This window comes from Adiantum capillus-veneris, chromosome 21, assembly GCF_014529385.1.
Source record: "Adiantum capillus-veneris isolate H3 chromosome 21, ASM1452938v2, whole genome shotgun sequence".
NCBI lineage: Eukaryota > Viridiplantae > Streptophyta > Polypodiopsida > Polypodiales > Pteridaceae > Adiantum > Adiantum capillus-veneris.
In genome coordinates, this window is record NC_140951.1 from 55,755,673 (window position 1) to 55,827,761 (window position 72,089).

General features: G+C 44.7%; 1 protein-coding gene across 1 annotated transcript; it reads right to left on the bottom strand.

The window, feature by feature from the left end:
• Positions 1-13,268: 13,268 nt before the first annotated feature.
• On the bottom strand, positions 13,269-49,138 carry LOC147430983 (uncharacterized). Its single transcript, XM_086493504.1, has 8 exons — positions 48,223-49,138; positions 47,149-47,311; positions 46,634-46,870; positions 31,407-31,652; positions 31,182-31,332; positions 31,009-31,086; positions 30,749-30,917; positions 13,269-13,880 (listed from the first exon to the last, which is right to left on the bottom strand). Exons 1-8 carry the CDS (start codon positions 48,962-48,964, stop codon positions 13,507-13,509), a joined length of 2,160 nt encoding a protein of 719 aa, XP_086349630.1. The 5' UTR covers positions 48,965-49,138; the 3' UTR covers positions 13,269-13,506.
• Positions 49,139-72,089: the final 22,951 nt, after the last annotated feature.

Sequence of the window (72,089 nt, forward strand, 5' to 3'; positions counted from 1 at the left end):
ACTCAAAGAATTCAGATTAATGTTCATGTGTCCAGGAAGATCTTTTTCCAGCAGCGCATAGTCTTTATGTTTGGGCCAAGAAGATTGAGAGAGATCCTGGAATGTCCTTTGCCTGTTGTCATTCCGATGATTAACTATGAAAACTCATTTGATGTGCATGTGTTTGTCCTTATCTAAAGTTGATCTCCATTGAAGTTTCTGGGGATTGGGTAGTCAAAAGTTTTGGGTTCTTGCACGTGTGTTCAAAGGGGTTCTCAAAGCATTGAAACTTGGGTAGCCATGGCTTTCTCTTATCCGGAGTTTCATGGAAGAAGTGATGAAGATGTGGAAGAATTTTTGGAAAAGATGGAGGTTGTCTGCATTAGCAACCAGATTCATGACCCTGCGCAGATGTTACGCCTTCTCCAAATTTGTTTGAAGAGTGATGCACGAGTTTGGTCTAAAGCGTTTGAAGAGGAGTTGCGTGTGGCTGATCCACCTGTAAGGTTGAGTTGGGACAATCTACGACATGGGTTGGAAGTGGAGTTTGTGAAGATAGAAGATCCTGACAAAGTGTGGCAAGAAGTACAGGCTTTGGTGCAAAAGGAAGGTGAGCCAGTAGATGCGTACATACGTAAGTTTTCATTGGCATGGGAGCGAATGTGCAAGGCCTTAGCACCACAGGTACCCCCGCTTGACATGATGAAGAAGGACAGGTTCTTAGCTGGTCTTTGGGAGAATATACGTTGGAGAGTGGAGCTAAAGAAGCCTAGGACATATGAACATGCACTAGAGGTATCAAGGAACAAAGAGTGGAAGTTGAGGAAAATGAGCCAGTTAGGGGTGGAGTCTTTGCCCATGAGGTCTGAATTTCAACCTATAGAGTCTTTACAAGGTCGCATGTCAGGGGTTCATCACGAACCAGTGGTTCCTGTTACTACTCAGGTTATGCCAGCAGTGGTCACTACAGCAGTGCAAGATGATGGGCTAAGGAAAGACATGAGGCAAGTGGTAGATTTGATGAAGAATCTCAGCCTAAACATGCTAGGTCAAGTGGGAAATAATCGAGGTCGAGGGAGGTTTGCAAATCAGCCAGGAGGTCAAGAAAGGCCTAGGAATGGTGTTGGACAAAGCAATGGTAGGTTTTGGAGGCAGACGCCCACATGTTATAATTGTGGAGAGTTCGGTCACATCAGTCCGCAATGTGATAAGCCACCAAGGATGGGGGGAGACATGTATCCATTGCCAAGACAGGTGCTAACTAGGTCAAATGATTATGGCATCGAAATTAAGGGAGATGAAGGAACCAATGAACTGACCCAGGAGGAAAAAGGAAAGACAAAAGTGCTAAGTGTAGTCACCTTGGAGAAGGCATCAAAGCTAGAGGATACAATAGTGATGCCTATTGGGAAGAGGACCACAGAGGAAAAGGAAGGAAGAAGTGTCCCAGGTCCTAGTAAGAAGAAAGGAAAGAGCCATGAAGGCGAGGATGTCAAGGCCAAGAGGAAAAGGAGAGCTCGTCGAAAGTTTCATGTTTCAGATTTTCCACTAGGGGATGGGCAATTAAGCTATGACTTGAAGGAGGATCTGACGAGCAGGAAGGCAGATGTTACTTTTGGGCAACTTATAGAGATGGTGCCTAAGCTAAAGCGACAGTGGAAGAGGATGGTTAACCCAATGGAGAAAGAGCCAGAGAGAGGTTCAGTAAAGGTGTTGGCAATGGATGAGCTACCAGACATTTGTCCAATAGTAGATGTGTGGCATAAAAGGAAAAATATGGGACAAGGTTATGTGGATGGCGGAGCCCAAATATGCGTCATAACACACTCATGCGTTGAGAAGATGGGTCTCACAGTGGCTGGGGTGTCAGGTTTTCAGATCAGATTGGCAAACCATCAAAAAGTAAAATGCTTGGGTGTTGTAAAGAGCTTAGAAGTGGAGGCATATGATGCAAAGGCACTGGTTGATTTTCATGTGATGCCAGCAGGGCTGGGAGCATATCCTATTATACTGGGAAGACCATGGTTACGTGCAGTGGGAGCTGTTCAAGATTGGCGACATGGTACGATTAGCCTCTATGGAAAGACAGGTACCAAGAAGCTTTATAATATGGACACAAGGAAACGATTAGAGGAGCTTTATGAAGATGAGGATGAGTCTAGTGATGAAGATGAGGATGAGTCTTGTGATGAAGACTCTTCCACGGTGACAGATGAGGACAGTGATAGCACTACCAACAGTGATGAGGATGCTGATGTTGCATTCTTTTGATGGATAAAGAAATCCAGGAGTGTGGTTTAGTTGCATTTGCGAATGAGGTTGAAGATGAAAGTGAAGGGCCTTATGAAGTGATTGAAGGGCTGATGCAAACCAAGGTTGAGTTGTCAAAGAAGCAGCAATTGTTGACACAAATGATCAGTGGAGACCTCTCAGCTATGGAGAAGGATATATATTTGCACATGATAGCTATCACTGATCATGATAGCTTTAACACAACTACCAATGAATGGTTCCAACACCCAAATGATCAGTGGAGACCTCTCAGCTTTTATGGTTGACCATGAGAAGCTGCAGATGGTATTGGCTCGATATGATGAATGTGGAGGACAACTAAATCCAAAGAAATGTCATCTAGCACAGCCAAGGGTGAAGTTATTGGGCCACATGGTATCAGAAAATGGCATTGAGGCTGATCCAGACAAGGTTAAGTCTATTATTCTTCTTCCATCACCTACGAGTACGAAGCAATTGGCAACCTTTATACACAAAGTGAAGTACATGGCACGGTTTATTCCATTGTCTTCGCAGCTTCTTTATCCATTACAGCAAGTGGCAAAGCATGATCCATTGCAATGGGATGACAAGTGTGAAGGAGTGTTTCAAGAGGTGAAAGAGGTGTTAGGGGGGTTGTCAGCCATGCAGGCTCCTGATTGGGAGAAAGTTTTTTATGTAAATCCATCAGTAGGGGATGATGCCATTGGAGCCATGCTATTGCAAAAGGGGAAGGGCAGCCATTATATGAGGCCAGTGTATTGTGCAAGCCGAGTGAGGTTGGTAGCGGAGAGAAAGTTCTCGGAAGTAGAGCTAGTGATGGCCAGTGTAATATTTGCTTGTCGACGATTTCGTCATTACTTGCTACCACGGCCTTTTGTTTTCTTGACGAGTTATGCCTTTTTGCCACAGTTAATTAATGGTACTAACATGTCAAATGTGGTGAAGAAATGGGTAATTGAGCTGCAAGAGTTTGAGTTCTCTTTTCTAGTGGAAGATAGTACAAGGGCTACCCTAGCTGATTTGTTGACCTACAAACAGAATCCCCTTATTGTTAAGGAAGAGGTGGTGAGAAAGGTAGCTGAAGAAGTGCCACAGATCAGCAATGCACGTGTGTTGTTCTTTGATGGTTCGTACAGAAAGAGCCATAATGCAGCTTCAGGGGGTATAGCACTTTATGATCCAGAGGGGAAGCTAGTATGCAAGAGAGGGTTCAAATTGGATGCTCATAGTAACAATGAGGCTGAATATGCTACTCTGGAAGCCGGATTACACATTTGTTTGAAGCATGGGGTTCGAAGGTTGAGCATAAAAGGTGATGCCTTGTTAGTGGTGAAGCAAGTGCTGGGTGTGTGGAAGAGCAAGAACACCTCATTGAAGGAAATGTGCTTCAGAATTAAAGGCCTGTTAAAAAATTTCGAAGCATGGATCATCAGACACATTGAACGTGCTCTAAATGGAGAGGCACATGAAGCGGCTCAAGGCATGATTGGGGAGCTATTTGTGTTGAGGACCACTTTACCTCTTTATCATGGCCGGGAAAGTTTGGATCAAGAAGGGGAGTTTTTGCTAACGGGAATCATTCCAAAGGATATTCAGAAGTCTAAGAAGTATGGCTTTGTGCGTAGAGCATACAGGTACAAATTGATTGGTGATGTCTTATACATGAAAGGGGATGATCTCGTGTTGAGACGTGTACCTTGGCGGGAGGAGCTTTACAGAGTGTTGGAAGAGAATCATGAAGGTGCATGTGGTGGCCATTTTGCTCTAAAGATCACCTTGCATAAGATTTTGCAAGAGGGGTATGTATGGCCTAGTTTGCACAAGGATGTTCACCATTGGTGTAGGTCTTGCAATAGGTGTCAAGCATTTGGGAAGAGAGTATTGAAGCCAGAGCTACAAAAAACCATTATGGCGTTTGATGTGTTTGAAAAGTGGGGGATTGATGCAATAGGCCCGTTACCTATCACAAGCAGGGGCAAAAGCTATATTTTGACGGCAGTGGACTATCTTTCTAGATGGGCAGAGGCTATAGCAGTAAAACAGATCACTGCAAAGGATGTGGCAAAATTTGTGTATGATGAAATATGTTGCAAGTTTGGGGTGCCATTAGAGCTACTTTCAGATAAGGGGCCAGGATTTAGAGCTAAACTGCTAAACTTCTTATGCACAAAGATGAAGATTAGGCACCAGCATACCACTCCTTATTACCCGCAGTGTAATGGCTTAAATGAAAGATTCAATGGTGAGTTGGTACAAATTCTTTCGAAAGTGACAGAGCACCAAGGAAAGAATTGGGATTTGGAATTGCCTAGTGCATTATGGGCTTACCGTACTTCGGTGAAGGCAGGTACAGGGTTTACTCCATTTCATTTGGTGTATGGAAAAGAAGCACTATTGCCTGTGGAAGTAGAGTTTCCTGCGGTCAAGATGTTAGAGAAGTTGCTTGGGCCGCCTAGTGATGCATTCGAAGAGAGGCTCTTACAGCTACAAGAGGTTCAGCTGGATAGGATGAGTGCATTGGAACATTATGGGCAGATGCAAGATAGGGCTTTAGCAAAGATAAATGAAAAGGTCAAAAGTAAGGGTATCAAGAAGCATGACTTGGTTTTGCGCTACAACAGTAAGTTGGACAACACCTTCCAAAAGAAGTTTCAAATTAAGTGGGAAGGCCCTTTCAAGGTAGTGGAGTGTTTTCCAAATGGCACATATCAGCTGGCTAACCTGGATGGTGTTCTACATAAGTCAAGGGTAAATGGATTGCGTCTTAAATTGTATCATGCTAGATTGATGATGGTGGACCAAGATGAACTGTCTGTGGAGCAAGCAATGTTGGTGAAGGATGAGGAGACCTGTGATGCGGCGAGTCTCATATCGCTCTGTGCTGCTGCTGATCATGAATGATCTAGCAAGCTAGGGGATGGGCAAATTATGTCAGGAGTTTTTTGGAGCAAGGGATTGCGCATATGTACATACACATGCATGGTGCATCGAATAAAGGATTGCCCAATTTCCATAGCCAAGTGGTTACGTGGGGTCCACATGTGTACAGGTAGGACAGCATGTACATAGTGCATCGATTTTCACCGATACTAGTACCAGTGTGTTTTTTCTACAATAATGAGGAGTTGGTAGTGCGTAAAACTTCTCGAGGAAGCTATCCGCGGGTCGACGACATGAGGTAAGCAAGTGCGTCAGATGGCATCTAGTGACGTCAGGCGGTCGAATGGGTCAATATTTTCATGTGGATGAATACGGACACAAAGTGGTGTTTTCTTGTGAGAGTTATGCAGAAAGGTCATCATTAGGACCACTTTTTGGGGCCGCTTCACGTGGTTGCGAGACGCATTATTGAAAAGAAATGAGTGCCAAGTGTGCGGATGATGCAAAAAAGGTGACAACTATGCACTGCGAGGTCAGTTTTTGGCCTGTTCAGGGTCCGTTTGAGGTCATCTAAAAGGCCAAGGGTGCCCAACTAAAAAATCTAAGTGTGGGAACTGAAAAAACAGAGAGAAGACCAGAAAAAATGTGGAGAAGAGAGGAGGAACAGCCGCAAGTGTGTTTTTGGGGTTTTTGGAGCCTGTTTTGGCCGTAAATTGCTCATCCGAGGTCGGATTTGAGCACTTTGACATTGTAGACTAGGGTTTTGGGCCGTTCCGGACGCGATGGTGCTGTCCATTTTTCCAAATTCCTCACTCTTTTCTTGCTATTTTTCTATGTAAGTTTCTCCTATGAGCGAAGTTTCTGCTCTAGTTTGTGATTGTATCTGGCTTATTTTACCCATATTGTGTGAGCTATTTGCCCCATTGGTGTTGGCCCAAGCTCAATTGTATCTAAACATCAAAATTTCTCCTCTTTTGAGCTGAGTTTTGTGTGTGTGTGTGTGTGTGTGTGTGTGTGTGTGTGTGTGTGTGTGTGTGTCTATGTGGAGTGAGCAAGTGGATCGTCTCTCTCCTCTCACTCCAGAGGTGTGTTCCCTGTCTCGGCCAGGTGTGTTGTCTAAGACGAGTGGTGCCCCATAGTGTGTGTGTGTGTATCTTTCCAAGAGTGTGTGTCGGGTCGTTATAGAGGCGTTGTGTGTGTTTTCATCCCGCTCACACCGCGTTTTACGGGTCACCGCGGCATTGCTACCACCTTGAAAGGGGTAGAGAGATACTTCTTTTGGCCGAGACTCAAGAAGGATGTGGACGAGTTTGTGTGCAATTGCTTGGTATGCCAGAAAGTCAAGTTTGACAGGCATAAAGCACAGGGATTGTTACAGCCTTTGGCCATATCTCCCCGCCCCTGGGAAAGTATTGCAATGGATTTCATTCTTGATCTCCCGAGAACACAGAGTAGTCACGATGGTATCTGGACTGTTATTGACAGATTTAGCAAGCATGCTCATTTCATTCCATTGAAGAAAACAGTCAAACCCGATCATTTAGCGAGACTGTTTGTGGCCCAAATCTTTAGATTACATGGCATGCCCGAGAGAATTGTCTCCGACAGGGACCCCAAATTCACGGGTTTGTTTTGGAAGGCAATTTGTGAGAACATTGGCATGCGGTTGCAATTCTCGTCATCTTTTCACCCGCAGACTGATGGGCAATCTGAGATTTTCAATTTAGTGATTTTAGACGTCTTACATCTCGGATTAGAAGACTCAATGAGAAAATTATCTACCTTTGGTGGAATTTGCCTACAACAACACGATACACTCTTCGACGAGGAAGGCGCCATTTGAGATTATTGAAGGTGTTGCGAAGGTTCCACCCTTCTTAAGCATGAAAGATAAGATTTTTGAAGCCAATTACATGCACGGCTTGGACACGGCTTTTGACAAGGTCCACGAAGCTTTCCAGAAATCTTAGGAAAGACAGAAAAAGGCAGCAGATCGTCATCGTCACGATTTGAAATTGAAGGAGAATGATTGGGTGCTCTTACGTTTTGAGAAGGCACGCCTGAGAAAGAAAAAGGAAAAGGAGAGGCTTTTTCCAAAGTTTAGTATGAGATACTACGGACCTTTCCAGATCTCCGGAAAGATCAATAATGTCTCCTTCCGACTGAAATGACACCCTTTTAAAGGTGATGTGCTCAAAGTTGAGGAGCTTGATGAGCAACTCGAAGTGGACGAAAACAAGGAGACCCTTGTTCCTGAACAGATTTTGGCACATAAGGAAAGAAAGAATAAGGGTAAAGTCAGAAGGTGGTTCTTGGTTAAATTCAAGAACTATCCTGCATTAGATACGAAGTGGATGGAGGAGGAGGACCTAGCAGATACTCCTCAGATTGTGAAACTTTACCTTGAAGCTTTTGGTTTAGTATAGTCTACTCCAAATGGAACCTCGAATTGAGCTTGGCTGCAGATGTGGTGCAGTGGGTTGCACAAGAGGGGAGCTACTCCGCTCATTTGTCAACAAATGCCTCTATTTTTGAATACTAGAGTCACTAATGTCCCTTTGAGCTTCAAGGATACTAAGAGCTGACAGTATTCTGTTGTATGACTTTATGAAATGGAATTCTGGATAATATGAAACCGATTTGTTCTTGTCTTGTTTAAGTGGAGGAACTCATATACGAAATGACTCCATCATTTTGGTCCGAATGATCTCGATAGACATGGTTGCAATAGGGATTAGTCAATCAGGCATCTATGAGGTCCTGAGTGGATCTAGATGTGATTGCTAATCGCATTGCCGAGAAATCATGGTCTAAGATCCGAATGAATGTTGAATGTGATTTGTCATGTGATGTCCTCTGATGTGATTGTGGAATGGTACATGTACTAGATGTGTGTTCCTAGTGCGTCGATACTAACAGTCAGTGTCTACTAAGATAGTTTATGGCTTCTATCTATTTTGCAGGCGTAATCGAGGGCGATTACAAAGCTTTCAACAAGGGGGTATGTCACAACTCTGTGACGTGGCTGCCAAGTACACACACACCATCTGGCAAAGGATGCAAAAATAATGACGTGGCTGCCTGTTGCTGAAAACAACCCTGCAGAGAGCCTGGTAAAATGCTGACGTGGCATGTGGTACGGACTGACTGTTGACATGGCATACCCGGAATTTGCGGCGCACATTGCGGAGTACTGACATGGTAGCAGCATGCGACAGTTTACTTTTTCTGGCTGATTTTGGCTACGCAATTCAGCTTTGCTTTTCCATGCAAATTAAAAGAGAAGCTCTTGCTTTATTTTGGCTCAAGAGGGAGAGCTTGAGAGAGAGAAACCTCTTTTGCTTTATTTCTGAAGAGCTTTTGATTTTCAGCTTTTGGGCTCTGCTTTTAGCATCCCTTGTAAACATTTAAATATGTGGGCAGGGCCTCACAACTCAGGGCATCTGGACGCAGAGTTTGAGAGTGAGCGCCTGCCTACTCTCTTGTACTTTGAGCACAAATTAATACAAAAAAGAAATACCGAAAGGGGCGCTAGTCTTTGGGGCCAAAATCTCTAGGCACGGAACTCCGTCGAATCAATTGTGAGCTGTGAACTGTTTTGAAGTGATTATTTGTGGTGTCATGGTAGATTCTCGACTTGGAGTGTCTAAGTTTGTAACATTGGAAGTGCCTTGGGAGGAATTTTGAGTATTGGTTTTCCCCTTTGCACCATTTTTGTCTTTGTTTTCCATGGGCTTGACATTCCGTCTAGCCCCTTGATGGAACTTGATGCATGAAGCAACCATGGTGTGATGGATTACTTCGGTGATAGAACCAGGCCGTTGAGAGTTGATATATTCAGTCATCTCTTCAGGTAATCCTGCACAGAATTGCTGCTTTTGCTCGGCAAAGTATATCTTTTGAAAGATAGTATCCTTGAGATGTAAATCCCAAAACTTGTCTACATACTTGTGGATAGACTCATGAGAGAGAAGATTCAGGCTACGCCATTCGGTAAGCACTTGCAAGTAATTGCTTCATAATGGAAACTCGTAGAGTTTTCCATGTCTTTGGGGCTTCGCCGTTGCCATGAAGGCTAGCCCACCATTGACGAGATGATTTTTTGAAGTGCATAGCTACATGGCGTAGCTTGGAGGACTTTGTGAAGCCCTTATCCTCAAATTGTTGTATGAAAGCCAACACTTTGTCGGTAGCACCAAAGGTGTCATCATAGGTGAGAAAAGAGATACTCTTTCCTCCCTCCTTGAACTTCTTTAGTTTTTGTGACCTTCGCCATACAGGGTATGATTTATGATGTCCTCCCTGTCTGTATTCTCTAGGAGAATAGCCATAGCTTTCGTTGGAAGAGGAGAAAGGTGAAGAAGAAGGAGAAGAGGATGACCTCTTTCTAGCCGTGTTCTTCCTTTGTTTCCTCTCTTCCCTTTTAGAATGACGAGGAGAAGGACTATGTGTTGATCTTTACCTCTTGGGAGGAGTGGGCGATCGTCTAAACCGCCATCTTCGTGGAGCCACATCTTCATAAGAACTTAACGTTTCATCGCTTTCTTGCTCTTTGGATTCCTCCTCTCTATGGGAGAGAGTCTTCTTTTGGGGGTCTCTTCAAGAGGCCTCCTAAGCTCTCTCTCCTCTTTGAGAGGAAGGAAAATTCCATGAGCGCAAAGTGTTGAGTAACTTTTGCTTGCAAAGCAGGGTTTCCCATAGCTTGTTGCAACCTAGTTACGAGATAATTCACAAACATAGGGGCATCATCATTAGCACCTTCATGTGCAAAATCAAAGCTATCAATGTTCATTCTACTCTCCTGGTTATTGTCAGCCATGTTAATAAAATTTGTGTAAGTACTTAGTGTATGCTTTGGCAATTCAAAACCTTAGTTGCCACTCCTCTTAGCCTTTGAAAATTGACTCTTAAGTATCTACACCCACGGCTCTAAGTGGTTAATTATAGAGAGTAGTGGAGTAGGTCTAACATAGCAGAGTTATCGAGGGCTAGCTCCTTTCGGACTTCTTATGGCTCAATAATGGTAAAGCCGTAGGCAAGTCTAAAAAGACTCCATAATCAAGTCCAAAGCTCTCGAGGTGTGCACCATAGCCCACATAGTGGGCTCAACAAAACCGATACCCAGTTCCACTTACCCTAATATAATTAACAACATCAACCATTTCTAAGCTACTTAAGGACCTCTCTTCTTAAGCAAGAATAGAGAAACCAAATACTCGAATACCAATATAATGGAATTGGCCTATTAACTTGAGAGTAGGGGAAATTAATGAGAATACTTTTGAGAAATTACTTTGTGAGCATAACGGGTGAACATAATTGATGGTAGCAACATAAATATAGCATTTAATTAACTTGGCATGAACAATACTTTTACAAGAGAGAATTTAGAGAATATGACAACATTTGAGGACCGGATTTATGTAGAGCCGGTCCTCCCTCCAATAGGCAATTGTATTATGATTTCTCCCATCAAGAGAGACTTGTTACAATACAATCTTTGTGTTCCTTATGACCTAGGTGATGCAATGTAGATGAAAAGCTTCATGCATCACAAGCATAGCATAAACTTTGAGGAAAGCATTAACTATCCCAAGCTTCAGTCCCAAGACCTCAAACACCTTCGAAGGTGGAGAGAGATAGCAGGGAATGAGGATAGGGAAGAGGAAAAAGAAACATTTCATAGGAGAAAGAATTAGTTCCTCACTTATCATCACTCTTCTTGCTAGCATACATAATAGCATAGTAATGAAGATGGAAAGCTTAAGCATTGGAGAATGCTTAAGCTCTTCTTGCTACCATACATAATAGCATAGTAATGAAGATGGAGAAGATGGAAAGCTTAAGCATTGGAGAATGCTTAAGCTCTTCTTGCTAGCATACATAATAGCATAGTAATGAAGATGGAGAAGATGGAAAGCTTAAGCATTGGAGAATGGCTCTTGGTTGGATTTTCACTCCATAGCAAGAGTGTTGGTGTAGGCTCTCAACCTCTCTACTTGCTTGCACTTTGCACTTTGCACTTCACACAATGAGAGTATGTGTGAGTGTGTGGGAGAGTATACCCCCTAAGCAAGCCCCCTACTAGCTTTGGTCGACCCCTCCCTTGTAGCTCATGCCTAAAGCTCATTGGACCCCTCAAGGCCTAGCGAATCATAAGCAAGAGTCATACCAAGCAACAAGAGTAGCCTTGGGACAAGTGTCCCCCTTTCCCTTTCGAGAGAGAGAACTTGACAAATGAAAAGACAATTAATTAAATCTCTTAAATTATCATTGGACCCCTTGGGTGGCCAACTTATAGGCTTCAGGCACACTATGAGGGCGACATGAGGAAGAACTTGACAAGTGTCCCTTTTGCTTTCTTTGTACTTGGCATGCCTTGTGTGTGTGTGTGTGTGTGTTTGTGTGTGTGTGTGCACGCTCTCTCTCATCCCCCCTCATGTAGGGCTAGCCCCCTCCAATTGGCATTGCCTTTTGCACACCTCAAGCCACTCAACCTTGGGCTTGGTTCCCATCACAAGCTTGGCCCTTAAGCCCCTCAAGCTTGGACTGGGTTCCCACCTCAAGTACAACCCTAGCATCTCAAGCATAACAAGCACCTCAAGCATCTCAATCATCAAGCACCTCAAGCACTTTAGTCATCAAGCACGACAAGCACCTCAAGCACCTTAAGCTTGGTCCGGGTTCCCACCTCAAGCTCAGCCCTAGCTTATAGATCAAAGGAATTTTACACCAACTATTGGAGGTCTTCAATGAAGCTAACCCTATGGTCTTTAAGCTCCATTGATTAGCCTTGCTCTTTGATAGACCATCTCTCATTTGGGCCCCTTTACCATTGGTCCCATATTGAAATACATCTATAAGCACACGTCTGTATCTTAACCCTTGTTCTCGTTTATTTTTTCACATTAAGTGATCAGTTTAATATGAGAAAATCATTTGGATTGGTTAGATATTAGATTTTATGACAAAGGGTTTCTAGCTTCCACTACTAATAGCCAACCACCACCTTCTAAGAACCTCTTACTTATACCTTGAACAACTAGCCAGCAATGCCCAATGCTAAAATCGCAAGCATTTTAGTTGTGTGTAGTGTAGACCATAATGTATGAATGCAATCACAAAATGTTTTTTTCTTGTAGTCCCACCTATTGAGCTATCATTGCCATGGTACAAATACCATGCTATAGTGCTAAAATTAATGTGATTGAGCTTAGAATCATTGGTATTTATGAATCATACGACTGGAAAGCAATCTGACAACTCCATAATCCTTGCCCTTGATGGCCACGAGTGCGCACACTCGGCTTATAGAGTGGAAAATCATAGTTGTACATGCAATATGCAAGAGGACCATTTTTTGACGCAAACACGCAATAGTGATTACGTGTACATGTTAGCTATTGAGTTATGCCAGCATATTATTTTATTGGCCATCATGCACATATGCTTATACCGAGGGGAGTTTTGAACAATCATGCCTTTGTGGCATGTTAAAACATGCCCCAAAGAAGAGAGAAATGCCTACAAATCTTTTTGTGCCTTTGTTTAGTTAGTGAGTGGGTCCCTTCATTAAAGGGCCACATTGACTTCCTTTACATTTTGATTTAAACTTCAGCTTGTTTTCAAATCTGTAGGTAGAGGTTCCCTATCTTGGACCTTCTGGATGGTAATCAACTCAACACATAATGACAACCGATCATCGACCACTTGTGAAAAGACATGCAACCACCTCCGAAGCCTAGGCCCGAATTTGCCCTCTGCATGGCCACACCTACTGACCTAAACGTCAGGGCATATCCACCCATCAACCCCCTGAATATTGTCTGCATACTACATTGTTGGTCTTTATCAACCCTAGTGCCCATTGACACTACACTAGAGCCTCCCTTTCTCAAACTTGTCCCTGCCACAGGAGTGTACCTTGCTTGAAATGTTTGTGTTTGTGCATGCAGTCAGCGCCCTTTGATCGATGTTCCAGGGTTCTATAACATCCAATGAGTAGCAGTTAACAATTTTTCCTGATTTTTTGCAGATTCTGTGCAGATAGAAAGGCCCTTGTGAGTTCCACATCTGCTTGTAGTTACTGCAATTTCACGTTATTGAGGTTTGTTGTTGTTGGAGAGAGAGAGAGAGAGCTACAAATAATTACAGTAGTTCCCAATGGCAGAAACCTGTGCAAGCACTATCCTTGGCTTGAACCATAAGTAATGCTTTTGTAGTCAATCAACACTAATGCTTCCCACTTGCTAAGGTACACAGTTAAGAACCAAATTGGAGATAAATAGAGAAGCTTCTAAATGGAGAGCCACAGTGACTAATTTTAGAGCTTATGAATGAAGAAGCCAAGAGGCAACTGAATACAGTTCCTATTTATTGACGGCACAATTTCAACCGCTTGCAAGAGGGTAGCATGAGTTGCACAATTTCCAAGGGTGCCTTCCTAGACATACAAGTTTTGGGTAAGCTTGCTTCTTCAACATGTCCTGCCTCTGACAACCTGATCCCATATGCCAACATTCTTTGCACATCGCGAGGAGCAGGAGACTGCCACGGCCCATCCCACCATGCATATGGAAGAAGTGGGGTCTCTGCACACTGTCCACTCTGATTCTTGCAGCTTAGATGGCCTGCAAAGCGTCGCCATACATGACCCCATCCTCTCTGTCCTGCCAGTCCCTCTGCTAAAAGAGAAGTCTGAAAACTGCTGTAGAATTTGAACGGAATAGCACCTTGTGTTTTGTCAACTGCAGCATGAGACAAAGCAATAGCTTTTATATGAGGGATCCGACAAAAGGAAGCCTTTGAAAAGCTTAAGATCCTACTGCATTATGGACCCGGAATACACATTCACTTTCATCCCAAGGGATGGAGACAGTGCTCAACCAGAAACATTCAGCCCACAGAGGCAAAAAGAAAAAAAGATTTCCAGTCATTATTCATCACTCTCGATCAGCAAGGTCATGTGTATCATAAAGCATCTGGGAAATATCTTCACACTTCACTGCGTGAGTTGTATAGAAAGGTCAATGCCGAAGTACAAGTCACAGTCAAGCAAGTTTGTTGTGTGGTAGAGATGCATAGGATCCTGCCATGTTTGCCGCATTTAATAAATGATCTATAAGCCATCCATGTACTCAAATAAGATAATTCACATTGGTGAGAACTGAAGTTCGTGTTGCCTATCTGGTGAGCATATGAATGAGGGAAGCCAATGGACATGGATACGTGTGAGAAAAACATCATTACATAGAGGATAACAAGAGTCACCAATCCTCCCTCCCTCAAAAGATATACGTCAGGGTCTGCAGAAGAACAATGAAATGTTGCTCCACATACGCCTCCTCCTCCATATCACATAGAAATAGCAGCACACAATCTTGAAAAACCCAATAGGTAACAATTTGACCTGCACGATGCATGCTGAGAACCGAGGAGTATCTCTATGAAAAGGGGAATCAAATTTCTGTCATGCAAAGTCTGCACCACCATTTACACATTGTAGGTAGTGATGTGCATGAATACACTTAAAACCGGTGGAGCCCTCATGAGGAGGGTTTTTCCCAGCACATTGTATCTATGATCATCACTCTAGGACTGATGTCACATTCAGTGCTAGCCCCAGCATCACCCCTCTTTTGAGCACGTTGAGTTGGGGGATACATGGGTTGTAAACCAAAGGCTTCAAGGTAAAGCTGCCATAGAAGTATACATTGTTGACAAATGTTAAAGATACAACGCTCACTTCTATGATAGATAGAATGACAAAAGTATGAAGGTTTCATTAAGTCATTTGTACATATGTTCGATACTTTCTTGCGGATACGTGCGATAATAAAAGGGAGCTAATCAGACTAAATCATCTGTGGCATGTATAGGATGCATGCAATCGAGGACGTTTTTGCAATTTCAAGAGGGGGGTATGTCACAAGACTGTGATAAACACTAACTTTATGAAAGAACGAAAGGCGACGCGAACTGAGCTCGCTGCTGCTGCCCTCTACCTCCTCGCCATCGCCTAGCTCCCCAACCTCCCTTGCACAGCTCCCCCCTGCCCACTGCCTGCCCCCCGCCCACTGTCCACTGCCCGCCCACTGCACACTGCCCCCTGCTCCCTGCCCGTAAGCTGCCCACTGCCGCCCCAGCCCCCTGTTCGCTACATTGCCCACCCGCTACCCACTCCCCCCCCTCCCCCCCCCCCCCCTCCCGCCATTCACCTCTGTTGTGGTGGGCTGTTTGCAGCCTATCGGCGACGGTTTAGACACACGCACCCCCGCCAGCAGACACAGAATGGCAGCCCTTGCTCCACCACAAAGGGACTCCTCAAAAGCCCCCTCACCCAACCCCGTGGAGCCGACCCTTCGACTTGCTCTTTCGCCAGAAGAGCAAGCGAGCTTGATCGCCGAGGTGGAACGCTGGCAAGCCTCCTCGGTTATCTGCAAGATTATTGGCACTCGACCCAGCTGAGGCGAGGTTCGGGACCTACTTCAGGCCCGACTCCTCTCCGATGTGGGCAAGATCACCGATGTCCAGATCCTCAGGAGAGGGTATTATCAGATAGAGTTCGAGTCTCAAGAAATGACGGCCAAGGTGATATCGATGAGCCCGCTCAGTATTCGAGCAGCTCGAGCTAACTTCAAACGATGGCATCATGGCTTCGACCCTACTACATATGTGCTCGAGGAGGAGGCCAACTTGCCTATCTCGGTCTGCTTCCCAAGCCTGAGGAGATAGTACCTTCCTCTTCTTCCCAAGATTGGTTCCATGTTCGGGACACTTTTGGAGTCACCGCGCACTACAGCTTCAGTTGTGGCCAAGGCCACAGGTTTACCTACTGTGCGGGTTCTTGTTCGAGACACATACTCCCTCCCGAAGGTGATACTCTTGCCTTGTGTGAGCGGGGGTTGGATCAGAGTCCCAAGGTGGTAAGGTACGTAAGGTACGGTACGTATTCGGTACATCCTGTACGTAGTACCGAATGGATAAAGTTTTTAGGTACGTAAAATTCGTACAATTTTTTTTCTAAAAGCCAAAAACCTACAATATCGTCCGTACTTGATAAAAAAATTCACAAGTATCACTTCAAGCATGTTAGTTCACTATTCTACAAACCTTTAACCAAGGCAAAGCTCTTAGCTTTCATACGAATACCAGCAAGCCACGACTCCTTCCTCAACATTCCACGAATTAACATTCAAGTGAGTCAGTGACAAGAAGAGATACAATTCAAATATTATGTACAACCTGAAATTTGTAATTTCAAAACAAAGTTACTACAGAAATTCGAGAACTTCAAAGTTCATATTGATCATGATTTGCCAATTTGCATACGAAAAATCAATGGTAAATCGTATACCCATGATCATTGATCCATCAAAATACCAAGATGATAGAATCCAGAAACCATACAAAAAAAGGACATCTAATAATCCATAATCCTCAGATGTCAATAGTCAACAAAACTAGAGAGCATGCTAGCTAGTAGCAACTGCAAAGTACATACTACTGTCTACATGAGAATGAACAATCATGAAACTCAAAGTTCAAACATCATCATCTGACTCTGAAGATGAGGAGGCCATGTCTCCCTCATTCAAGAAATTTCCCTCGTCAAAATCTGGCTCAAGAACGGTCGGACCTCCAGAAGCACCTGCCTCCTGCTCAAATCGGTCATCCTCCTCTGAAGTCTGAATGAGACACACTGCCTCATTCGCTCGACCACGACTACTGCGCACAAGCAGCTTGCCTCGCCCCGTCGTGCTCTCTCTGGATCTGCAACCTCCTAGCCAAGAGGGATGTTGTGAGATCGTGCTCATGATCGAGTGACCCGCCGATCCACGCTCTCCAGCTCTCTATGAAGTTCTCACAGAATCTCCTCCTGCTCATCTCTGATCTAGCACTCTATCTCCTCTGCAGTAGGGTCATGAACCATCTTCACTTGAGTCAGATCTATTTGCACAAGAGGACAAGTAGCCAAGCATTAACTACAAACGTAAGTCTCCTAATCCTGCAGCTACTAGCACTGATCTTGATTCTTTTAAGACTTACCTGCTTGGGTGACCCCAAAGCATGAAAACTACGCACGAGCGTCATGTTCGCACGACAGTACCCCAACTTCTCCAATTGCATAGTACTCGGGAGGTTTCAAATCTTCGTGTGTACAAGAGAGTAGGTGCTCCAATTGCGCTCACAAGCACTAGCTGAGCAATCCTATGTAGTATGGACATTTACATGATATATAGGAATCAATGAAAATCATCCAAGCGTAGTACGTACTATGTACTATCAAGTACTATGTAGTGCAAGCGAGAGAATAGTAAATACCTGCGAGAGAATGTGTAGTGCAAGATTGCACAAATTTGGAAGACCAGCTCTTCCATGGTTTTGCCACCAAGTAAGGGGAAGCTTGGTAGCTTCTTGCCTCAAGGACACACTCCTCAAAAAAGATGGTCCCAGCTTGTTCATGTAGGCACTCATCTCATTGTCGATCTGCAGCTGCTCATCCTTAGTAAATATGATGTCAAGGTACTCTGATCGCAAGGTGAGCAAACTGCTCTCCGTAAAAAGCTCTGGAGTCTTGTAGAGAGGATGGAGTATAGCAACCATCCCATGAATGGGACGACGCATAAACGTCCATCGGCTCTCCACAATAGCCAGAATGCCCTCCCGTCTACAGTTCACAAGACTCCAAAGTCAAGACTTAAAACAAAACAAAAAATCCAAGTGGCAAGAATCAAGGTGTCATGTGCACATCTAACCCTATGTGTACGTGGACAAGCTACTTCATGACAAGGGTTCAATTCAGTTCAGTTAGCCTAGCTTAGGAAGTGTTCTGGCACTTTTGTGAGTCTGTTCGTAGACCATGCATGTCCAGACACTTAGAGTAGATGCATATCCTCTGGTTGCACACAGCATAACCATCATATTACAGTCAGAACCCATCAAGAGAATTTTACAGTGCATAGACCTATTTTCCATATTTTAGCCATTTTTCACTTACTATTATTAAGTGACTTTGTTGGGAAACTAGGTAGGGCAAACTTTGCAAGTTTATATATAAGAAACCTAGCGCTAGCACTTTCTGGCAGAAGAGGCAGCAGGAACAAGAGTTCAACAAGCACCTTCTCAGTAAGACCTTCCCCGGCGGTAAACCTAGCGTTTTTAGCCAACAGACAGCCTAACGTTTTTCATTAATCCAGCCTTGGCGTTTTTGCATTGCAGATCAGCCCCGGCGGTCGCAGAGTCCAGAATCCAGCATAGCGTTTTTGCATCAAGCATCCAAACAGCCAGCGATTTTGCATTGCAGATCTACCTCGGCGTTTTGCAGATCCACAGCGTCAGATCAGCCCATTGAGCCAACGTTTTCAATTTTCAGCATTGTGACTCCGCCATAGAACCTTCAAACCTCGCAGACCTCACCTTCCCGCAGCAGATCCTCGCCGCACGGTCAGATCAGCCAAGGTTTGCAGATTCAGCCCTGAAAACGTAGATTTCAGCATCTACATTTTCAGCGCTTGTCGTCGCATCGTCGCCATCGACATCATCACCGATATAGAGTCAGAATTCAGCAAATAAAAGATTTGCAGATTTCAGCCATTAGCGTTTTCAGATTTCAGCCCGTCTCATCGTCGCCCTCATCGTCGTCGACATCGTCGGCAAGTCCATTGCATTGTAGAGATTTGTGCAATCAATAGTAGACCGCTCTCGCCATAGAGAGTGGGGCCTTCGGAGGAGGGTTTAACAACATTTTGGTGTCGTATTCTTCTCTCTCTATCTCTAAATCTCAGCACCTTCATTCATAGTGTTTTATCCACTTTGTTTGTGATCACTTGCACTCTCTCACTAAAGGAACGGAAGGCTCTCCCTTCCGTAAGTAAAAGGAACCTTGAGCACAGTTCGGAGCATTCATCTTGAGCAAAGTTCAACATTCACATCCGCTGCACATTACACAAGGGCTTTGTTGACTTACCACTCCGATGTCAAAGAGGTACATGCTGCTATGTGATCCCACATCTGCATGAACAGATGATATACAAGACCAAGAGTGGACCCCTCCATGTCTGTCACACGCAAGAGTACGTAAACAGGCTGGAGAGCCACTGCCAAGGAATGCACCTCTGCCCAAAAGCTCTCATCGAGCACTTTCCTTTGTGTGTATGTACTTTGTAGGCTCAGTCAAAGCATGGTGCATCAGCCGCCACTTAGGGTCCACAACTATCTGCAACAATGGATCCGTCAACCTGTAAAGCCTCTTAAGTACTAGATACATGTCTGCAAACCTAGTCTTCGAGGGACGCACCATGTCTAGTGTACTGTGACTCCTGAATATGGCAAGTGCATGATGTTTCTTGCAGAAAAAAGTAGTCATCTTTGTTGCATCAGAAACAACGGGCTGTACCCAAGACAACTTGCCAATATCCTCTATGAGCAAGTCGAGACAATGTGTAGCACATGGAGTCCAAGACAACTTGGCAAGTTGTCTTGGGCTGTACCCAAGACAACTTGCCAATATCCTCCATGAGCAAGTCGAGACAATGTGTAGCACATGGAGTCCAAACTATGTGAGAGAACTCTGCCTCAACCATCTCCCCCATGGCCTTGCAGTTTGACGCATTGTCCAAACTATGTGAGAGAACTCTGCCTCAACCATCTCCCCCATGGCCTTGCAGTTTGACGCATTGTCCGTGACAAACTGCAAAACCATACAATCATTACCTTACTAGTTACAACTTACAGCTATCAAATGATCATTGATATCATCAAAACTTAGAAGTGAAAGGGATTTTAAGGGAGCCAAGGAATGTGAAATACCTGCACCACATTCTCCTTTCCAACCTCCTTGATGGCCTGCTTGATATGCCCAAAAATAAACTCCGCTCAAATTCGCTCACCAGCCTTGCCAGCGTCCACTGCTCGTAGGAAGTATGTACCAAGACAAGAGGATACAAGGATGTTGATAATATGGCGTCTACGAATGTCACTCCACCCGTCAGAGATGATAGTACAACCAAATTGCTACAACCCAGCTTTCATCGGGACCAATGCTCTGTCAATGATCTTTCGCTGCTCATCTAACATGTGTCAGAGTGAGCAGCGGAAGGTGGAGAGAGAGAGAGAGAGAGAGAGAGAGAGAGAGAGAGAGAGAGAGAGAGAATGGCGATAGACACATAAGAGAGATGGAAAAGGTTGGCAAGCCCCAATAACTCCAAATGGCATAAACTGCTTTTTACAAGACAAGATGGCAAGATATGAATGGGAGAGTGCATCCCCCCCTCCCATATATAGCAGAATAGGGAGTAGGTAGGGCAGACCAGAAGCCCCACAGAACATGCACAAAAAACCCATAAATGAGGAAAAAATGAAAAAGGACCAGAATAGGTCCGGCCGGACAAACTGCTGAGCAAAACCCTAAATGTGCCTGAAGATCCCTGTCCAGCAGGTGTACGGGTGGCCATCCCACAACCAAGGGCCAGTGCATGTGATGTGTGTGAAGTCTGTAGGCAGGGTGCGAAGCATCTGGAGATGAAGAATCTAACACCCCCCCTCAACGACAGATGCGGAATCGCTGAGGAAGAAGATGCAACACGCCTAGCAATCTGGAGTGTGAAAAGAAGAAGCGCCAGCCAAACAAAAAACGATGAACCGTCCAGCACCAATGTGATGATGACCAAAGCTAGGTCAGGCTGATCAAGTCGCACAAGGAAGCTGATGGAGAGGCTAACAACAGAACAAGTCGCTAAAGAGGATATATATGAGGGAAAGATGGAAGACGAGCAGGGAGCTCATTGGTGAAGGTCAACAGAAGAGAGAGACTGCAGAGAGAGAACCCTCCCTGAAGCAGAGCACTCTGACACAAAAGGATAGAAGGCCAAGGTGGTAAACCGGTAAACTCCAAGCCAAAAAGTGATCTCGATCCTAAGAGGGAAGAAGGAGGTGGATGAAACTAGAGGGTGAAGCCATCGGCCTGTGAAGGGCTAGAGATGGCAATGGCAGACGTCTGTCGAGAAGCCATCCCATCCTCAATATCTGAATCCTTCTTGCGGTCCCGCCATCGTTTATAACATTTTGCTGCAAAATGACCTTTCTTTCCACAATAGGTACAAGTAATGTCAGGGCGAGAAGGTGTACAACCAGGTCCAAACTGTCCAGGAGCACTACCACCCCTACTGGATGTAAAAACCAATGCAGTAGAATACACAAAAGCGTCTGAGGTGGCTCTGTCCTGAATGCGTGAAGCTATCTGCTGCACAGCGGGTAAGAGCGCCTCCAAAGTGATAGGAGTAGGGCGCGTGGAGGTAGTAAGTGACCGGAACAAGGAATCATTAGTGTCGGGAAGCTTAAGCAGCAACCGAGTTGCCATGCCCTCGGGAAGAGATCTGGTTTCCACAAGCTGCTAGCTCATCACGGAGCAGAAGAATGCGGGATATGAAGTCCTGGATAGTCAGAAACGGCGAGACTTGTAAGTCCATCAAAGTCTTTTCCAGAGCGAGGATCCTTCCGGGTGTCTTCGCCTCATACATGTTGCAAAGGAAGCCCCATACCTCATTTGCAGTGGTGTGAGAGCATAAAGACGTCAACATGCTGTCCGCACAGTCGATGAATCAGAAAGAGTAAACCCTGCGATGGTTCAGATTCCACTGATCCACCATAGCCTCTGTAACCATAGTACCTGATCCGCCAGAAGTAGTACCATGAGAACAAGAAGATGAGGAGCCAGCACGTGTAACTACAGAAGAAGTGGTAGCTGATGATGTCGATGTAGGAGCACCAGATGCAGGAGCAAGGCCGGGACACGCAGCATTGGCAGTATCGGTAAGCCAGTCCCAAAGGTCAAACTGCATAAGCATCACCATGATCTTCATCTTCCAGACGACAAAGTTGGAGCCATCAAGCTTTTCGCCAGGAGGAAAGATGGGCATGGCTGGGAGTGTTGCCATAGATACAGACAAAAAATCAGTAGAGAAGTCTCGTGTGTAAAATCAGAAGCAAAGGTGAAGATAGGATCGGAAAACCACGCCGGTTAGAACGCCAAAAGACCGCGAAGTAGAGGGTAAGTGACGGGAGAGGCAAGGGAAACCTGAAGGGATGCCGATGAAGCAAAGTCGAGGTGCTGTCCAAACCTGAAATCGCAGCAAAAGGGAGCTCGAAACACCACGAGAACGCAGGGGTTTGAGAAAAAACGCCAGGTGATGAACACCCGATGCCAAGGTTGGTATGTGAGGGCTGTAAATGCACCAAAACAGGCTGAAAATCTAGTTGCACTCTATGAGAGTGCCAGCAATCTCTGTCTCTGCAATCTTTTGCCGCTCTTTTTTACGCATGGACATGCGAAGGCAAAGTAGACTGTGCATAGGCGCGAGTCCCCTGATCTGTATCCTCATCTACATCTTGAGAGTAACGAGCCTTTTTCCTGCTAGTATCCTTTTCTTGTTGTGTATGTGCATCTGTCAAATCTACAAATAGTGCATCGTGCAAGGCATCCTCGTTGCATCATTACCGTTCTTATCCTTGGACGAGGGAAGGACCCCTGCTGGAAAGTGCTCTAGCTTTAAAGCATCCTTAATCTCCGGTGGAATAAAATTACATCCTCCGCAATGTCCAATAGTGCCGACGCCAAGAAGGTGCCTCAACACATGTGTCACGGTGCTTGTCTTCTACTTTCCACAATACTTGCAAGTCCAAGTGCGTGTTCCTAATCCTGCTTGCCCTCCTGTATTCACCACCGCAATGACATTCGTGTGTGCGTTCCAGCTTGGGTTGGGTTTGCGAGACATGGTGCACCTACACATTGGCAAGCAACGACAGAAAACCGATCATGTTTTCGCGAGAGAACGCCTCAGAGAGAGAGAGAGAGAGAGAGAGAGAGAGAGAGAAGGGGGGGGGGGGTTGAGACGGGGTCACTTATCGCGTGAGTAGTGGCTGCGCAAGCTTCTGCAGATGAGAACTATAGTGATTGTTCATTGTTGCAGAGAATACCTGCAAAAACTAGGCACTGGAATAGCTTTAAGAAATGCGAAGCCAGATCTGCCAACCCGTTGGAGTTTTTGTCCAACGAAAAAAAGGTTTTACAGTACGTATCCGTACGGTACGGTACCATACTGTACGAATGTACCGTATCGTACGGATCCGTACATACGGATACTGCCTTGGATCAGACAAAGTGTGGAGTATTTGGGTCTCCCAAATCAGTGCTTCATTTGCAGGCGGATGGGCCACTTAGCAAAGGTCTGCCCTTGCAAGAGATCTCGACCCACAGCGCATGCGTAGCCTCCCAAGGCTCAGCATGCTCAGCAAACAAATACCCAGGACACACAGGCTGGTACCTCGACTGAGACTAGCGATCAGACAACTGACGGTTGACAGCAAGTGCCTGGCCGCCGCCGACGGGGACGGGCTCGCCGCATCGCTCCCCGTGGTGGCCGACCTCCTGCAGCTCAGCAGCATTGGGTTCCGACAAAAAACTGTTTTGACCCCCTTCAACACGACCCCCCCTAAGGAGGCTCCCTCCACCTCACCTCCGCCACCTCCACTGCCTCCCCCTCCACCCTCAGACGCCTCCGTTCTGCCTCCCCCTCCACCTCCCGCTCCTCCTCTCTCCCTGGTGGGGCTCTCAGTCTCATCTCCCGACCCATCCCACTCTCCTCCTCAGGTGCAGAGAACTGGACACACATCTGCAGCGAGACGATCTCTTGGTAGTGCTTTTACTATGAGTCGCATGGCTCGGGAGGGACAGCCCCATCTGAGGCCGCCACTTCTGGTTCAGACCTCTCCTTTTGCAGCAGTCCCTCGGGGTTTAACCAACTTTGACATTCGCAAGCGATGGGACTTCTTCCATTACAGTTTCACACGCTTCCTAGGTGATTCTTCTCCCGACCTAGAGGATGCTTGCTTTCGAGTCCACGTCCTCTTTCTAGCAGCCGGAGGCAATGAGGCTTTGGATACAGCGGTAGGTTTCTCCTTTCCGCTACGGCAGGGATCCTAGGGGTGACAGATCTGGTACAGACACTCTGGCCTTTAGTGAAGTTCGGTGTGACGCCATCGGATGCAGCAGGTTGCAGGCACATTGTAGTGCATTTATTTGCTGAGCCCCCCTTGCTATGTATTTGTTCATGAGGATTCTTGGACAGAGGATGTAGCCCTACGGGTTGCACGCTCGGCCTAGGTGAGACAGTCACTTCAAACGCGCTTATCTAGAGGTCGCTCGGATGCAGATTACTCCCCATCCAAACCGGCCTCAAAGATAGGAGATTGGCTGTTGCTGAAGCATCTGTTTTTTCTCACCGACTCCATGAGGATCATCTCATGGAATGTGCAAGGATTAGGAGGGGCCCAGTTTCAACATCAGAGAGGTCGGTTGCGTCAGGAGCTTCAACAGTGCCTTGTGAGTAGTGAGATTGATATTCTTATGCTACAGGAGCATCATCTCTGTGAGAGCCGCATTAGACGATGTGGTCAGATTTTGCGTGGTCGTTACGAGACGTTTTGATCAGCTGCAAACATTTGGACCTGGAGGTATTCAGGGAGGGGTATGTATGACTATTGTGGATTCTTGGCAAGATGCCATTGTGGGCAGAGGTATTATTGTGCCAGGCAGAGCTTAGTAGATTACTATGCAGGTTCAGGGTTGCCTCATGGGTTTCCTGAACATATATGCGCCCAATGTGGCAAGTGCACGAGCAGAGTTTTGGTCTCATGTTGTTGAGTCTCTGCCACATGCAAAGCAGTGGTGTGTTGGGGGGGACTTCAACATTGGGCCTCATGGGTTTCCTGAACATATATGCGCCCAATGTGGCAAGTGCACGAGCAGAGTTTTGGTCTCATGTTGTTGAGTCTCTGCCACATGCAAAGCAGTGGTGTGTTGGGGGGGACTTCAACATGTTGGAGGACCCCTCTTACAAGATTGGAGGTGGCCATGCTACAGTGCACGCGGCTGAGTTGGCAGCTTGGGAGCAGCTATGTATGACTATGAGGGTTTCCAATGTTTGGCAACCCTCAGGTTTTTGTGAGACCCTTGGACAGCCTGTCTTTCTCTCGCTCTGACCGCAGGGTATGAGGAGTGAATCTATCTCGGATAGATCGCTTCTACGCCAATGACCACATTTGTGACATGGGGAGGTCTGTTTGCATCCTAGCAGGGACTACCTTTTCGGACCACACGCCAGTGATTCTCACTATGACAGAGAGATAGAGGAGGGGGGGGTGCGATGCTACACATCATCCCGGGAGGATCTTGCTCGATCCAGAGCTTAGAGAGCGAGTGAAGGAACTTTGGACAGAGAATATGGACATGCAGGGCACCCTTGTTGGTAGAGTGGCCTCTGGACTGGCAAAGCTTAGTCGCTTCTTCCTTCAGGAGTGTGCAGCTCGTTTGGCTGCATCCAGAGAGAAGGAGAATTGTCTTCGACGGGGCATTGTTTCCTTACAGAGCATGCAATAGCAGCATCCAGACAATCCATGGTTGAAGGAGCAGATGCAGCAGGCTAGTCAGGAGTTGACTAGCATTGAGAACTGGCGCCATGAGTTTGCCTTCCATCAACAGGCATCTCAGAGGACCCAGGTGGGTGACAGAGTTACTGTATATCAGAGCTTCAATTTTGGGTGGGTGTAGTGCGACAATTGAGGCGATGGATCTGCAATGACAAGGGCATTCACGACAATAAAACAGGAGAAGCGTGCGCACATCAATGTTAGTCAATTGAGGAGACCTAAGGGATCAGTTTGCTTCAAAGCATGAGGATATGCGTGTAGTTGCTACTGACTTTTAGCGCGATCTGATGTCATTTGAGCCTCAGTCAGAGCGCCTGTTACCGAGGAGATGCGACAGAGACTTGAGCTTCCCCTCCAACTAGAGGAGCTCCATGAGGCCCTCAGAGCACTCCTCCGAGGTAGTTGTCAAGGGGAGGATGGTTTGACTCCCAGCTTTTTCTTGGAGTACTGGGACTTGCTTGGATCATATCTTTGCAGCGCATTCCAATACGTTTTGCACACTGGCGAGATGCCTGACAGCATGAGTGAGGGCTTGATCTACCTGATTCCCAAGGAGGGAGGCTCCTTGGATGAGATTCGACAGTGGCGACCCATTATCATCCTCAACTCATCCTACAAAATTCTAGCAAAGGCTTTAAGCTTGAGGATCCAGTCACTATTAAAGAGCATTATACATGGGACCCAGACAGATTTTGTCAAGGAGCGTAGTATCCTTGACAACATCTTCACTTTTAGAGGGATCTGCCCTCGCGCTTCTCCGAGGAGAGGATTTGGTGATACTCCTCGATTTTGAGAAGGCCTATGATAGAGTTGACTAGGACTTCCTGGAGGGCACTCTACGCAGGACGGGTTTCACAGATGCTTGGATCAGAGGTGTGTCAGCTCGCTACAGGCGTGTGCACAGTCAAGTGCTCTTGGCAGGGGGAAAAGGGGAGCGCTTCTTGCTCACACATTCAATCAGACACCGTTGCCCACTTGCCCCCTCTTTCTGTTCTATGCTGAGGCGATGAGCAGATTTTTGACTTCTCAGCAGGTTGGCCTGCGAGGTCTTGAGCTCCCTATTAGGGCAGATGAGCTTCTTGACGTTGAGATTGCCGACGACTCAGCCTTATACTTGGAGGGCCAAGAGACCAATCTGCACAGGTGTGAGCAGGCTCTTGAGGCGTTTTGTTGTGCATCAGGCGCATTGATCAACTGGAGGAAGACGGTTGCTTTTTGGGTTGGCACCTACACCTGATTGGTCGCCAGGAGTTTCAGATGGATTCTCCCAAGGATTGCAGTTTGCTACTTGGGTTGTCAGGTTGATCTCGACTTGTCCCTTGAGCAACAGGCAGCTCAAGAGGAAGTTGCTACATTGGAGTTCGGCACGGCTCTCTTTCGCAGGCAGAGTTGTGGCCAACCAGATGTTGTTAGCTACTATATGGTATATCACATCTTGCTGAATCTTCTCAAGCTCCTGTATCAGCCAGTTAGAGAGGCTGATCGGGAACTTTCTTTGGTCAAGGCGCGATACTCAGTTAGCCCAGGCCAAAGTAGCCTGGCAGGTCATCACTCTACCATGTTCTCAGGGGGGGCCTGGGGATCATAGACCCAGCACAACAGATCAGAGCCCTTCTTGGGAAGTTTTTTGTTAGAGGATTGCTTCCAAGGGAGGAGCCTTGGAAGGAGTTGTTGCTTTAGCGGCTTATAGCTCGAGTGCCTCATGCAGGAGGCCCTTGGAGCCCTTCCATCAAGTGGATCTTTACAGCGATGCACAGAGTTGGTCTGAGCTGGAGACTAGAGGATTGATTTGCTGCGAGCTTGCTTCGTTCTATGGAGCAGCTACGGAGAGGCTTGAAGCAGCACCAACCCACTTGCACTGAGGAGCGCTGAGACAGCCGCTTGTTTGGAACCGCATGGTTAGTACTCAGAGAGGCCACTTGGTTGGTAGGCCTCATGTTTCTTGGGGTCCCATGGTAGAGGGCCCAGCCCGCACTCTAGGCGACTGGCTTCAGTTTTCAGGTTTGCCAGAGGAGGTACAAAGCATCCAGCTATAGGGCATGAGAGGGACGAAAAGCATGTGCCAGGACAGTACACAGGCTTTACTGGCTGAGTGGCTCACCCCTCTAGAGACACCAACTCCCAGATGGATGGGGACCTGCACACGACTGGAGGTCCTCATCGCACTTCATGCTTGGTCGGAGTCCGTATCCCTCATGTTCTTCAAGATCTTGGGAGAGGGTCAACTACACAGAGTCTCGGTAGAGGCTCCACAGGTTGCAGAGTGTTGTTTTTAGAGGATACGAGTGGTGGACATCTGTGGGAGGACCAGTGTCACAGATCCTGACCCAGCAGACCTTGAGACAGGCCACTAGAGGCTTTGGACTTGGGAGCCCTCTGGCACGAGTGCAGTGGGACCCTGGAGAGTGGTTTTGGAGAGACCTCTTCTCTTCAGCCGACCACCCTAGGATCCCTTTCTTTCAGTACACTGTTTGACTGGGTGCGTCACATAATGGCAGCACAGAGAGAGGCTCGTCCTGCTGCAGCACTTCATTGGCAGGAGGAGGGTCTCACAGTTGTGTTCTTGACAGGCTTTTGGGAGAGGTTGTGGGACTTCAGACAGCCAAGGAGAGTCACTTTGTTCCATTGGCTAGTTGCACACAGAGCTACAACAGTGGGGAGCTGGCTGGTACATAGTGGCCTTTCGACAGCCTGTGCAGCTTGCGACCATCCTTTGGAGAGTCAGCGACACTGTCTGTGGGACTGCCCCATAGCACAGCAGGTTTGGCTTCGAGTCCTTCGGCTGATGCCAACTTTTTCTACAACGCGACAGTACACTTGGGGTGCTACTGCCCGGTCCACCCTCACAGGCCCTGTGCTCCAGTTTGAGCTATCTTCCACCAATAGGATGATAGTGATCCAGGGGGGTCGACCTACACTTCGGTGTGCTACAGAGCTTACCCCCCAGGAGTGGTGTAGTGAGAGAGAGGTGTGTTGAGAGCTCGTCTATGGCCTAACACTCTGGTTCATTTGATGGGCCCGTTGCTTCCGCATCTTCGAGGCTCGCCATGTCCCACTGGCAGAGACTATTCGTGACTTTTGGTTGGAGTTGATCCATACTCTCAGGGGTCAGTTTCAGAGACTTCAGGGCAGCTCTGACCGCATACATGAGCGCAAAGAGGCTGTCCTACGACTTTGGTGCCCAAGACCCTTCTTCACCATGGTCTAGGATGTGCCCAGATGGCACTATATCGGCCACCTGTGTGGCTCTTTCCTCCTCCCATTTTGTGATTTAGCCTTATTGTACATATTTTGTTTACTCAATGAGAGTCTCCCCATGCTTTTGATGTAGCCCTCTCTAGTAGAGGTGGCTTGTAGTCCTATGGGCAGTTTTATTAACTAATGGAAGAATCTTTTTCTCGGGAAAAAAAAAACACTACCTTTATTTGTTGGTTTCCTTGCCTTGATTTTTATTTAATTTTTGGGACCCTCTTTTTGAAATCACAAATGCCCGGACATTGCATGGCCACTGTGAAACGGCCGTTGGCCCATAGTTTCACCCGCAAGAGTCAAGGCCAAGCAACCATGAGAAGGTTGGGCCAATCGGCACTAGAGTCAGACTAGTAAAGAAGTGGCTAGGCTCAATTAAAGTCATTTAGGCCCCTCGGCAGGACTTTATAAGTTGGTGGGAAAATAAACCAAATGGGGCAAATTGGACACATGGCAGTAGGAGAGCAACTTGCAGGCCAACACACACATCCAAAAGCTCTCACCCAAGAGGGGGCGCCCAAAATTGAGAGGGGGCTGTTTTGGAGCTCATTGAGTACAGTGTGTGTGTGTGTGTGTGTGTGTGTGTGTGTGTGTGTGTGTGTGTGTGTGTGTGTGGTAGGTGCAGTTGATTTAATGGAAAACTTGTCCTCTCCCTTGTCTCATGTAGCGTGATGATTTTCTCTCTTCATCTCTCTCCCCTTTGCACATATGGTAATGCCCCACTAGTTGGGCTTCTCAGATGACCATGTACAGTTATGTGGGTTTTATGCACGTTTGCCAAGGCAAGAGCCTTTTGTACAAGAACCAGATTAGCTAATTGCTAATCCCCCACAGGTATGCACAGTTCCATAGCGACAAATTGCGAAAGCGGAGTGTTTTCTCGCGTGAAAACTTGTCCAATTCAAAGGGGAACTGTCCCATTGCGTGCAGGAGGTCCTAAGACACGTGTGAACGTGTTTGCTCTGCTTAAAATGATCCAAAGCAGAGAATTACAGCTTGCTGTGTTTATTTGTAGGTCTAGGGGTTTGCACCTAAACTGCAAGATAACACCTAGGGAGCCTCGGGGAAGCCTTGGGGTGCTTATACAAGGCTTTGGGCACCTCACAGTGACCAAAACAGGAAATTATAGCATGCTGGAATTGACCTGCAGCTAATCGGGAAGCTTCTCAAATGCAAGGGAAACCGTCCTAGACATGTACTTTTGACCTACAGGGATTTTGGCGCCGTTATGCTGCCGAAATTGGATCAAAAACCTGCAATTTCAGCTCTTGACAGGTTTGAACAGCTTGGTGAGATTTTGGTGAAAGTGTTTGGGTCGTTTATTTGCAATTGAATAAACTAAAAACTGAAACGGGCTCCAATCTTTGGGGCCTACAAGGTGTCATTGTCTACTTGGGAGCGCTCTAGCTACCAAGTCATCGATTGTTTTGAAGTTGTGAATTCTAGTTACAAGTTTATTTAGTGAAGTTACTTTGTGTCGTACAGTACAAGGAAAGGTATTGGGTGAAAGCTAAAGTTTACTGCCCTCTAGTAAGGCTACTGGCCCATTTCAACTGACATAATTGCACAGGAGTTGACACTAGTATATTGCATATCCTTGAGCTTCTTCTCCAAGCTGTGTTTGCGATCTTGCAACCCTGATGCCACAACATGAGAACTACATGACTACAAGTAACATAACAAAGGCATCACAACACTTGTCCTGTTCTGCACTAAAGGGAGCAAAATGCACCTTTATAAGACGATAACAACAGGCAAATCAATGTGAGCACACACATTCTAAAGAAAGATAAGCAAAAATAAAATGAAGCACAAAGATACAAATGCATGTATTTGCAGCTGAGCATACAACAAAAGTCTCGCAAAATCTCCACCATACCTGTCCTTGTTGCTGCTGCCAAAGAGGCAAGAAGCTGGGCATAAGTGGTACCAACCCGTCTGTTTGCCCCTGATATGACAGCAACCTTTGCTCTTGCAGCCAAAAACATATCCACGATTGCCACCCATCTTGGCATGGCTCCCCAGTCTTTCACTCTTTTTTCAGGTGGCTGAAAGGTTTACTGATAAAAATGTCAACTCTACAACTAGGCTGGACCTTTACTTGAATTATTAAGGCTTACAACGGAAAGGGGATTGCACCTGAAAATAGTTTCCAGTCATCACTTTACTGAGATTATGATGGGAATCCATAAAAAATTTGTAATCAAAATGAGACACCTGCTGACAACGTGTTAGTCTGCAGATGGAGGAGTAAGTTAGGTTTAAGATATTGAACCGATAATTAGCAACTTAGACAAGAAAACCTTTGCAACCTGAGCAAAACCTTCTAGTTGTCCCTTTATATGTTTGATTACAAGTGGTGTATCTGATACTATGACAACTTGTGGAAATAAATTGCTCTGCGAGAGATCTTTCAACACTGTACGAATACAGCTACAAACAGCATACAAAGCTGCTCTAGACCTGCAAAAAGTAAGCCGAGTGTTAATTTATAACTTGCTCCCTTCCTTACTAAATATCATAATTGAGCTCTTCACCTGCTGTTAAGCATTCGCATGTGTACTGCAACATCAGGATCAGGGCGCCCTTGCAGTGCCCAGTTCACAGCTTCTTCTATTACAGGCATTGGTGAAATAAAAGCTTTGAACAGCTCTCCAAATACATTTGGCCTAGACGAAGGTTTTGAAGGATCTCCAAAAAGGACCAGTGCTAACTCCCTCATTATGCGATGTTGATTTTTTAAGAAGAACTGAAGGCCATTGCTATCGGTTGTGCCTTTAAACCTGCATCTAAAGCATAACAAAGCTTATTCAAGCTAATATTGCATCTGGAATTTGATGAGCACAGTTCATAGAACAAAAACAAATTGCCAAAATTGTCTTGAAACATGCTTGCAGTACTGTCAAAGGTGCAACGGAAAAGGGTGAATCGGGTAATGAACTTGTTTGCAACCGTGAGCAAACATCCTCTCGGGACCGGGCAGCCAAGGGATCTCTGCCACAATGTGCAAGGTCCGCTCTCAATGAATGGAAAAGAGGAACGAGGGGAGGCTAGAAAAACCCTTCTTTTTTGGGTTACCTGTCACTCTTTAAAAACACAGATTAGAGAGATTGACATGCCCAAGTGGTCTTGGGTTACATGCAATCTCAAACAAGCAAAAAAATAAAAACAAGAAACATTCTGTGTTTCTTTTAAGGCTTTATCGCCCTTAAGATAAAGCAATGAAGACGAGCACGCTTGATGCGTGATGGACTAACGGTATACCGATTCTTTTCTTGAGTGAGGATACAAACACTGCCAAAGAGCTCTCATACCAATGTCAGGTGCAACAGAAGTGATTGATGTGAATGCTCAGGATGAGTGTTGAGTGTGTACTCAAGGTTCCTTTTACTTCATGTGAGAGATGTACAATAGACTCGAGAGAAAAGAGAGAATGATACTGTGAGTGAAGGTTCTACAAGTGACAGAGAGAGAAGAAGATTAACACCGGATGGGGTCACAAACCCCTCTCCAAGGGCCCCCCCCCCTCTCAATCGCTAGAGAGGTATTTGCTTTAAATTACACAAATGCTGATACAATGGTCATAGATGTTGGGATGCTGTTGGGATCTTGCTATTGATGCTTGGATCTGAGAGGCTAAGGGTTGAAATGCAAAAACACTAGTGAAATTGATGGAATCTCCAACCGTAGATTAGGCTATGGCTGATCTGCTATGGCCGTTGATGACGGTGGGCTGAAAACTGAAAAACATGGACTGATCTGAGAGCTGAATCTGAAAATGCTGGTGTGACTACTCGGTCTGCGACGATACAATGAAGTTATGGCTGAAAACTGCTAATGTTGCTAAATGGACTATCTTCTTATTTTTCTGAGTAATTTCTACTTACTAAAATTGGGATATTTGAATGTGTACACTTGAGCTGTAAAAGATAGGAACTATAGATCTATTGGAATTAATAAAAGCCATCGGGACAACTTTGATGTGTCATATGATGGGTGACATAAAGCATCACGAAGGAGTTGTACCGTTAGTTTGGTGGAAAAGACCGGAAAGGGGGTATTCCCGATGCATCGCATGATGGGTGAAGGGATCATTGGATAGCGAATATTCCATTGGTATGGAAGGAAATCCGAACTAGATAAAGGAATATGTGTAAAGATGCAGGCACAAGAATAAAGATGGGCTCTAAAGAGCTTTTTCTAAAACGCGGAAAATTTTAGGGCTCTCAGCACTCTGCCGTCGGGGAACAACAAGTGATCGTGTGAAGTTGACATGCGCAGATCGCTTTTCCGCACTTGGAGCAATAGGCAAAGATTGTGAATACACTTTGAGAGTTGTTGTGTGTTTGTTCTTTTTGCAGGTACTCCATCACGGAGAAGGAGCAAGGAGGCCTTGCCCTACGCTCGGAAATGAAACGAATTCGGAACGGCCTGCAGAGTTTCACACTCCTGATGCAGACGGAATTGAGAGCTCGCCTCTCGGAATTTCCCACACGGGAAGGAATCAGCCATTGAGTCTAAGATTTAGAAAGGAGGGGTTTTATGCTTGTTAAAAAAAGATTCTCCCTAATAAAGATTCTCTTTAGGGGGGTGAACCAACCGATCTTTTGGTCCCCAATACTGTGTCGATCTTCTCCCCTGTATCTTTTGGTTGAGAGTTTATTTATTTTCAGCTTATTGATTATTCATGTGTGCTCCCGTTTGTGACAGTGATATCAGAGCTCTATCACCTCTCTTGTCACGTGACACATCCCAACCCTATGTGTCCGTGGACAAGCTACACCACAGCAGGGTTCAGTCAGTTTAGATTAGCAGTGATCTGGCACTTTTGTGAGTCTATTCGTAGACCGTGCATGCCCAGTCACTTAGCATAGATGCATATCCTCCGGTTGCACACAGCATGATCATCGGAATTCCCATCAGAATTCATTAGCATCAGTTAGGGGAATTTTCCAGTGCATTTAGCCTATTTTCCTATTTATTGGTATTTTCACTTATTATTTTTAAGTGACTTTCCAACAAAAGTAGGTAGGGCAATTTTGCTAAGTTAATATATAAGCAAACCCAAGTTAGCACTTTCTGGCAGAAGAGGCAGCAGGAGCACCTTGCTCAACAGGCAACTTCTCAGCAAGACCAACCCCCACGACTACTCTGGCGTTTTCTCCACAGAATACCTAGCGTTTTTGCATCAGATCAGCCTTGGCGATTTGTGCAGAGCAGATCAGCCCCGGCGTCATCACGACACAGCAGATCAGCCTAGCGTTTTTGCATTTGCAGAACCCCGGCGACAGAAGGACCAATTTCAGCCCCTGGAGTTTTTGGATTTCAGCAGCAAATTAAGACCGGCATCATTCACCTAAAGTGTAGCAGATTCAGCCCGTAAAGACCATCAGTTTTCAGCCCTAAGAAACCTCATTTTTCAGCCAAGAAAACGCAGCCAAAACAGTCATTTTCAGCCACCCAAACAGTTCCGAAATTCAGCGATTAGAAGATCTCAGATTTCAGCCATCGTTGTCGTCGTCGTCGTCACCGTCGTCGTCGTCGTCGTCGTCGTCGTCACCGTCCAAGTTGCATAGTCCATTGCATACGCATTGTACACCTTTGCGCAATCAAAGAATAGACCACTCTCGCCGACAAGAGTGGGGCCTTCGGAGGAGGGTTTTACAACCCCTCGGTGTCGTATCTCTTCTCTCTCCTTCTCTCAGTCTCATTCACTTGCACGCACAATATCCACTCACTTTGTTCGTGACCACAGCACTCTACAAGACGGAAAGCTCTCTCTTTCCCCAAAGAACTAAAAGGAACCTTTTTCAGCAATAAAGATCACTAATCTTGAGAAAATACAACATTCATTCCGCTGCACCTAACATTGGTATCAGAGCTTTGGAAGTGTTCTACATTACTCAAGGAAAGAACCACAAGAATTTTTTTGCTGGTTACGATCGCATGAGTCCAAGTTTACTTGGGCGTGGTGATTCCTAATCGTGTTTTGTTGAAGAGTGACAGAAATCCCAAGAAAGAAGGGCTTGTCCAGCCTCCCCTTGTGTCTCTTTTCACTCATTGAGAGCGGACCGTGCACTTAGCGGCCGGCCAATCGACGTGAGGTGGGAAAAAGCAACCTTGGTGTGAGCGCAAGGCCGCCAAGAGGTGCGCCCGCAGAAAAGAGTAGAACTCGGGTGAAGAGAAGATCCTTCTCCAACGCGATTTGCAAGCGAAAGAAAACCTCAAGATCCTCAAGAACCCAAGAACCCAAGAATCGAAGTTCCTCGTGAACTTCAGAACCGAAGACCCTCAAGAACCCAAGTCCCTCATGGACTTCAGAACCCACAAGAACCCACAACTTCAGAATGGTCATCACTCGAAGCGGAATGGATACTTCGCTTGGAGGTGATGAGCATGAGAGAGGCGAAGAAGAATTTTCCCCATCGGGCTCGGGCTCGGGCTCGGGCTCGGGCTCGGGCTCGGGCTCGGGCTCGGGCTCGGGCTCAGGCTCAGGCTCAGGCTCAGGCTCAGGCTCAGGCTCAGGCTCAGGCTCAGGCTCAGGCTCAGGCTCAGGCTCAGGCTCAGGCTCAGGCCCTTTTAAAATTACGTATTTTTAAGCCTCACGCGTATGTAAAAATCGATCTTTTTGAGGACCAACGGAGCTTCAGGTAATCAAACGTTGTGTTGTAAAGCACACCACAACCCACTGAGTAATATGCTCGTTTCGAGCTATCACACGCTCTATTTCAAAAAACCGATCATTAAAAAACATTAAAAAACATCAAAAAACGAATGAAAACGGACGCCTAAAAAAGTAAGCGGTTAACCTTCGAGGTTATTCACCGATGCTTGTAGGGTGCCCAAGGCACATGCATCTGCACTCTGGTCGTGTGCTAGAGACGAAGCAACTAGCGAAACTCCTATGGAGGCTTTGAACCAGATGTTTATGGAAAGGAAGTTAGAACGCGAAGCAAGAAATGCAGAAAGAATGACAGAATTTGATCGTGAATGCAAAGAAAGAAAAGCAGAAATGAAACGTAGACACGCAGAAAAAAAAGCAGAAATGGATCGCAGACACGCAGAAGACAAAGCAGAAAGAAAAGCAATACAAGAACAGAGCGACCGACAAAACAAAGAGTTCTGGCGACTCTATTCTCAAGTTCAGGCACAGATGCAAGAGATTTGGGGAAAGGAGACTCTCTCAGTCTCTTCTTCTCCCAAGCATGACACACAGGATTTGCATGATTGTGTGAAGCATGATGATGATTTGATTGACCATGATAAGCATGATGATTTGAATGACAAGCATGATGATTTGGATGACAAAGATAAGCATGATGATTTGAATGATATTGCTAAGCATGATGATTTGGATGTCAATGATGAGCATGATGATTTGCATGATCAAGATGTGATTTCTCACAAGCATGATGAGTTGCATGAAGAAGATGTGATTGTTCACAAGGATGATGTGTTAGTTGATGCTTTTTCTAGCGAAGCTAACCTCGTTGTAAATTCGATCAATCATCAAGACTCGATCTTGGCTTTCGAGTCAAGGTCCACAGATACCCCACAAGACGATTCGATCATTCAAGAAGAACTGATCTTGGCTCTTGAGCCTTGGTCCAAAGAACCATCACAGGAAGTATTATGTGTTCGCATGATTGATACGCACGCATTGTTCGAGTGTTTCATTCGTGACGGTTTCCTGTATTTTAGTCAGCATTGTTATGTGATCCCTTTTTCTAGGCATGACATATTGTATGTTGAGCACGTTTCTATCATGGATGAGCACGAATGTATGCCGATTGTTCATGAAAAGCTGAAAAGTTTGTATGTAAGGAAGTCACATTCCATGTCTCTTCCTTGGCATGACACAGTTTCCGAAAGAGCACATGATTGTATGAGCACCAAGCATGGGCACTTCCATTGTGATTTGCCACAGTTGATTGATTTCGATCAAACAGAAAAGATTCGAGCGCATTGTTTGCATGTGTTTGATGAACGGGTTGTCACTCCGTCTCTATGTTCATCGACATTGCATACACAGTCTTTAGAGAAGACAAGATTTTTTTCCTTCATTTCACATGGAATAGGTATGTTCATGGTTTTGTGTTGGAGATGGTTTCAGGAATTTTCAGCCGTGGAGATTCTTGGAGACAAAGGAAGCAAGACTCTCGACGAAGTTGAAGCAAGGAAGGAGCCATAGAAGACTTTGTGTCGCTTTCGGCGCGGCCCAAAGAAGCAAGCGTTGCAGACCTTTATGAAGTTCAAGTACCGCACGACCCACACATCAGAGTGGGCCGGCGAAGAGTCCCTTCCAGGAATTCCGGATGCTGATGGCGATCTCCCTCGACGCCATACAGTTCGGTACCAGTACCTCACTTTCAAAAGGAGGGGATGTCACGTGACACATCCCAACCCTATGTGTCCGTGGACAAGCTACACCATAGCAGGGTTCAGTCAGTTTAGATTAGCAGTGATCTGGCACTTTTGTGAGTCTATTCGTAGACCGTGCCTGCCCAGTCACTTAGCATAGATGCATATCCTCCGATTGCACACAGCATGATCATCGGAATTCCCATCAGAATCCATTAGCATCAGTTAGGGGAATTTTCCAGTGCATTTAGCCTATTTTCCTATTTATTGGTATTTTCACTTATTATTTTTAAGTGACTTTCCAACAAAAGTAGGTAGGGCAACAGGCAACTTCTCAGCAAGACCAACCCCCGCGACTACTTTGGCGTTTTCTCCACAGAAGACCTAGCGTTTTTGCATCAGATCAGCCTTGGCGATTTGTGCAGAGCAGATCAGCCCCGGCATCATCACGACACAACAGATCAGCCTAGCGTTTTTGCATTTGCAGAACCCTCGCGACAAAAGGACCAATTTCAGCCCCTGGCGTTTTTGGATTTCAGCAGCAAATTAAGACCGGCATCATTCACCTAAAGTGTAGCAGATTCAGCCCGTAAAGACCATCAGTTTTCAGCCCTAAGAAACCTCATTTTTCAGCCAAGAAAACGCAGCCAAAACAGTCATTTTCAGCCACCGAAAGTCCCAAATTCAGCGATTAGAAGATCTCAGATTTCAGCCATCGTTGTCGTCGTCGTCGTCGTCGTCGTCATCATCGTCGTCGTCGTCGTCGTCGTCGGCATAGACCAAGTTGCATAGTCCATTGCATACGCATTGTACACCTTTGTGCAATCAAAGAATAGACCACTCTCGCCGACGAGAGTGGGGCCTTCGGAGGAGGGTTTTACAACCCCTCGGTGTCGTATCTCTTCTCTCTCCTTCTCTCAGTCTCATTCACTTGCACGCACAATATCCACTCACTTTGTTCGTGACCACAGCACTATTCCAGACGGAAAGCTCTCTCTTTCCCCAAAGAACTAAAAGGAACCTTGAGCAATAAAGATCACTAATCTTGAGAAAATACAACATTCATTCCGCTGCACCTAGCATCTCTTTTTTTGCAAAGGAGGACCATTCCGCGGAGGAACGGGAAGAACCATGACGAGCCACGAGAGAGCTGTTGAAGACGAACTTCAAGAAGTACGAGTTCAACTCGCCGGCTTGCAATAGCTTCTCACATTGCCGGCTGTCCAGAAGGTTTTAGACGGAATCAAGAAGCCGCAAGGAACAGATGCCAATGGGCGCCACAAAAAATACTGCCACTGGTAACAGCCTCCAGGAGAATAAACTCGGAAGGAGGTGCCAAAGCGCACAAGGGATCCACGGAACCGAACAAACGGCCTTCTAAGAGCAAGGGCCAAGAAAAAGAACTCTCTCTGTTGAATGCAAGCAAGAATGTCTCTATCTCTTCTCCATCATACTCTCTTGATTATACTACTGCTTCCACTTCTCCTATAGTATAGCCTTCTTCCAAGAAGAGAAGGCCTACTACTTCCCTGCGTAATACTAAAGAGAAGCCCAAGTTCAAGAAGGATAACCGCAAGCGTCACCACAAGATGCAAGTTTTCAAATCTGGTGACAAGGATGTAAAGTTTGACAATTACACATGACGGAGAGACATCTCCAAGGCACTGTCTCTTATCAAACACTTTGAAGTTGCTTTTGCATACAGAAACTTTACCGCAAAATCCAAGTTGCGTCAAGTTGGCATGTATCTCAACGAAACGGCAAGCAAGTCGTGGTTAGCCAAGATTCTGGAAGGTACAAAAGCCAAAACATCGACTCATTTCGAATCTGAATTTTATGAACAATTTCTTCCGCCCGATTTCGAGAAAGACATCCGGAAGGAATGGAACTAGCTCGCCCAGAAGAAACATGAAAAAGTGACCGCTTATGTTGACAAGTATTGGTTGGTTCTTCTGAAAGTTACGCCTTTCATGAAGATTTCCGATGAGGAAAAGATGCAAAAATTTGAAGCACGCCTTCAACCTCCGCTTCGAAAAAGCATGAAGGTGTATCCCCACAATACCCTTCAGCGAACGATGGAGCCGGCAAAAATTGCCCAGGATCTACATTCCACTGGTACCACCAAACCGATGGAGGACAACACATACCGTGCAAGGCACAGAGCGGTCTACGATGACCATGGAGACCAAGGCAAAAAGGGTCCCCCTAAGGACCCAGATCAGCCTAAGAAGCCAGAGGGTACCAGAAAACGGCTCAAGTATCTTACACAGAACTAAATACAAACCTTCAAAGAGCAAGGAAAGTGTTTCTACTGTGGTGAGAAACTGTCAGGTGCAACGGAAGTGTTTAAGGATTTAGCTCGGATCTAGTACTCCACACAAACAAAAGGGACACTTTACTTAACTTGAAAGACTGAACTGAATTGAAAGAAAGAGAGACACGAGAGAGAAAAGAGACGACACCGAATGTCGGGTCCCAAACCCTCAAGGGCCCCCTTGCTCTGTTGCCAGAGCAAGTACTTTCTTTATTCTTGTACAATTCTGATACAATGACTAAATGTTGAGATATTGATACTAATGGGTTACGATGCTACTGATGATGGTGCTACTGAGTCTATGTCGACGACGGTGAAGCTGACAACGAGGTTCTAAGGGTCCTGCACGTACTATGGTGTACTGTGTCGACGACGATGACGACAACGACGATGCCGATGACGGCAACAAGGCTATAGCTGAATGCTGAATCTTCTAGCTCTGCCAATGGCTTGCATCTGCAACCATGACGAGGTTAGGGGCTGAAATCTGCTGGCGACCAAGGCTGAGATCGCTGGCTGATCTTGATGCAAAACACTGGCTTCTTTGGGCTGAAATGCAGGTTCTACCTGGCTGAAAAACGCTGAGGAAGTCTTGGAAACGCTGGCCTTGCTTTCTGAGAAAACGCTGGGCTGCTGGCTGGTCTTGCTGCACGTTTGGTGCACCGCGAAGTTCCCCGGGTTCTCTGCCTTCTACAAGCGCCCAAAGGCCACTTATATAGCCACCCAAATCGGGGTCGAGCAGACTAATAGGCAGCCCCACGACCAACTGAAAATATGGCTGAAATTGACAAATTAAATAAAGCCATAATAAGAGGTGGTCCACATGCAACAGTTACCTGTATGCTTGAATGATTGTATTGTGCAAGAGAGGGTATGCAACTATGACCGGCCTGGGCATGCACGTCCTGCTAGAGGCTCACAAAGTTGCCATGCTCAGTCCTAAGCTACTGGACCATGCTAGACTGTGGTAGAACATGTCCACGTAGCGGAAGTGAAGTGCGCACGTGACAGAAAGGACATATGAAGACCGACTGCCCAATTCGGCAGCAACGCCGAAGTCTTGCAGGCAAAAACACTAGCTCTGATCTGTAGGGCTGAAAACGGTAGGGCTGAGAATCTGCAAACGCTAGATGGTCTGCTCTTCAAGCTAGCACTCCCTCAATCTGATGAAAACGTTGGTCCATTGGACCCCTTTATAGGGCTGAAAATCAACTTATGATGTCACGTGACACATCCAACCCTATGTGTCCGTGGACAAGCTACAGCATGAACAGGGTTCAGTCAGTCAAGCCACTCTAGAATAGGAAGTGATCTGGCAATTTTGTGAGTGTTCGCAGAACGTGCATGTCCAGACACTTAGAGTAGATGCATATCCTCTGGTAGCACACAACATGATCATTAGCATTACCATCAGAATCCATCAGGGGAATTTTCCAGCACGCAGAACCTAATTTCCCTATTTTTGACATTTTTCACTTATTTATTAAGTGACTTTTGTTGGGAACTAGGTAGGGCAATTTTGCTAATGAAATATATAAGCAACCTAGCGCTTGCACTTTTTGGCAGAGGAGACAGCAGGAACTCCGGTTCAACAGGCACCCTCTCAAGCAAGAACCACCTCCCTTAAGCCTAGCGTTTTAAGCAATAAAACTCCAGCATTTTCAGCCCATACACCTGACGTTTTCAGCATCCACTTTCCTCGCCAGCAGCCCCACTCAATAGCGCTTGCAGACTCAGCCAAACCAGCAAGTCCTTCAGAGTTTTCAGTGCAAGCAAGCCAGCATTTTTCAGCCAGTAAAACCAGCGATTCCAAGCAAGAGAACCAGCGTTTTTCCATCAGCCCATCCAGCGTTTTGACAACAAGAAAAACAGCGTTTTCAGCATGCAGAGTCACAACAACAGATAGCATTGTCATCGTCATCACCATCGTCCTCGCAGCATTCAGTTTTCAGCCTTAGCATCACTTAGGTTTGCATCAGCACTTGTACCATATTTGTGCAATCAATAGCATAGACTTCTCTCGCCATCGAGAGGAGGGCCTTCGGAGGAGGGTTTGACAACTTGTTTGGTGTCGTATTCTCTTCTCTCTATCTCTCAGTCTCAGCACCTTCATTCACAGTGTTTATCCACTTTGTTTGTGATCACTTGCACTCTCTCACTAAAGGAACGGAAGGCTCTCCCTTACGTAAGTAAAAGGAATCCTTGAGGACAATTCGGAGCACTCATCTTGAGCAAAGTTCAACATTCACTTCCGCTGCACCTTACATTGGTATCAAAGCTTTGGCAGTGCTCTGTATCACTCGAGGAAAGAACCACAAGAACCACAGAATTTTTTTTGCTTGTTGCGGTCGCACCCAAGTCCACTTGGGCGTGTCGATTCACGATCGTGTTTTTGAAGAGTGACGAGAAACCCAGAAAAGAAGGGCTTGTCCAGCCTCCCCTTGTGCCTCTTTTCACTCACTTAGCGGCCGGCCAATCGACGTGAGGTGGGAAAAAGCAACCTTGGTGTGAGCGCAAGGCCGCCAAGGGGTGCCCGCGGAAAAGAGCAAAACTCGGGTGAAGAGAAGATCCTTCTCTAACACAGATTGCAAGCGAAAGAAGAACCTCAAGACCCCCGAGAACCTCAAGACCCTCAAGAACCTAGGACCCACACGAACCCAAGTTCCTCGTGAACTTAAGAACCAAAGTGTATGGTCATCACCCGAAGCAGAATGGATACTTCGCATGGAGGTGATGGGCATGAAAGTAGTGAAGAAGAATTTCCTCACCATGGAGGTTTTCCTGACCCTCCCTCTTCGCCATCTACGCCAAGGATTGCACCAAATCCTATGGAGGCTTTGGTCAAGACGATGATGGACATAATGGCACAACAACAAGAAGCAAATCGCGTTGCGATGGCTCAACAACAAGGAGCGAATCGCGTTGCAATGGCACAACAAGAAGCGGATTACCGTGCCTTGGATCGCGAAGCACGCTTGGCGGCTAAGGAACGAGAAGAAAGAAAAGCAGCAAGAAAAGCAGAAAAGAAGGCCAACCTGGAACAAGCACACTTGGCAGCCGAAAAGAAAAAGGAAGACTTGGATCGTGAACACAAAGACAGAATGGCAGCCTTGGAGCGCGAGCGGGACGCACGCGAAGAAAGAAAAGCGGCCTTGGAGTTAGAGCGTGAGACCTAGAGAGAACAACGCATGAACGACTTGGTTCTACATATCCTCACCTCGAAACCCGAGCCGGCCAAAGATGTTGGTGGTTCTTCAAGTGGCGCAAGCCGCGATTCGGCCTCCAACAACCCCGTCACAGACAAGATCACGTTCAGTAAGTATGATGGTAAGATGGATGCTACGATTATTCATTCTTGGTTGCATCAATTTAATGCTTATTTTGCGACAACTAAGAAGACAAGGAATAGAAAAATTTTGACGGCAGCCATGTACCTTGCCGGTGATGCCATAAATTGGTACCACGCATGGCAAGAGACACAGTTGGCCGCGCACCTCCTTCCCTTCAATTGGGCCGACTTCCAAGACAAGCTCAAGGCGCGGTTCATGCCACCATAGTACCTAGCACGTTTGAAGGACGATTGGCGCGCTCTCAAGCAAAATGGTATGCAAGTTATGTCTTTCTCTAATCGTGTTTTGCAACTCGGCACCCAAATACGCAAATCGGATGATGAGCGCAAGAGGGCTTTCATTTTCGGGTTGGACGACTATCTCAGGTTTGATGTCGAAGTCCTCGACCCAATCGATCTCAACAAGGCGGTAGCGATTGCTCTCGCACAGGAGATGAAGCACGACAAGGGAAAGCCTAAGGAAAACAAGACTTCCACAAGTACCTCTCAGACTTCGCAGAACCCTCAGAACGGTAAGAATGGTAAGAACGGTAACTCTTCTAACCAATCTTCCAATAGTCTCTCAGAAAAGAGCTCTCCAAATGAACCTGAGGGTAAAGCTTACGAAATTGCTAAACCTAAGCTTACTCCAAATGAAAAAGCTAAACAAGGAATTTTAGGAGGATACAACAAGTCGGAAGAGCAAAGCATTTATTCTAAGGAAGGTCGTTGTTATCACTATCACATTAAGGGTCACATAAAAAGAACACGTCCTAAGCTTGACTCTAATGAATCTAAAGAATCCACAAAAACCACTTCCTCTGTCAATGCAATAAATGACAACACGAGTGTGCCCCAAGCTTCTCATGACCCTCCCATTGATGAGTCTCTCATTAAATGTTATGGTCATATGACGGGGCAGCGGTTTGTTATATTGTTTGACCCAGGCAGTATGCATGATGTGATTAGTCCCTCTCTTGTTGAGAGAGCCCGCCTAGAGGTTAGTCAAAAATCTCCTCTCGAGGTCTCTGGCTTCGCTCCCGGTATGGACTCTCGCATCACGAAAGAGTGCCTTGATGTGTTGTTTACAGTTCAACAAGCTGCTTTCCGCAGAAATTTTTTAGTTTCTCCTCTCTCAGGATGTGATATGATTTTGGGCATTCGATGGTTTCGTGAGTATAACCCTCTCATTGATTGGGCGGAAAATACGTTCACTTTCAATGCCAAAAGTGACTCTCCCATTGTCATTTATGGAGAGCGAGTTGTTCATTCTTCATCTCTCATTTCTAATGTGCAGGCGAAGATTGAAAGGATTCAGGAGACGGAGACTCTCTCAGTCTTGTCTTCTCCAAAGCACGACACACAAGATTTGCATGATGATAAGCATGATGAATTGCCTGATAATGATAAGCATGATGATTTCAATAACAATGACAAGCATGATGATTTGCATGATGATCACGAAGTGATTTCTCACGAGCATGATGATTTGTATGATCAAGACGTGATTGTTCACAAGGATGATGGTTTAGTTGATGCTTTTTCTAGCGAAGCTAAGCTCGTTGCAGATTCGATCAATCATGAAGAATCGATCTTGGCTTTCGAGTCGAGGTCCACAGCACCCCCACAGGCAGATTCGATCGATCACGAAGAACCAATCTTGGCTCTCAAGCCTAGGTCCAGCAAACCCCCACAGGAAGTATTATGGTTTCGAATGATTAGCCAGCAGGCATAGTTTGAGTGTTTCTTTCGTGATCGTTTCCTTTATTTTAGTCAGCGTCTTTATGTGATCCCTTTTCTTAGGCATGACATATTGTACGTTGAGCACGTTTCACTCATGAATGAGCACGGATGTATGCGGATTGTTCATGGAAAGCTGAAATGTTTGCATTCAAGGAAGTCACATTCCATGTCTATTCCTTCGCATGACACAATCGTAGAAAGAGCACAAGAAAGATTGAGCATCAAGCATGGGCATGTCCATTGTGATTTGCCACAATTGATTGATTTTAGATCAGAAACACAACATTCGCTCTCATTGTTTACGTGTGCGTGGTGAACTGGTTGGCACTTCGTCTATTTGTTCATCTACATTGCATGCACAGTCTTTAGAGAAGACGCGATTTTTTTCAGTCGCTTTACATGGAATGGGTATGTTCATGTTTTTGTGTTGGAAGTGGTTTCAGGAATTTTCAGCATCGAAGATTCTTGAAGAAGTTGGACGCATGACTATAGAGAAGTTGAAGCATTGAAGGAGCCCCAGAAGACTTTGTGTCGCTTTCGGCACAGTCCAAAGAAGCAAGCGTTGCAGACCTTTATGAAGTTCAAGCATCGCACGACCCACACATCAGAGTGGGCACAGCGGTGAAGAGTCCTTTCAGGGATTCAAGACCCTGTTGGCGATCTCCCTCGACGCCGTAATCTGGCACTTTTGTGAGTGTTCGTAGACCGTGCATGTCCAAACACTTAGAGTAGATGCATATTCTCTAGTTGCACACAGCATGATCATCAGCATTACCATCAGAATCCATCAGGAAAATTTTCCAGCGCGCAGAATCTATTTTTTCTATTTTTGACATTTTTCAATTATTTATTAAATGAACTTTGTTGGGAACTGTGACATGACACATCCAACCCTATGTGTTCGTGGACAAGCTACAGCATGACCAGGGTTCAGTTCAGTCAAGTTAGTCTAGAATAGGAAGTGATCTGGCACTTTTGTGAGTCTATTCGCAAACCGTGCATGTCCAGACGCTTAGATTAGATGCATATCCTCTGGTTGAACACAGCATGACCATCAAATTTCCATCAGAACCCATCAGTAGCAGTTTTACAGTGCATAGATCTATTTTCCCTATTTTTGACATTTTTCACTTATTATTTTAAGCGACTTTTGTTGGAAAGTAGGTAGGGCAAATTTACTAAGATACAACAATACGATGCATTTGTAAACAGGCAAGGCACCTTTTGAGATTCTTGAGGGTGGCAAAAAGGTTCCTCCCATTTTGCACACGAAGGGCACAAAGCAAATCGATGAGATCTTGGTACCTGAGTAACTTTTGGCACATACGCAAAGAAAAGTTAAGGGAAATGTTTTGGTGAAGTTCAGGAACTATCCACCTATGGATGCAAAGTGGATGGAAGAGTGTGAACTGCTAGAGTCACTGAATGTATTGCGACTTTACCTTGAAGCTTGAGGCCTTTGGGTTACAATCTACATATGCCCCAACTCAACGTGTTCAAAAGAGGGGTCATATGGAGCTAGTACATCAAATGTATATACGAATTCACTGCAATAGAAGTGTGCACTGCTCTACAAATGTTAAAGGTATTATGTTCATTTCTATCATAGATAGAAATGGCATTAATTCATTTGTATCTATGCTACATGACCTTTCCTGCGGGATACATGTGATGATAAAAGGGTGCTAATCACACTAAATCATCTATGGCATGTATATTTGGCCAATCTGTCAAGAAATAAAGTTGATGTTTGCACACCCAACATTGACCGTAGATCTTTGCAGCTTGATTCAGCCCCACTTCTTCCAGATGTCAGTTTCCTGATATTCCTAATCACAACATGCCACTAACATCCATCATAAATTGACCCATAGCATTTAGAAATTGGAACCAGCTATTAATACAAAGCTATTTCAGTGACCATCTGACAAGATAGAAGCCCCAAGGAGGACTATTTGTACCACATCTCATATGTAAATGACTAGACTTACAATTAAGGAACAACATAGCATGCTTACCAGATAATAGGATGCCTCCACTTTGCCCAATCTTCACAAAATACTTTCGTCCGAGTAGGTCTCTGAAAATCATCTACTATCATTGTGAGAGGCCTTTGATATTCTCCAGCACAGTCATGCTTAACCCATAGCCGTTTAACCTCGCTTAAAGAAAAGGTCTCATTGGAGTATCTGAGATAGTCTCCAAATGGAAGACGTACATGACCTGCCAGCCCAAAGTATGCAGGATTTGCTGAGCTGCCATGATGGCAGGAATGAGTCAGACTCTAGGAAAGCAGAAAAGACTAGTGCACTTTGTTGCACTAAAACATGCACAACAAGGAGAGATTCATGAATATCAAGCAAAAGAATCAAAAGATTGTTTTGAACAAGGGGAGCAATGGCTTAAATTTCAAGTATCTAAAGGAATTCAAGAGAGTCTTTGAGAATTATTTGGGAAAAAGGGGGAATAGAAGCGAGCGGGCGGGCGGGCAGGCACAAAAGCATGCATTATAAGTCCTCAAACATCAATGTACCCGTGTTCTGCAACAATCAGAGAACGGTTCAGCATGATGCTTAGTCCAGCTGCAGTAAGTATCTTGTATATATCATTCCCTAAACCATCCTCTGCAGCTCTTCCAAAAACAAAACCTCTTTGGCAAAATTCCTTCGCAGGCAACTCGCGTACATGAGATGCTCCTGGTCAAAAGTAAATGACAAATTAGCACTTCTTACAGAAAAATCTTCCAGGCTGCAAAATATGAGCACAACATGCTACACTGCTGTGTGGAAATTTCTTTTCTAATAAAAATGACGACGACAAAAACAGCAACAAGGTATCCAGTTTGCACATTTTTAAGAGGAGTGAAAACAAGCTATGCTTTGTCTTTCCTTAGGTCAAGAACACCTGAAAGCTAAGATGTGTGCCAATGTATGACACGTGTGAATGAGCTAACAGCATGACATGCACAATATCCTCCCAACATCCAAACCCGCAGCACCACATATGACTAGATGCAACAAGTTATAACAGTCAGATAGGAAAGTCACCTCTTCATCAGAGAAAAGTTGATGACAATAAGCCTTTGGCATGAATAAAAAGAGATAGATGTACGAAAAAAAGAGAGTTAATGTGTACACTTTTGGTGACAACGAGCAGAAGGAAGGGATAATATAAAACAGAACACAAAGAGAAAAACGCACAGTAAGAGATTAAAAGCCTCCCAATCATTGGAATCTGAACAAGGACAACAAAATAAATGCATCAGAACAAGGCAATTAACTTAAACAATACTCAACGATAAATTACAGCATAGAATCTAACCTCAGCAAAACAACCCTCTGTTCTGCAAATGGGTGAGAAGAAGAGAGTGTATCTTGGTTGAGAAAGGAAAGCCACACAAAACTTTACATTGACAAGACAAAGTTGAGTTACAGTGCTAAAGAGAACATTCCTACATTGCCCATATTCTGTGACTAGCTACTTTGCAAATTTCCAGACCCTTGTGCATTGGATAGTGATTGGACCACTTGTAAGCACAAAATGTACATGAGTAGCACCAAAGTTACATTGCAAAACATAGAATACAGCACTACATTTAACCATTCACCATTCTGGCGAAAATAAGCCTTGATCCTCTTCCGGACTCGTAGAGTGGAATCTGCATAAGAGCTAACTGCAACACGTCCCATCTCCTCAACAGTAGCACAAGATTTTGAAGGGCTCCCTCTTGCCTCCGCATTTTGGAACTTGTATAAGTATTGCGAGCTAGTAGTCTCAAATGTGCTTTGCTCTTTTACAGTCTCAACTACTTGCGATAGGTTATGAATGTGCATCACGTTGGCCCTCTCTTCAGAATCCGAATTATGCAGGTAGACAACATTTTCAAGAGTGGTGCCAGCACTATGCTGATGAGGTGCTTGATGCAGATCAGGAGCAACCAATGCCAATTCGTTGTCTTGATGTGAACTCCGTGTGCTGTTAACTTCCATGTCATCATCATCATAGTCGTACTCTCTGTGCACATTGATACCATCTTGTAGGCCTTTGAATTGTGTCCTTTGATTAGCATCTGTGAATGTACCCTTGAGCTCGGGAACCCACGAAGCGGATGCGTTTGATGATGATAATGAGGCCGAGTTTTGAGAGTGATGACGATGTGTAAGCTGGGTGTTGTGCGTGCCAGAGAGCCAAGTACTGTGAAGGAGATGATGGGAGAGAGAGTGCCAATGTGAGTACCTAGAAGTGGAGAGGACTAACCAGATGAGCAAGGCAGCCACCCACACCAGATTTGATGAGCGGACCAGCTCTTTCTTCAGCTCCGCCCATACCCTGTTGTTGGGCTTTCTCATTTCTCCTCAACCAGCAGCCTCATGCAGGGAGAGGAGCCTTGTCACCTCCGGCATGCGCTCACCGGTGGAGGTCTCCATTGGAGAACAACAAAACTTGTGGCAAGCCAATTGGTTTTAGGCAATGGTCACGCGACGCTTAGTTATCAGACAATTGAACAAAAAACTAAGCCTCATTCTTGGTTGGCCACACTCAAGAGGTGCGCACATAGAGCTCATCTTGAACCGCAGCAGCAATAAAGAACAAAGTGCAAGAATCTCCATCCCGCTGCGGCAAACCCGTCAAAGTAGGGCTTGGGACGTAGTTAGCCGCTGCGGCCCACCAATCTCGCAAAAAGCAAAGGGGAGAGAGAGCGTGTTCGATGGAGATGGGGTAGATTGTGTGCGCGAAGAGGGCTTGGCGGCAGTGTGCTAAATTTTCGGCTGCACAGGATTCCTTGATGGTAAATCGTCATGTGCGCACCCTTTCAAAAAGGAGCATTAAATGAGTTACTATGCCTACCTTTTGTAACTATGCTTATTTTGGCATAGTTGTGAAGTTCAAGGCATAGTTGGAAGGATGAATGAATAACTAAGCCTCGTGTGACCATGTAAGAGGCTTATTTATTCATTTAATGCTTTGTCTAGGTATAATTGGCTTAGTTATCAATAACTGATAACTGAGCCTCGTGTGACCATGCCCTAAGTAGTCAATTGGAACGCATTTGCACGCTATTGTGGCAATGTTTTGAGTGACGAAACTTCTTTGGTTGGTCCTCATAAAAGCTATGAAAGTTGCACGAGAACCACGAGAGAGAATGCCAAATGCAAAAGAGAGAGTGGCAAAGTTGAGCCAACTTGGCAGAGTTGAAACTTGGATGGCTTCATTTTCACTATGTGACTTTGTTACTCAAAACATTGCCAGAGCAGCGTGCAAGTGTGCTCTTCGATGGGTTAATGGTTGCAAAAGTGTACTCCCTAATCATTGATGATTAGCATTAGTCTATGGAAGGTGAATCCTTAGCTTAACCATGGTGTTAGGGTTAGGGTTAGAGAGATGGTAATTAGGGTTAGCTTAACGCCAAGCGATGTGATCGGCACCAAAGAAGTAGGGCACATTTCCCATGGCATTTGTGGTCCGTTGGATTGGTTTAAGTTTACTTTTTCTTGAGGCGTTTACTTTATAGGAAAGTGAAGTAGCAAGGGGAGCATGAAAACCCATGTGGGCATGTGGATAGGTGCCAAAAGCAAGAGCATATATATATATATACATATATATATATACACACATACATATATATATATATATATATATATATATAGAGAGAGAGAGAGAGAGAGAGAGAGAGAGTATAAACACAATGATAAGAGTCAAAGTACAAATGTTTCATTAGAAAACAACCTCTAAAGTAGGCTTGGTCCTCTAATCATTGGCTAGAGAGGATGCACCCTCTTGCTATTGGACCATGTCATCATTTATATTTCTTAAGTGGCTAGAGGAGTTTCACATATCATGCCACAAGTCGAGCTTACCCTTACAATCACCCCCTTAAGCCAAACTTGGGGTTGTACAAAGATTTCATGTATTTGGTTCATGGATTTGTGTCATGGTGTACTCCTAGGCTAACATGATTCATCACCATGGTTCAATGTCTCATGATACATCATAGATAGATTTCACTATGGTTCACAAGTGAGACTTAGTAGGTTCACTAGTATGTCGTCACGATTTTGTAAATTGTTTTGTTAGTGGGTATCTACCCGAGATACCCTCAAACCGAAAGTCGAATACCAGAAGAACAGTCGGGCATGCGAGGTAGGAGGAGGAATGGGGCAGGGCTTGGCGCAGGCAATGGCGCATGGTCAGTTGTTGCTGGCAACCGAGCCGGAGTCACAAACGAGGGGGTGGCATGAGCAGCAGGCTGGGAAGCGAGCGCGCGACAGAGAAAGGGGGGGCCTTCATCATTTTTTTTCAAGGTTGGGTGCGTGGTCAACAACGTTGATGCTCGTTCGCATGGCTTAGGCCAAACACTGCTGTCAGGACAGCTTCCCCCCAAAACTATGGAGTAAGCTTCGCCATAGACATCATAGAGACAACTCATTCTTGAATCGTACGATTCATTCTTTCAGCTATCCCATTTTGTGCAGGTGTGTATGGAGCAGTAAACTGCTGCCGAATGCCTCTTCTATTGCAAAAATCCTTGAACTCTGTGGAGACGTATTCTCCACCATTGTCCATGCGAAAAGCTTTGAGCTTTGTTCCTTATTGGTTCTCAACCATGGCGAGGAATTTTTGGAATGTCGAAAAAACTTCTTCCTTACGCTTAAGGAGATACACCCACACCTTTCTGGTAGAATCATCTATGAATGTGAGAAAGTAGTTCGCCCCCCCTAGAGTTTTATGTGGCATTGGATGACACAAATCACTATGCACCAAGTCTAGAGGTTCGCCTAGTTTCTTATTCAAAGGCGAAGATGTCAATCTAGTCTGTTTTCCATACAGACAATGCTCACACAATGGAAAGTCCGTGTAATCTAACACAGGTAAGTAGCCAAAACGCTGAAGTGTTTTCATTCCCTTTTGGCTAATATGCCCTAGCCGGCTATGCCACAACTCAGGAGACGGCAGCTCGGCAACATAGATAGAGTGTTCGTCGACACTCGAAACAAACAAAGAGTACAGGGATCCGTTTTTATTGCCTTTCATCATGATAAGGTTGTTCTTGCGGTTCATCCAAGAACGATTACCAAAAACTGTAGTGTAGCCAAGATCATCCAATTGCCCTATAGAAAGTAAGCTTTTCGTAAGCTTGGGCACATGTCTGACATTCTGCAGCACAAAAGTAGTGCCATTATGCATCTGAAGTTTCACGTCACCAATGCCAATAATGTCAAGCTCATAGGAATCACCAAGCTTGACTATTCCATGCATGGATGCATAAGAGGAAAACCACTCTCTATGCGGTGCGACATGAAAACTTGCACCAGAATCAAGGATCCAATTCTGTGCATAACCCTCATCCTGTGCAACCAAAGCATCTGGGGTGAGATCTGAAGTGAAAATGAGAACATCTGAGGCATCTGTTGTCACCTCGGCATGAATCTTTGTGGGCATAATGAGCATCACTAGAGGAGGAGCATCCTCTACTATAGTGGTAGGCATGGGAGACTCGACAATGTTGAGCTCCTCAATTTTTATTGTACTTTTGTCTTTGCCAGAATTATCCTTTTGCATGTTTTTCTGATCTCTTAGGAAACTGCGACAATCCTTTTTGTAATGACCCTTCTTGTGGCAATAGTAACACTCGACATTTTTGGCATTGCGGTCTCTACTTTGGTTCCTGTGTCTGCTAGGACTACGAGGATTTCGCTCTCTACTTTTGCTTTTGTATTTGTTCCTGTCACGGCCTCTTGGCTTTGTTGAACTGCCAGCCATATATGCATCTCCATGACTATCATTATCGAGAGATTTACGACGAATCTCTTCAGTGAGCAACGCATCTGTGACAGCATTGAATTCTAACTTGCCATTCGGAGCCGAATTGCTAATGGCTGTGCAAAAGATATCCCATGAACTGGGTAGAGAGCATAATAATAAGATAGACTTGAGTTCATCGTCAAACTCCTTAAAGCCTTGAGATGTCAGCTGACTGAACAAGGAGTTGAACTCATTTAAATGACTGGAAACTGTGCTACCTTCTTTCATGTTGAGCTTCATAAGCTTTTTCATGAGAAAAACTTTGTTGGATGCACTTTTGCTCTCCCATGCGGAACATAAGCTATCCCAAAGTTCCTTGGTTGTTTTCTTCCCTATGATAGTGAAGAAGACTGACTCGGCTAGATGTAGACGCATCGTAGCCATGGCTTTTGCATCCAAAAGCTCCCATTGAGCTTGTGTATAATCATCATCCTCTGCGCCCTCTTTCAACGGTTCTGAGAGGCCTTTGTTTATCAAAACATCTTTCATGCGCTCTTTCCACATGGTGAAGTTGCTGCCATCGAACTTCCGAATGAAATAGACTCAAAAGTGCCAACTATGGAAGGCACGACTCGCGCGAAGTAAATCCGGCAGAGTCTCCTTTGTATGAGGAGTCAAAACTCAACTCAAAATGTATATAAATGTGCCAACTGCACTAACTGGGCATCTGTTGCACAAAACCACTGCTATGTGAGTGCCAACTTGACATCAAAAAGCATAAATAACCGTCCAGATACATATCCTATGGTGAGGGTACCGTAAAGGGGAACTCCAACTACCTGTATCACCGAAAGTGTCTCAACATTCGAGCACACCCCAGCTCAAAGAAAACCTGACGCTATCGACCCTCCAAAAGGCTAATGCAGACACAAATGGACTAGCCACAGTCTCATAAGGGCTCTTCCGGTCCGAGTCTCAGAAACGGCCGGGAAAAACTGCCAAAATAGCCCAGAATGGCTCCACACGTAGTACAGTGGGCAGTGTCCGCAACTCAATGTACATGAGTAAAATCGCGCTCAAACAGGCGCCAAGAACTGCTGCATGTAGTGAAAGTGATCCCTGCAGGGATATCTGCGCTCAAAAGAGCTCAGTAGCACTATGTGTGCTCACAAAAAAATGCATCTGTCAACGCATGTGTCCGCAGAGAATCTGCTGTCAAAATGACTGCCAAAATCGCCAAAGCGTTGTGTCTGGTAACCTGGAGAATCTGTGAGTGAATGGGCTGAAAAAACCCCCCTGTAGCCTGTAACCTACGTGTCGGTGTCGCTATGTGCCGATTTCTACCGCCAGGCAGAAATATGCTAGTCGAATAGCCGCCAAAGGTGTCGTATCCGTAAACTGTGTCGTACTGCGCGATCGGTGCGCTCGGTGCCGATGCCGGGTGCCACTCCTCTATGATAGAGGTACCTCACCCGCGCATGTCGCAAGCACGGTCGTCGATCGCGGGAACGCGCTCGTCCTGGGAAAACGCCTGGTGTCTGGGTCGGATGTCGGGGATCCACCGGAATGTGCAGTGTCGAGCCGGTGCGCATGAGCGGTGTTGATGCCGATGTCGCCTTCCGCCGCCGGGCGGAAGTGGGTAGCCGGGTAGCCGTAAAACGCTAATGCTCGTCGGACTCGGTGTGCAGATGTCGAAGTCAAGTGACGATGTCAAAAAAGTCGATGACAAAGTCGAAGAATCGTTGATGTCAATGATGAGACTCTGGTCTCTCTCTCTCTCACTCGCTCAAACTCGCTATCACTCTCTCTAAAGCTGCACTCAAGCCGCAGTGGAGAGTCGGGATGAGGAAGAGCGAGTCGAGAACCTGTGGGATCAGCCCCTTGCACACACAAAGGTGTGTGTGGGGCTCAGACTTAAAAAAAATCAAAAATCTTGCAGTGTGAGGTTCTGCCAGAATTGACCGAGAGAGGCAAAAAGGAGTGTGTGTATGTGTCGATCTCTTCCGGCTTGACAGGCTCGCTGCCTTGCGGCACTGTGTGTGTGAGAAACACCACCACAAGCTCGCACTCTCTCTCAGTTCTCTGGCTGCATCACCTGGTTCTGTGGTTGCATCACTACGAGCTCGACTTTTCCAATTGCTCGACCTCCCGATTTGATTGCAACCCGTTGACAAATTGGGGGGGTGTGTTGATTTTGCCAACGCTGTCCACCTTGCCCTCCTATGCTCGACTGCTACAGATGCCTCGATTGTGCTCGACTGCCCTTGATTCCCTTTCAAGTTTTGTTATGCTCTCTTAATTCACTTGTTAGAGCTATTGGACATGCCTGCTTATACACACACACACACACACACACACACACACACACACACACACACACAGTATGTGTGGTTCTTGCAAAGCTCATGAGCAGCCCATTTGTCCTCAATTGAGTAGGACAGCCCGATCTGCTCCCATATCTGCAAGATTCAATTCAATGTTGCCCTTTGGTGCTCACGGGCTTGGCTGTCTTGAACTGCGTGTTGCACCCCTCGATTTTCGATCGACTGCAGCTCTCTCAAGCCTTGCTTGTCTACCCGAAATGCTCTCACTCTGCTTCTACTGCAATGTGTGTGTGTGTCTCGATCTCTGCTCGGATCTGTAGCCTAATTCTATCCTCACTGGCTGCTCCTTTTCTCAAGTTTGCAAGCCTTTCAATGGCTTGCTTCTTTGCCTGACTGCACCCAATGCTCTCGTTGCTTTCCAAGCATTGCTTCAATCAAGCTCTCTTGTACACACACAAGGTGTAACATTTTTATGGCCTAATAACTTATGTGTAGCGGAAATTAGCATGAACATAGTGGGCATTTCATTAGAATAGATTCCTAATGAGAATTACAAGAGTGCTTGGATGGAGAGAGCAACAAAAAGCATAACACCTAGTTAGATAGCATCGACAATACTTTCAAAAGAGAGAGAAATTAAGCTATTGACAACAGTTGAGGACTGGATTTGCATGGAGCCGGTCCCCCCTCCAAAAGGCTTTGTATTATGGTTTCTCCCATCAAGAGAGACAGTGTACAATACAATTCTTTGTGTTCCTTCAAGACTAGCTAGTGCAATGAAGATGGAAACTTCATACACCAAGCAAAACACTTAATCAAACACAACTTGAATTATCCCCGTTCTCAGACCCAAGACCTCACACACCTTCGAAGATGGTGAGAGCTAGCAGGGTATGAGAGTAGATTGAGAGGAAGAAGGAGTATCTTACGAGAAAGATGTACATCTCCTCACATAATCACTCATATTAGCATAGCTTAGCTTAGTAATTAGCTTGGTAGAGGAGATGAGCATGCATTGAAGCTTGGCTCTTGGTTGGATTTGCATCCACATGCCAAGAGAGTGTTGATGTAGGCTTCTATCTCACAAGCTTGGAGTAGGTGATGAGCTCTCCATTAAAGCTTGGGAGGAGATAGAGTATTCTTCCTTCACACATGGTCAAGTGTGAGTGTGTGTGTGTGTCAATGCCCAGCAAAAATCAGCCCCCTCTCTCTCTTGGGCGAGCCCTAGCTGCTAATTTGGTCTGGCTTTTGCCTCATTGGACCTCCCCAAGTCAAGCCAATAGGTATTAAGCAGCATAAGTGATAGCCTTCTGACATGTGTCCCCCTTTCCCCTTTTGTGAGAGCTTTAGGTAATTAAATAATTAAACTAAACTCTCATTGGACCCCTTTGTCTCCTGGCCAATAGAAATCAGGCAAGCCATGGGGCTTCTGAATGCTCATTGGACCCTTTGGGAGACTGCCCAATAGTCTTCTAGGAGACTTAATTCTCATTCGTTTCTTTTATTAAATGTTTTTAAATTAATTAAACTACATTTACTCTAGCTTAATTCTCATTGGTCCACTTCAAGGGTCTTCCAATAGGAATTGGGCACACCTTGTGGGCATCTGGCCTAGGGAGCTGACATGTGTCCCTCATTCCCTTTGTGTAAAGGGAGCCTGTGTGTGTGTGTGTGGCTTTCTCTCTCATCCCCTACCTTTGGGGCTCGCCCCCTCCCATGTAGGGATGTGAAAAGACTTTTAGGGCACACACAAAGCTTCCAATTTTCCCTAGGGTTGACCTTTGGACACAACCTTTGAATTTTGGAACCTTAGCATTTTGGAAGTCTTAATGGGCTGAACCTTAGGGTCTTTTTAGCCCATTGTTGCACATGGCTCTTTTGCAGATGGCCCCCCCTTTGGATCCCTATTTTCCCTCCTTTGGATCCCTACTGTGGCCGGTCTGCTAGCTTAACCAATATTCTAGCTTTTTCTCCCTTGGCACTTCCCCACATTAAATGATCAGTTTAATATGAGAAAATCATTTAGGAGAATTAGATATTGATTATTATGACACAAGGTGCCGATCTTGCTTTGGTGCCCCCAAGCTATGAAGCTATATGAGTGTGTGCAAGAGGCCGTCTCCATGCCGAAGGCTCCGAGCTCCGCGACTCCTCCTAATCCATTCGATCAAGCTTCCATGGTTGATCTGCAAGCTCCGATCTCAAGCTTTCTTTCGACTCCCTCTCTCGAGCTCCGAGCTCCAAGCCCGGTTATGGCTGAGCTCTCTCCTGTTCTTCAAGCTCCTGCTATGGCTACCTCTCGCCGTGCAAGCTCCGCAATCTGCAACCGCCACCGTTGTTGTTCCCACCTGAGCTCTGATACCAATTGATGAGTGCGCGCGTGTGTGTACGGAGTGTGTGCAAGAGAGGGGAAGAAGAGAAATGGGGAAGGGGGAGATACACAGACAGCCACTGTGTGGGTTAGTGGAGAAGAAAGAGAAGAGAGGTCAACTCTTCCTCTTTCTCTCCCTATATTGAATAGGGGAAATTAAAGTGTACAAGGGTGGTTTCCCACGGCCACCTTGCCTACACACCAACACAGATATTCAGTTCGCAGTCTCATAGGTCAGCAGATTCATGCATAGCCTAGGGTCTAAGCATTGGCAGGATGTCAGGCAGATCTTTCACTACTTGAGTGGCATTTTAGACCTTGGCTTGTTTTATCCCAAACACAAATATTCAGTTCGCAGTCTCATAGGTCAGCAGATTCATGCATAGCCTAGGGTCTAAGCATTGGCAGGATGTTAGGCAGATCTTTCACTACTTGAGTGGCATTTTAGACCTTGGCTTGTTTTATCCCAAAGGGGGAGCAATGCCACGAGATTTACATGCTTTTCCGGACTCAAATTGGGCTAGATGTTTTGACATGCGATTGCCACGAGTGGTTTTTGTTTCATGCTCAGCAGCTCACGCATATCATCCTTGAGCAAGAAGCAACCTATTGTGGCAACTTCTAGTTGTGAGGCAAAGTACATGGCAGTCTTCACAATTGAGTGTGTATGGCTCAGACACATTATGGTTGATTTGGGTGTTGGACAAGACACTACCAACACTATCTACACTGAGAGTCAAAGCACATTGGCAGTTATGAGGAACCCAATTTTTCATGCTCGCACAAAGCACATTGAGGTGCATTACCACTATGTCAGGGAGAGGCTCTCAACATGAGAGATTATCTTGGCTTATGTGCCAACCCAGGACAACCTTGCAGATCTTTTCACAAAGACATTATCTCGTGAGAAGTTCGAAGCTTTTCGCAAAGCTTTGGGCTTACTCCCCTTTGTGGACTAATCATGTCCTCACAGGGCATGACACTTCCCTAAACTCTATGTGCTAGCTCTCATTCAGTGCATCACTCCCATGGGGGATTTGTTACAATATAAATGTGGTAGTGATGTGTGTGAACACACTTAGGACCTTCGGGGCATTTTTCCCTCACTTGGAGGTTTTTTCCCCTGTGCATTGTATATACGCCCATCACTCTAGGGCTATCTTATCTTTCCATTGCACACTAAGTAATACACTCTCTGTTGTGTGCCTTGAGCTTCTTTCGTCTTCTCCAAGTTGTGTGTGTTCCTCTACAACCTTAATTCCAAATGTTCGTAATTCTTCAATTGATGAATCAAAGAACTAAGCTCTCCTACTTCCTCTTTCTTCTTTTTTAATTTCTTGCAAGCTTTTTTTGATTTCTTATTCTGCTTTCTTTGCTTCCCCTTCTTATTTTTGTTTCTTAATGTTTTGGAATCCTCATCCTTAGAATCTTCCTCTGAATCTAATTTTGAATCGAAATCATCCTCCTCATCTTTTGAATTCAAACCCAATTCCGCATCTAATCCCCCTATTCTGGTAAGCCTCAGCCTCTTTTTGACTCTGGCTACCAAATCAACCAACCCACCAAATCCCCAGCCACATCATAACTTGCCACTGGATTCTTCAACTCCTTTCTTCATCCCCGCATAAAATATATTGCTACCATCTCATTGGTTGGTCTTTCATCCACTTCCAACCTGTTCAAGATTGTTTTAAAGGCATAATCCTCCACTTTCAACTTCTTTTGCTTTATTGGTCCGATCTTCCTCAACAATTCATTGGGCATCTTTTCTCTTGGGAATCATTCCAAAAATGCAACCTTTAGTGCATCAAAATTTGCATAAGTATTTGCTGGAAACCTGCTAAGCCACTGCATGGCCTTCCCTTCCAAGGTTGCCTTTAACTTCTGTTATTTCTTTGGATCCCCATACAGAAGGCCGTATCTGCTGGCTGCCCATTTTGTTTGGAACTGACCTATATGATAATCAAGGTCTTCATTATTTTTCCCTTGAATGTCCCAAACTCGACCTTCAAATTTGAGGTTCGGTTTGGTGCCACAACCATCCTCCTCGACATAGGTTGTTTTCCTAAACCTATTGGATTGAACAACAACCGCCTTCTTGCTGTAAGTGTCGCTTCTTCAACAATCCGGGCAAAAAGGATGCGGTATCTTGCTCTCTGTTCTCTTAAAAATCTTTCCTCCTCCGTGTCTAACCGCGAATCATCTTCAACCTCCTCGTCTATTGGTGTCTGATTTCCATCATCTCTATCATATTTAAATGGGTTCGGTTGATCAAATGAATGGTTATACTCCTCCCATCCACGGTCATCCTCTTCCCCTTTTGTCAGTTTTTGGGTTACAGAGCGTGTATAACACACATCCCCTGACCTTCTTGATTCCCTATCAAACATACATTCCTCTCATTTGGTTCATATATGTAGCTCGTTCTTAATCTGCTATGAACAAACAAAAATCTGCAAGATCGCCAATGTTAGCTATGGTAATATACAAGTAGTAAAACACACAGAAAATGAAACAGACGCTTAGATTGAGATAAGACAAAACAAAACCCTTCTTCTTCATTGATGTGCGGAATAAGATTATTGTGAGGTCCCCAACCCAAAAAATTGGGGCGACTTGATAGATGGCCTTTCTTTATTCTCAAATTCCATTGATGACACCCTACTCCGATTCCACAAAGCAAGGATACGAGCAATAGAAGAGGGGAAATCCTCTATCCATCATGATCGTGGTTATAAGGGTCATACACCATAAGCCATCTCAATAAATATAAGGATTCTAATGGGAGCTAATTCTTAAATCATAAGATAAAATCTCATTGACATACCTAGGATCTATAAACAATGCCCTTTTCCCCATGTTTAAGAGGCACCGCCACCATTCATATATCCTAAATGTGATATGAGACTTATTCTTAACTAACTAGTAGTCTTGTGAAAAGTACTTCACTATCGGGTCTACCCGTCCGTAGACATAGTTTTGTTTGAATACTAGTCTCCCACTTTCCACTCCACACTCACCCATTCTTCACTTTTTTTCATTACTACCACATTGTTTTACATGTACAAACAATGTTCCTTTATTAATTTTGGACACAAGTTCATTCATACAACCCTGAACCATCAGCAAAACATTTCTTTATCAAACAAGGCATAATCAAGACAATCCTATATTTCAACAAAACAAAATTTCCAATTTTCTTATGAGTTTTCCACTACCCACGGACTTTCTCTGTCTAACCAATAGAGCCTTTGTAAAGGATTTACTTATTCGTAACCACGAATTGCGCATACTTTCCCAATTGCTAAGGGCGTTTTGCTAACCGCAAGGCATCTCCCTAACTGCAAGGCATCTTGCTAACCACAAGAGAGCTAATACCTCAACTCATTCTCCGCTAATCGCGGGATCATCTCGTTAACCGCAAGGCATCTTGCCAACCACAAGGAACAAAATATATTCCTTCAGCAATTGTTCTCTTTAAGTAATTCTTTAGACTATAATATCAGACAGTAACAAGTTATCAAACAATAACAGTTTATCAAGCAATAACAATTTATCAAACAATGACAATTTATAAAACAAATCTTTCACTATTCTACAAAATCATATGATTGTTTCTTGTGATCACGTTTCTTAGACAGTTTAAGGGGAATTCTTAGGCTTGACTTACCAGGTTAGCATGTATAATGATGCAAAATTAAAAATTTGTCTTACCGGGTGGCGACGTGTTCGACTACCTTCCGTGTTGGAGGTTGGGCGACTTCAACTTCTTCCGCAATTGATGCTTTTGCTTGAGTTACGATTGGAGTAGATGATACCTTCCTTGGAGACAAAACAAAAGGAGCATCTTTGGAGCTTCATGTCACTCGCTTTGGGGCTATCGTATACTGATAGAGAAGAGGGAGAGAGAAAAAGAGAGCTCTAGAATTCGAGGGACAGCACGACGGTGGTAGAGATGGAGTTGGAGATGGAGATGGAAATGGATTGAGGGTGAGAGCTTGAGGGAGAGAGGTGGAGGGTGAGAGATTGAGGGAGAGAAGATACCTACAATGTCAAGGCAAGAGAGCTTTCACTTCTAAGAACTTCTACGTGTGTCAAAATCGAGGGAAGAGGGGCCTTTATATAGGCTCTCAAGAGCCAAAATAGAAAGCTATGATTAGCAAAAAGCAGAGAGGTAAGTTCGTGCACATTTGCGGCTTTTTTTTTGCACGTACGTATCTTGATGTCCGCTTTGGAGACTCTAGTTTTAAAAGAAGCTTGAAAAAGCAGAAAAGAAGCTCTAATCTTGACTTACTTCTCTAAAAACACGCTTTCTTTGCTAAAAATACTTTTTCTTTCCTAAAAATTAGCCATAAGTTTCTCCTTTCTTAAGGGTCAACTCTTATCTTCAATTATAGCTTCTAACCTTAGCAACTTATCCTTTCCAAGTCAGTAAGGGCCATAACTAATCGTCTTGGAGTCTGATTTATGAATTAATCGTTGTGTTAAAACTCTCTATGACTCAACAAAAATGCGACCTCAAATATTTTTGCAAAAGTATTGAAATAGTTTTTATTGATAATCTTGGGTATGCTACAATTACAAAGGCTTTCTCTAGGAAACTGAACAACGTAACCTCTGAAATCATGTGAGACTCCCGAGACGGACACACAAATATTAAGATCAAAAGAGACTTTAAGACCTTAAACCTTATAAGTCACGACTGGAATAAGTAATGGCTAGATATGCCTTTTACAAGTAAGAGACATGCATAGATGCAAAAACAAGATTTCCTATATTTTAGGCTAAAATTTAGGGCAAGTGGTTGGAGTGGTTACAGGTGCCTATAGCACTCTAGAATGTGGCCACACTATTGGCTTGCCTCAATTTAACTTCCAGGTGATTGGGCTAGCTTGTAAGATCCGATAGAGTGTTCCGATTTGGCGTATAAAAAATGATAGCAGTTGTAGATCAAAATGGTGCAGAGTGCTCTCTAGTGGAGGGATGCTCTGGATACAGTATGCATAACTCAAAGCTGCCTTAAACTAACAGATGATGTGAAGACAGGAAAATAAAACTGAACAAAGAAATGAAACAATAGCCTAGACAACCACAAGCCTTCCAATGCAACACCTTGTACATAACCAAATGACCATACAAAGACTAGTCTGGCTGTGGCCAACAGCTCTGCCCAATCCACGACTACCACAAAAAGTTACAATGGGGATGTAATGGAAATTGGCCCATGAACTTTGAGAATAGCGGAATTAAGAGAATTCGAGTGAGCATTTTTATGAGACTACTTTGAGAACATAGATGGTGAACTTAATTAGCGGTAGCAACATAACCATTATACTTAATTAGCTTGGCATGAACAAAACTTTTGCAACAGAGAGAGATAATTAGAGAACTTGATAATAGCTGAGGACCGGATTATGTGGAGCCGGTCCTCCCTCCAATATGCTTTTGTCTTATAGATTCTCCCATAAAGAGATACTTGGTATAATACAATCTTTGTGGTCCTTGTGACCTTGGTGATGCTATGAAGATGGAAATCTTCATGCATCACGAGCATAACATAAACTTTGTAAAAGCATTAACCATCCTCGGCCTCAGTCCCAAGGCCTCAAACACCTTCAAAGGTGGAGAGAGCTAGCGAGGAATGAGGGTAGGGAAGAGGAAGAAGAAACATTCATAGGAGAAAGAAATAGTTCCTCACTTATCATCACTTTTCTTGCTTAGCATAACATAATAGCATAGTAACGAAGATGGAGAAGATGGCAAGCTTAAGCATTGAAGCATGGCTCTTGGTTGGATTTGCATTCCATAGCCAAGAGTGTTGGTGTAGGCTCTCAACTTCTCAACAAGCTTGGAGAAGGAGATGGAATTCTTCCACTTTCACCACCAAGTGATAGAATCCTTGAAAAATGAGTGTGTGAGAGGGTGTATACCCCCAAGCACACCCCTTGCTTGCTTTGGTAGACCCCTTTTTGCTCAAACTTGAAGCTCATTGGACCCCTCTAAATCTAGCCAATCACATGCACAATGCATTTCAAGCAACATGGGTAGTCTTTGGACAAGTGTCCTCCTTACCTCTTTGAGAGAGAGAGCTTGAAAATATCTTGATATTTGTTGAATTGAACTAGAAGCTCATTGGACCCCTCTTTGGCCCAGCCAATAGGATTCAAGCACACCATGTGGCTAAGCATAGGGAGAGCCTAACATGTGTCCATGCGCCCCCTTGAGAAAGGGGATGCCCTTTGGGTGAGTGGGAGGTTAAGTCAAAGATTCCCCTAACTTTGGGGCTTTCCCCCTCCTTTGTAGAGTCTCTTTTTGACTCAAGCACCTTACCCCCCATGCATGGGAAGCTTCTCAAGCACCTTCCTCATCAAGCATGACAAGCACCTCAAGCACCTTAGTCAGCAAGCATGACAAACACCTCAAGAACCTTAGTCAACAAGCATGACATACACATCAAGCACCTTACTCATCAAGCATGACAAGCACCTCAAGCACCTTACTTACCAAGCATGACAAGCTCGGATTGTCTAAGGACTTTTAACACTAACCTTTGGAGGTCTTTAATGAAGCTAACCCTAAGGTCTTTTAAGCTCCATTAGATGCACGTTTCTCTTTGATAGACTATCTCCTTTTGGACCCCTATTGAGATGTAACCATCTCTCCTCTTAGTCCCCTGCTGGGATAAGTCTAGAAGCACTTATTACGCATTGCTCTTTGGTAGACAATCTCCTTTTGGACCCCTATTGAGATGTAACCATCTTCTCTTGGTCCCCTGCTGAGATAAGTCTAGAGGCACTTATTACACATTGCTCTTTGGTAGACAATCTCCTTTTGGATCCCTATTGAGATGCAACCATCTCTCCTTTTGGTCCCCTACTGAGATAAGTCTAAAAGCATCGCACGGCCACCACATATCTGCTTTTATGGAAAATATATAGCCCAAGCAACTCTTGGGCAACTAAAAATATTTGATACTAGTGGCCTAGGAAATCCCTTGGTAAGTTTGGCCACTAGACGCTTGACTGGTGACTAGAGGGCCTAGCCCACATTGCTCTTGGGCCAACCAAAGAACTGATGTTTGGTAGCTCCTGAATGCTCTAAAAAGGGTGGCAAGCAAGTTTGGACCACTAGTGCACTATCATACTATGTGGGTTGAAAAAAACAATCACTACTAAAGATTCTCCTTGATTGTGTGTGCGCAAATGTGGTGTATGTGCAGAGAGAGAGAAGGAGAGAGAGAGAGAGAGAGAGAGAGAGAGAGAGCATCTGTTGTGCACATAGTTTTAGGGAAGCACCTTCACTTACACACTATCTTTCACATTCTCTTATGAGCTTTGGCAAGATCATACATCACTCTCAACCAAGCTCACAAGGTTCCAAGCTTTCTTGATCTCTGAGAGAGAGAGAGAGAGAGAGAGAGAGAGAGAGAGAGAGAGAGAGAGAGAGAGAGAGAGAGAGAGAGAGCAATCTATTTCCTCAAAGCTCTCAACACTATCGTGCTCCTCGTGATCACCATGCGCTCTGATACCACTTGTGAGTGCACGAACGCGGTGCATGTGTAGAGAGAGAGAGAGAGAGAGAGAGAGAGAGATCTCAAGCATACACACACATGCGAGTACACAAAGGAAGAGAAGACAGAGATTGAGCAAGCACACTTCTTAGCTTGCACCTCCAGAATGAGGTTTTTAGGTCAAAATAGACCTTTAATAAGAGTTTGACCCATTCACACATGGGTGCCCATAGTGGCCGATCGTTGCAAAAGTACTGTAAAAATAAGATAAGTGGTGCGCCTCTCATCGGCGATCACCTACACATCTATTGGACCGACAAGCCCGGTCCATGACTCAATCAAATAATGATAAGGCATCCGTCGAAGGTGATAGGGTGTCCGTGAGGGTGAACATGTCTCCCTTCTTGATGTAGATTTTGTCATCGGAAGCTATTGAGAGGATGCTTGTTCATCGAGGTGGAAGAGCATCCAAGATTGAATGTCCTTAGCCTTCTTCAATCCCTGCAAAATCAACCAAAATTGGCACAGTAATTGCTTTCTTAATACAATTAAAAAGCATATGCAGTTGTAGGCACACAAATTGATTGGTAACAAAATATTAAACAATTTGTCAGCAACAACAATAAATATTAAACTGTAATATAATCAAATGCATAAGCAGTTGTAAAGCTAAAAAATAAACAAGTCTAGGGTCGCTAATTTAACGACTGAAAGGCACTAGAGGTCAACTATTAATACCATGGGCAAGCTTCTCAATTCTCTCTAGTCAATTAAGCTATTTAATCGCGAGAGTAAAGTATTTCATGTTCGAGGATTGACTAGAGGCTATACCTAGAAGACCTTGTAGTTAAGCTACGATAAAAAGAATTGCTTATGAAATCATTGCATGAATTATTCCCTTTGTTTGACCCCCCAAAGTTTTTTCACATTGATTCAATTTTGATGTGTGTGCTTATTTTGTATGCCTTGGGCTTTTTGCTTTTCAAGAAAAAGTGTCCACACTGGGAACCTCTAGGGCTCTAGTACCATAGGCAATATATGTGAGTGAAGTACCAAATAAGATTTTACATTCTTGGCACTTTTGTTTTTTGTATGTTTGTTTTTCATTGCCTTTTAATTTTATAACTATGGGGGGTCATATTGCACTGTTACCCTCCCCAGGCTCATCACACTAGTAAACTCCCTTTATAATACTTAAGCTAAAGGTCAATAGGGACTAACCCCACTAGAAAGCCCTAGTACATTGCACACCATGCTGCCTTAATCGGATTAAGAATCTAAAGTAACCATTGATTATTAGGAAGGATTTCCCATGGTATTAAGAGAAGATCTCTAATGCCTAACTTGGTCAAACTAGCTTAGTCAGAATGCTTGATCTTAAACCTAAACAAGGGATTATGACTCTAATGTATAGAATCTAATGTTTGATCTAAGCAAATGTCCTGACTATTATGCTACCAATCACAGTTAAGGCAGACAAACATTGATGCTAAAAGGAAGACAAGAGGCAATGCTAATGGACAAGAAACACTTGTTCATGTTGATGATTGTGCTCGATTCGAAGAGTGAACGAGACAAAGATTCCATGAAGGTCAAAATCGCAATTCTACAATGCATTCCTGTACACACTAGAAAACACAAGGAATACCTCTAAGAGACACATCAGTGGGAAGTGGCACTAACCTTTATTGAACACAATCAAACAACATAAGGAACCCTAACCTAATTATTTGCACCCTCCTAGAGAGTCAAGGGAACAGGATATTGAATAGATGGGCGGGTAGCCCTAGGTTTAAACCCCTATCCTCATCATCGTCTAGAAAAACAAAGTCATCATCCGTGAGACTATACGTGCCATCTGTGTAATCATGTAACTCTTCTTCATCATTAGAGGCGCAAATGTTCACTAAGAACGTAATAGACGTCTATAGTCATCTTGGTCAAGAGGGTAGGCTTGTGCAATTAGAGAGACGTTCTCTACTAAGTATGGATCGGTTGTGGTCAAGAGACGTATCAGCCATTCTAATTCCTCAAAATTCCTTTCACATGCTAGCATATCTACCAAATCCCATTCAGAGGCAAGCACCGGGTAGACTATGTGAAACGCTTGTAAAGATGTGGATGACTCTAGCGTACTAGCCATATCTGTACACACAGATAGATGATGGTTAGTGTGCAAATATTATAAGGGTCATGTTAAAAGGTCACATCCTTGTGCATAATGTGTTTTTGTGATTTTGGGTCATGTACTAGAACTTGTAGGTTTCCAGTTTTTTTTGTTTGGTGGCTCTTGCTCTTTTACTTTTTTAATTTTTGTTTTCTTGAGTATAGGGCTATATATATACATTCCATAAGATTGAATGATTGAGAGGTCAGCGAGGAAGGTTAAGAGGAGAGCAAGTGAATGATGGATGTCAGTAAACACTACCCCCTTCCTTGGGTAGATCATACCTTTTGGAACGATGTCGTCACCTTTTGAAACCAATTGTTTCAAGTTGTTATGGGTGAAGACTTTGACCAATAGTTTTTGACCGCCCTAGGCATTTCATCTAGTTGCAAGGGTGGTAAGGTACTCTCTCATGATTTTGTTTGCAACGTTGTTGTAGGTGGTGAACTTACAACGGGAGGTGCAAATTTTCTCTTGTTTGTAAGGATATGTACAATGGTAGGTGGAGGTTGTATCGAAGCTTCTATTTCTTGTTATGAACTACATAAAGAGCAAGAAGCTTCATTTGTTTTTTCTATTTTTGAGCTGAGTAATACAAGCCTTTCTCGCTTGGGTACCCATACTAGCTCCAGATCCGGTGTATAGTGTGCTGTGATCTTTCCCTTCCCATGATTTTCAATCGTCTTTATCGTTAGGGTTTGTCTTACATGGGTCATGTGATAGATAAGAACACAATTTGCATTTTGGCACCCAGATTTGATCATTTCCTTCATAGTAGCTTTGGGCTTCCAATAGTTGTTTAGAAATCCAATGCATCATTTTCTTACATTTCTTGGAGCGAGTGGGGAGTTTCTTACAAGGCTTATGTTTTTTAGCATCAAAAATTGTCTCTAAAGAAGCTTTAGGGACCCATTTGTGTATTTTCCTTGCTATATTGCAATGGGTCTTATCAAAAGCTATATGCACTGCTCCTATCATATTTAAAGGTACGAGTGGTGGCATTTCATCCCCCTCAAGTGTTACTTAGGTCGTCCACCTTTTTCCCCAGTTGTCTATGGTTGCTGCTAGGTGGACCCAATCCACATTGTCAGACTCAGTCATCCCAAGTAGAACATCCATATAAGGAGAATCTTCCCCAACGTAAGTGTCCATTTTACACGTGTAATAATACTACAATGGGGCCAAGTGAACTGTGGTATCAGATCTATGATCAATTATAAATTTGTTTCCTAGAGGATGTGCCCGACTAATTACAAGATGAACTCAAAATGACAGAATCTTGGAACTGCAAGTAGACATGGTTTTTAGACCACTCATGCACCATTTTTGCTTCCCTCATAAAAGGACGTCCTAAGATCATCTTAAATGACATAATGTGCTTGGAAAAATCCATAACAATGAAGGTATGCCTTATTTTGTGTCCAAAACCTTGATCTTGAGATCTTCTAGCATCCCAACAGGTTAACAATAGTCCCATTGGCCATCTTTACCACTATGTTTCTAGTCCCAAGGTGAGATCTTCCCATAGATTCCCATCAATTTTTAGTCACAATGCTAACCCAATGCCACCATCAAGGATTCCCTTCACAGTTAATCCCTTGGTAGTGATTGGTATGGTCGCATCGGACTCATTGACTTCAAAGTATTGTCCCAACTTATTAACACGTATTTCAACAACAAAGTCCTAATCTAGGTTAGGTTGTGGATCTAAGTGTTCCTCCTCTATTGGAACCTCCCTAGCTCCATCCATCTGTGCAAATTGTGATAGCCTTCAGTTCTCCATTGAGGAAAGCTCGAAGAGCTAAGAATAGCTCAGGGTCCCCATATAGTTTGGACATGATGGTGGTTGTAACTTTTGAAGCCATAAAATCCATCAATTTGGCAATATTTAACGGTAATTTCTGGGCTTCAGTCCCTTAACGAGGGGAAGATGGGATCTCCATTTCTTCGATAGGGTCAGATAGTCCCTCTGTAAACATTCTCTCCAACAAGAAGGGATTACGTCCACTTTCCCATGACTTAAAGTCACTTTCTTCTTGGTTGGATGACACTTTGTATGGCTAGTGCTCTATGGACTTTGTGAGGTTGCTGTTGCATAGGGAACACTGTGTATGTAATCTGGATCTGCCTAGGTGCTGGCTCTAGATCTCTTTGGGTCTGTTCTACCAAACCCATTCATTGCTTGACTCGCTCGATCTCCTCTGTAGGGTTTGGGTAAGTTTCTATCTTCTTCTTGGGTTCCTTGGTCCTGGCCATTGTGGCTCATGATGATCTTCCTCATTTTTTTCTTTTCTAATGGTCGTTTCAGTCTCCATGGTTTCACCAAAATCTAAATCCTCTTCAATGTTGTTCATATATACGGGGTCGTCACCAGTGCCTATGTTGGTCTTTGTATTGGGGTTTGACTTCACTGATTTTTGCGATCTCTTCATGTTTTCTTCTTCTTCTGGGATTGGGCAATTGATGCTATGTCTCTTTCTTCAAGAATGTAATTTTGGTTTTGGAGCATCAATCGTGTAAGTACATTTACTGGTATGACATACGTACTTTGTGAGGGCTCCTCGGTAACCTCAATTAAATTCAATGGCGTGATCTTTGGTGCATTTGGATTATTAGGACATTGGACATCCATTACACATGAGTATTGGCGTTGTAGACATGCTCGCTTGATTGGTTTGCATCAGTGTGGCATTCTTTTGTAATCTAATAGGACACTTGGCTACACGATGTGGACCTCCACACTCATAGCATTGAAGAGGTGGTCTCTTGGTAGTGTAATTGATATTTTGGCCTCTTGCCGCAAGAGCAGCTACTTGACAGACAGGTTTGACTTGTCCCCAATAGTCCTCCATGTAGTATTGTGGACTTTCTTCAAGTGCATCAACCCCATAGGAAAAATTAGGGTCTATATCTTCCTCACAACCTTCCAAACCAACAACAGATGTCTCACAACCCACTTGATTCACAGAAGTGATTTTCGGACATGGTGGTTGCGATCCTAGCACTCGAGGTGGTAAAGGTGTTGTTTGAACAACATTTTGGGCTCTAAGGACCATGTGTTGTGACGTTTGTTCAAGAGGTGGGGCCGACATCGATACAGGCACTCCAGGTGTGTTCGGCCATGCTAAGGTTGGTCTATTGGCCATCACGCATTTAAATAATATGCAATCCTTGGCTTGATGACCATATCTTCCACATGCATTACAATTCCCATTAAATTTTACTCTAAAAGTAGGGCATTCACTGGTACTATGCGGACCATAGCAAACTGAGCACCATTGTTGCTCCCTTCTTGGATACATATGGTTGTTTTGTGGAGCAGTATTGTCTCTAAGACTTTCTTGAATGGCCTTAGTGAGATCTGCTAAAGTCATCTCAGATATCTTTAGCTCTTTAGCAATAGGATTTAGGGTAATTGGCTGATGCCCCGATGCTTGCAAGATAGTAGATTTAGGATCAACAAACACTCTTTCTCCTTAAGTCATTAAATTATCCTCCAATTGGATCGCATTGGTGGTGACTGCTTCCCAAGTGGTGATACCTCTAATGACTAGGCCATTGTAGATATCCTCATGTCATAGTCTCCTAATGAATCTATCAAGCAATTGGTTATTATTGAAGCGCTCATTTGGATTACAACGAGATTTCAAATGCTTCAAGCGACTAAAAGTCTCTCATGGAATCTCCTTCCTCTCGTTGGGCTTTCTGAAGCTGAGATACTACACTCCAAAGTACTCCCTCTTGTATGTACTCTTTCAAGAACAGTGTCCTAAGAGTAGGGTAAATCGTTTTCTCTTCCTACATTAGGATTTTATACCAATCCCCAACCTTTCCAGTCAAGGTCCAGTCTTAAAGCATTACTTTTATGCAGGTCATTGTGTTCTCCTAAGGAATCACATATTTGTTCAAATACTTCGATATGCTTCCTCACATCCCTGTCTCCGTTAAATTTTTGTGTGAGCTTGGCTATTTGAACTGCCTTACTTCTTGGCTCTCTATTCGGCGTGTTACGCATATTTTCAGCAATGGATCGACCAATAGCTTGAGAAAATGTTGCCAAGTCACCTAAGTGAGCAAGTATAGTGGGGACATGAGCTCTCGGGAATGCATGTGGAATGGGGGTTGGCATTGGGTTTGGCGTGTAGGAAGCCCTTGGGTTCCAAGTTGGGTACGATGTTGTTCCATGTGGCGGCCCGAAGTTCATGTGTGGTGCTGGGCATATTAGACGTGGGATGTGATATGCTAATCCTAGCTGGTATGGTCTCATTGAAATAAGGGCTTGGATGTTGTAGTCATGGAGCATAAGTTGTTGAAACAATGGGAGGGGTAGGAGCTACATGAGCACGAGGGTCCATAGGTGCATATGATTGATACACACTTGTGGGTACTGTTGTAGGCATTGGGCTACCATGTAGCTGTGCTTTACTATTCAATGAGGTCCGTGGTGTGTTTTTGGTCATGCCCATCACTAAGGTAGGCATGATAGCCATGGTGTCATCAAGAGAAAGATGAGCTAAAATTGGAAAGGTAAAGCTATCGCTTTTGGGCTCAGATTGTAGTGAGACTCCTTGCAAAACAACATATGGAGGATCCATCGGACTTACCGAGGGAGTCTCCATTTACGATAAGGTTGGTTGCTTAGCCTTCCCTGTATCCAAGAATCTCATGAGACCTGTTGAAGGCACGTGGATCCTTTTGTTCTGCCTCTACAGCTCAATAACCCCATGGATGACATCACAAACTCTTTGTTGTTGATCCTCTACGCTAGTAGCACCCATTGTGGATTCTAGGACATCTAAACAACCCACGTGATAAGTGTTGATAGCCGGAAAGGAGATGCCATATAGGGTGGCCTCTACACCACACATAGCATGAACATCCCCAAGCATCATCTCAAGGTAGGAGTAATCCTATAAGTAGAGAGGGGCACCACCTAGCAGAAGTGCGGCTAGGACGCAGACATACATGACCTAGGGTAGGACAAGTGAGATGCCCTCTAGGTAACCAACATGAAATGGTGATACAGCAAACGTCCACATGTAGGAAATGCCTAGTCAATAGTCAAGAGTGTGTGTACGAGAGAGGTATGTGACAAGGTCGGAATGGAGCATACTGACTGATTGGAGAGGCCGCACGTGATGGAGCACAAGCAGAGTGATATACAAGAGATGAAGCATCCCGCGAATGTGGGAAAACAAAACTAAGGAGAATAGAGAATGGACTCCAAAGATCAAGACAGCATTGCACCCTTTTATTGGCGATGATGATACTTACAAATGGTGGTCTTGACTATTACAAACCTGGCTCTTGGCACTAGGGATGCATGATGAAATGTGAGAGCCATATGGTGCACGGCGAA

What these genes read in the sequence shown, in the direction of transcription:
- LOC147430983 (XM_086493504.1), bottom strand. Translation starts at nt 48,964, where the DNA reads ATGAGAAAGCCCAACAACAGGGTATGGGCGGAGCTGAAGAAAGAGCTG. An exon ending in CTGATTGTTGCAGAACACGG is followed by an intron (nt 46,871 to 47,148) that starts GTACATTGATGT and finishes CCATCATGGCAG; the next exon opens with CTCAGCAAATCCTGCATACT. An exon ending in TGGAGGCATCCTATTATCTG is followed by an intron (nt 31,653 to 46,633) that starts GTAAGCATGCTA and finishes CTTTAGATGCAG; the next exon opens with GTTTAAAGGCACAACCGATA.